Source organism: Pygoscelis adeliae, unplaced genomic scaffold (genome assembly GCF_000699105.1).
Source record: "Pygoscelis adeliae isolate BGI_AS28 unplaced genomic scaffold, ASM69910v1 Scaffold71, whole genome shotgun sequence".
In the NCBI taxonomy this organism is placed as follows: Eukaryota; Metazoa; Chordata; class Aves; order Sphenisciformes; family Spheniscidae; genus Pygoscelis; species Pygoscelis adeliae.
This window is the reverse complement of record NW_008824356.1, coordinates 10,390,817-10,462,905: the sequence shown is the minus strand read 5'-3', so window position 1 is coordinate 10,462,905 and position 72,089 is coordinate 10,390,817. Positions and strand designations below refer to the sequence as shown.

At 37.6% G+C, this 72,089-nt stretch overlaps 1 protein-coding gene across 1 annotated transcript; it reads right to left on the bottom strand.

Moving 5' to 3' along the window:
- Positions 1 to 49,353: 49,353 nt before the first annotated feature.
- FLRT2 (fibronectin leucine rich transmembrane protein 2) lies at positions 49,354 to 56,799 on the bottom strand. The gene has a single exon (XM_009319429.1). The coding sequence runs from the start codon at positions 56,373 to 56,375 to the stop codon at positions 54,387 to 54,389; it is 1,989 nt and encodes a 662-aa protein (XP_009317704.1). The 5' UTR covers positions 56,376 to 56,799; the 3' UTR covers positions 49,354 to 54,386.
- Between the last annotated feature and the right edge of the window lie 15,290 nt (positions 56,800 to 72,089).

Below are 72,089 nucleotides of genomic sequence, written 5' to 3'. Positions count from 1 at the left end.
CATAGGCAAAGCATTAGGACTAGCTCAACATGCAGTTTGGTCAATACCCTGCAACGTAATCTGCTTCTACTGAGGAAGTATCTAGAGCTGCATCATCTGTAGGAGTCTCTTACTAGATGTCTGCAAAGAATCTGCTGTTGGTGCAATCTAATATCAAAGGATTTTTGAGTCTGTTCTGTAGTTCTGCATCATGATGCAGGAATACAGCTCCTCCGGACAGAAAATTGACATGACTTTTTTATGTCCTACTTTTGCAAGTAATAAGGTCCATTAGAAGAATATTTTTAATACCTCTGCATTTTCCCATAGAGGTTTTTTTCCGAACGTGGTGGCATACTGAACAAATGTTTGGGTTTTTCACTCATATAAATTCACTACACCTATATCAAAAATATGGAACTTCCTTTACAGTTAAATGCAATATATAGACATTTTTAAAAATAAACTAAATATAGACTCAAGCTCAATAGGTTTAATTGATCTTAATCCTATCAATGTAAAATTTGCTGTGTAATCATACCAATTTACCTTGTTATTCTCACAGATTGCTTCAATTAATCAAAATGCATATCCCTAAAGTATTAAAAATGAGAAGAACAAGGGCATCTATGTTCAGCTGGAACCATAACAAATGATTTGACATTTAGTGTCCTATTTTGACATCAGTACTGAACAAAGTATTTCAGGATGGTACTCTCTTGTTACTATGCTGCAGTTATAAGGCAAGAAAGCTTTGACCCCCGTACTATTTTTACAAAATTAGGCAACTTTTGTTAAAAGAAAAACTGCTATTATTAGGAGTAGTAACGGTTGTATCTTCCCCACATTTCAGATTGAATTATAATCACATTCTTTTATCTGAGAGATTACTTTTAAAGTCTTGTTCAAAAATTCTGTGGAGTTGTTTACCATTGTACAGCTGTTGTGTTTCATTGATAGATGAGGTAATTCCTGTTTATCATTTTGGTAAGCATTTTGAGAGAAAAGGTGTTGAATAAAGATACTATTGATATATTTATTTTGAAAAGCCATGTAATACAGCTTCATAAAGTCATATAAATTTAAGGTGAATAGCTATTAAGTCATCTGGTTTAGTTCAGCCACAAATAACTCTAATAAGTTTTGCATTATTTCTATTGAGTCCTCTGGGAAATTTTTCTGCAGACATAAATTTCAATTATAGAAATTGTATCCTGATAGGCAAACTAAATTTTCCTTCACTCAATTTCATCTCACTCCCCACTTTTATGTTCTTGGGTCTAGCCAAGATTCTCAATGTCCTTTTGTAAAAAAAATAAACCCTTAACCATCTTTTTCTTTTTCATCCCAGAAAGGCAAAGGTGAGACTTGAGCCCTTCTTAGTAAGATTGAAAAATGAATAGAGAAGGGGAGAAAACACATGCACCAAAGACCTCAGCAATTGGTTTGAAAAGAAGCAATAAACCATCGTGAAACACTAAACAAACAGAATGCAGGTAGGCAACATTAAGAGAGAGGGATTACAGTGAAGGGTTTTTTTTTAATCAGTGACAGCAATCTGAAAGGCAAATATTCTTCTTTTACCTAATTATCCTTCATCTGCATGTCACTGACTACTAGACCCTGATCTGTATTGTCAGAAGCCAGCCATGAAGGATATGAGAAACAAGAAGTTATCCAATATTTTGTATTCTCCAATCAGTGTTTAACAAGGCTACTTGCATTTAAAGTAAGTTTCCATGCAGCTTCTAATAAATTTTCCTGATTTTCTAGGTAATCATCTCTCTCTCTTTTTCTCTCTCTTATCTGTCTAGTTCATCAGCTCTTACTGTTTACAAGTTTAAAACTGTGAGCTTCTCTCTATCATGGTAACAGCACAGCTCTGGTTTCATCAAAGAGTTAGAGGTGTATGTAATGGCTTCAGGGCTTTGTGAGTCAGGCACAGCGTTATGACTGCTATTCAGCACCCTAAGTGCTTTTCCAGGTGAGATGGTTTATAAATAGAGTGTAATTATTATTAAAACATATTGTAGGAGGGTCTACAACATATTGTCTTTCTGTAAAATGTCTCAGATTTCCCTATATTTTTCAGCCTCCATACAAACATTAATTTTTATTCCTGTCCCCATTATCTAGATCTCCTCAGACCTTTCTGCTTGCAAGGTTGTGCTCTTATATTGAATACTTAAGTTCTGTCTTGTTTCTCTGTAAGTGTATTACGCTGCATTTTTCCAGGGGGAGTAAAGTATCTTAATTCAGTTAAGTAGTCCTGCTGAGGTCAATGGTCATATTTTCAAAAGAGCTCAGGTCTCATATAGGCATCAACATGAGTTGTTTAGATTTTTCAAAGTACTCATGGAGCCAAAATTTACAATGATCTTCTCAGTAGAACTTGAGGCTTTTTGATAATCATGTCTTAACCCCAGTTTTTAAATCACTCTGTTCTATACACTAACTATTCCAAAGTATTTTCTGTCTGCTAAATTTTGACTTGATAGGTATGTGCAACACCACAAAATTAGTCTTGAACCATGTGTTTTATTCCCTTTTTCAAATATGAAAATAGTGTACTTAATAAATCTGACTCCAAACTGATTTTTTATTCTTTCTTCTTAACTTTATGCATTATCACTTACTCTCTACTTTTGGTTAGAGACTATAGTTATATCCAGTTGGCTGCAAGCCCTTTTTAGCTTCAGTCCATCTGATGCTAACTGCTACTACAGTTTCCTAAGTATCCCATTCTTTCCTTAATGCTCAGCATGTCTTAAATTAGTATTTATACCAGTCACCCAAAAGGAAGCATGGAGAGCTAGCAGAGACAAAACCCATCTCAGGATGCACCTGCTCCTAATGATGTTATTTTATATCAAATAAAGGAATTTGATAAGACTGGATCCAGATCCTGGCATATTTTATTTGATTCACATGATTATTTGCACAATTTTTCTTTTTAAAAATCAGTTATGGCTAATTATAATTTAGGAAGCAGAGGCAGTTGCTTTTAGGTTTAAAGAAAGAAAAACACTTGACTGTTAAATTTCAGACGCTGCTCACTGTGAACTTCATGTTGATCTGTCAATATATTATCCCAGGGGCTTTTCCTTAAGCCATAGCAAAGGGATTTTATGTAACAGTACAACAAAAAACTAAACAACCCTGATCGAGTTTGGGTCATGAAAGAGCTTGGGTTCAGATGGTTCAGCTTCAGTGAAGCCAAATATTTGCTGTGATGTTACACTGCAACGAATCACAGCAACTTCATGATGTAAATGTCACTAAGTAGTTACAAAGAATGTCAGTAGCTTCCATGAAGCTGGAATCAAAATGCCCTGTGGTCCCACAGACAAAGGACTTGGGGTTTGCGTTCTGCCAAAGCTTCCCTGGAGCACAGAAGCCAAAACAGGGTTGTGCTGGGGAACATGCCAGGAAGAAATCTGTGTTTACAGATCCAGATTCTTCAGAATTGTGTTTGGCCAAAATTTTCAGGACAGATTCTCCAAATCACTATAATTGGGGGAAAGAAATTCAGTGTAATTTGTCATGATTCACCTGTTTCATTCAAAGTGTTTTCACTTTCAAAATGAGAAAAATAATTATCCTAGCGTCTTGTATAACATTGTGTCACAGTATTTACCTAGCTGTACTGCAGCTTGGGTGACTTCAGTTCCCATTTTACAACCTGACCATCTAAGAATCCTTGTTTGCTTGAGTTTAAGCCTTGATCTATACCTGTATTACAAGCTGTGTCCAGTTTGCTCATCCACAAATAGTTTTTGTGTTATTTGAGCTGTAAAGCCAAAGATGGTCAGAAAATGAAGAAAGCCACATCGCTCCCTTGGGTACTTTTGGTAAGAGAACCTAGGGTGCTGTATGGTTTTTTAAACACAGATGAACTTTGACCATATGTGTTGGTGCAGACTGCATCTTCAAAGGACTGAAGGTATAGTAGCTGTCACATATAATATCTATTATATTATAATAAACTAGTTAAATAACATTTTCATAATTTTTTTAGCTGAGGAAACGGAGATAGAGGTAAGCGGTTTATAGGTTCATGGTTTTCTACAAAAAAGAGTTCAAACCACAGAGAATATGGATATTGTGCCCACATTCTGTTTATTAGATGGGAGATAGGTTTAAAATCATCATGAAAGTAATATTTTTCCGTCTTTTACAGCTTCTCTCTAGTTTGCTGCACATAAATCCAAACAATGTCTCAAAATCAGAATTCCAAAGTGCACATGAGAAGCAGAAAGCATCTGGCAAATGAATTCTTCTTGCATATTTATTTGACCTTGTTAATAACTCCAGCCATTAAAATGGCTTTAACTTTAAGGTAATACTAATATGCCTTGACTGGTTATAGCTGTGGATATATAAAGGGTTAACTTAGAAATGCAGTAAATTGTATCAATCCTTCATTGTGATGTTAAATAATACAGCAGACAAGAATCAATACATATCAATATATTATAATACATTTTTATAGTGAAATCATTTATTTTTCTTCTAACAGGGACAATTTCATTTCGGCAAGACAGCCAAGAATCTGCAGAAGAATATATACAGAGGATAACTAGTCGAGGCAATGACACTTTAATATTCTCCTTCTTCATCTAACCTGGTGTATCTGAATGCAAGATTTGTCTGTATCATTTAGCATTGCTCAAAGCCCTGGAAAGTGTGTGTAGTGACTTTGAACAGAGATACCCTCTAGTGGTTACATTTTCAATACAAAACGGATATCATTTGCTCCTCAGAATGGAGTATTTACTTAAGAACTAAAGAGATGAAAAGACCATTCTTTCTTTTTCTTTGCCTCTGTATCAGCAGAGGGAAATAACCTTGGGTTTCTTTGATCTCTGACAAGTTAATTGCATTCCTTCTTTTATCACTTCAAGTACAACACTGGGAGGCTTCATAGTCTCTTGGCCCTGTTCTGGACAGATATGACAAAATTTGGTCTCCTGAAATAGATGTACAATCACCTTTTGGCCTGTTTTCAGTGAAAATATTTTTGTTTTCATTTCCTTCAATGTCAATACAGAGTGGATTGGATATAAATTATTGCAGAAATGTTTTCTATAGTTGGAGCAAAGGGCTCACATGCAGGGCACTGGATTTTGCTCCCAGGTCTGTCACTGAATTTCACCTTTGACTAGACATTTAAACACTGCATGCCTCAGTTTGAAATAGGTGTAATAACGATTGCTTCACTCACAACATTTTGCCAAGCATTAATTATGTATTTGTTAAATCTGTTAAGCTTGAGCAGAAAGAATTACAGATCCACACCACTGCCTGTAGTGCCTGTTCAGAAATGAGCCTTTATGAAGAAATGTAGTCAGGGATCTTTTTCAGGATACACAAATTCCTGAAATTGGCAGATGATCTTTGGCTGACAGAAATTATTTCATCATTCAGCTATGCCTAAGAGAGAGAAAAAATAGTAGTAGAAACCCTCTATCTTCAACTTTAATGTATTAAAAAAGTTATCATAGGAAAACAAATATCCACAGGTCATTGGAGTGGCCAATGCACCCCAATCCTCAATGCCCTGCAGGTATTGTAAGGTAGCTTGATTAAAATAATTTTTCACTTACTTCAGTGTGCTACAAGTACCATACACATATCCACTTAAAGAAGTCTACATGTAACACCTTGTCTGTGTGTGAAAATAATGTGAAAACTCCTAATTTACAATTTTGGATGATCCAGAGATATCATCAGGCAGAAATCAATTATTTGTCTATTCATAAAGTTTGAGGGGAAGAAACAAAAATATGGGGGAATGGAAGGAAGGAATTTTTGTGATTGAAATGGAGCCAAAAATATCAGCCAGGCCTCTTTGTATAGGGCAAACAATAACAAAAATATGACAACTCAGCCTCTTGTCTGGGAAAGTAACCTATAGCAGGTTATAGATTAGGTATAGATTAGGTAATAACAAAAAAGAAACCAACCCATGAACCAATGCTTATTTTAAAAGTGCAATAACTATTTTTGGAAGTATTATTTCTGAATTTTAATCTTGGCCATCCTATTGATGAGTGCATATGTTTATTTGACCTGTAACTTCATGTGTTCTACATGCACTATGTATGCCTGTTTATTGTCAAGTAAGTATAGTTACCTACCAAACTGAAACCTGAGGAATCAAAAGGAATTAATATTAATATGATGTTTAGTGATTCTTTGATATATGCTATTATGAGTAAAAAAACTTAGTCCTTAAACAGATAAGTTCAACTCCACTCTCAAAACTCTTGTACTACTCCGCACCAGAAGAGTTCACAGACACAAGATTTCAGAAAAAAGTAGAAGGCAAACCATGGTGAAGCCCTGTACTTCTTTAGCTCACACACTTTTAAAAAAAAAAAAGACCATACCATCTCTGTGTGTGCATATAAACATATTTATAAAGTATACAGAAAATATATCAGGACAGATAAGTTTGCACTAGCAAACAAGAAAGACTAAGTATGAGTTGACATATAGAGTTTTGCACCTGTGCTTTACAAAACTATTTTCCCTGCACTTCTACCTAATGTTAATCCTGTTTTACCCTGTACAAATGAGCAAGCGGCCATAGTTTAAGATTGGCCCATTAGGGTAAACTAACTGTTTTTTTCTTCAGCCATAGGAGGTACAAAACTGTAAGAGGTACAAAACCAGACATATCATTTTCAGTCAAGAAGGTGATAACCTCCATAAGAGATCTGAGTGTGTTACAAGTTTTAGCCACCACAGATAAATCTGTTTGATGTCAGTAATTATGTTGACCTGGATGGTAGAAAGTACTCTTCACTGTTTTACAGTTGTCTAAAGGGTATTCTGCAAATTTCTGTGTTCTGTATATCTTCAGCTTTTTACAGTCTTCCATTTCATTCTTCATGTCCATCAGGTTCCTGAAGAACATCAATCAGGGTGAAAACTACTTCCATTATAGCAGACCTGCCCTAGGTAGAGTACTCCATTACAAAAGCTACTTTGCATTAATTGTGCAATAAAGTGAGATTGTTCTTCATTTTTTTATGAAATGTTGGAGCTGACCTCTGCTTTATGAGGCAATGTGGAAGCTAGGTATAGAAGGATCAGTGAATGCCATCATATGCCCACTCCCTGAGCACTAAGCCAATTGGCATAAACCAGCATCAGTCCAGAAGCCACGTGAGTATGTTGCTAAGCCTACACTAATAAGGCCTACTGGGAGGCTACAGAGTTGGGACGCAGCTTATACTCTCTTTCAACACATGAATCAAGCCTTTTCTGCAATGGCTTAAAAGCCTCCTAACAGATAAGTCTAAGCATTAAAATACTTTTCTAAGAGGAAAATATGGATTTGAGACTCCAGGCAGAGGTTCTGGCATACGAAAGACAGGCTGTATCTTCTGCTGCAAAGACATGTTTTTGATGGGGTTCCCATAACAGCCCTCACTTTACTTTGGCAACCTCTTCTCAGCCCCGCTCTATCTATGGGTCTCACATCTTTCTCCCTCCTAATCCAAATCTAACCTTTTTGTCTGGCCAACCTTTTTGGCTCAGCCTTCAGTTAGGTTTAGATTTAGGATTAGAGCTTGAATTGTGACAGAGAAAGCTGAGACCTCCAGCTGGAGTGGGGCATGAAAGGGGCTCCCAAAGGACATTTCACTTTGCAGCCAATGCCTTCCTTTGGCATTCCCTTTCCAGCTCTGATCCACCTGGAGCTCTAGGCTTTCTATTGCTTTCGACTGTAACTCTACCTCTAACCTGAACTCTAACCCTAGAGCTAAAGATAAAGAATTTAGGTCTGCAGTTCTTGGGCAAAAGGTTTAATCACCAGGCCATGCAGTGCATGATGACAGTACCAGCCCTCTCTTCTCCGATAGCTCTGTTTTTATACTGAGGTCCATGGTCAGACCTCTCAAAAGGACGGGTGTCAATGCTTATTCTGAAGGCAGAATTTGGGCTATGGATCTTATGAAAACAGAAATTCCTCTTGCTCTTGGATTAGATGTAGTTGTCCCCCATTTTTAGCAGTTTTTATTGGCTAACTTAGGCTTTCCCCACTTTGTATGTGTGAGGGGAGAGGCTGGATTGGGAAGACAGATCGCACTGTGACTCGATGACAGATGTGTCTCCCTGTGCACCGCAAGGGAAGCCAACGTCCATCATCCAGCATTTGGGATCCTGTTGCAGGTGCTTAACACTTGGATGTTTGAATAGTTTGCAGGTAGATAAGCCTGTTATAGGAACGCAGGTATCTGGGACCCTTGTGAATTCACTCACTGATGAGACTGCACGATTTATTTCAGATAGGCCATCTGAATTACCTTCTTGTGACCACTGTTGGCATCACTGACATTGAAAACCACGGTTGAGATTCAGAAGTGTGGCATTAGAAATGAAAAATTCCCAGTTTCATTATGTACTCCCAGGTACCCAGTTACTAACAAGTTCTTTAATATATTAAGACCTTAACTGTGTCAGGTGTTATTTTGAGCTACATTTCTTCCCTTTTTTTTCCTTTCTTTTTTTTTTTAATATAAGAACACATTTCTCTTTAATCATAATTATACCAAATTTTTGATAAAATTATTCCTTGCAAAAAGTTAACATGTTCTTATACCAGCCTTTTAAACATGATTCATTTAACAATTGTGATATTAAAACTCTGACCGGGTAGTTTAGTGTTGCTATTGTATAGGAAACATACTCACTCATTTTATTACTGAGATGTGCCTGGAAAAGAAAACATTATAAAAATGTAATTAATTGCACACTTTAAAGGTCAGCATTAATAAAAATCAACATGTAGATTATTAAGCCCACAGAGAAAATAATTAGTGATACTTTCAGGTGTTGTTAAACCCAAATATACTAAAATGCAAGAATAATGCATTTTATTTGAAAAATGCAATTCCTCGTCCCCTGTGACAGAGGGAAGACCTTCAGAACTTAATGTGGCTACCTCACAATTTGAATTATGAGGTGATAGAGAAAAGTAACTTCATAAATTTTAGTCATTGTAGCTGCTTACCATGTATCCTTCAATGTTTCACCAAATAATCCATTTTTCCAGGGCTATTATGAAGCTTCTTTTATTCCCAGAAAGAATTATGAGTTTGGGGAAACTTTTCCATTCTTTCCATTTCTCTTTTTTCCCACTTGTCATCATGAAAGTGTCACTAGAAGACAATAATACAGTAATAGTGCAGGAAATGGCAGAAACACCATTAGTACCTAGCTTGTCTATTAAGAAGGGACTCAGAACTGCTAATTATTCCCAATCAAAATCTTTGTTAAAATTAATCTCCTCATTTTCCCACTGTCTTGAAAATTTCAGGTCTACCCACCCAATCTTTCTCCCTTTCTTTTATCCTGTAATGGAAATAAGCTGTTGGATGTATATGGCTGATTTCATTTATTGTTGATTCAGAGTAAGAATCTCGTACACTTAATCTGTGAGTAGTCCCAGAAGTCAAAACATGGAGTTTAGGTATAGCAAAGGTTTCCAAAGAAACATAAACCCGAAATTGGCCCCGACCCTTATTTACATAAAGGCCCCTTTACAAATTCTGGCAGCAGAAAGGAACCCTAAAGCGTATTTAAATAAAATTTTAAATAAAATCTATGCTGCCAGAACTGTGTAAACGAAAATCAGGTCCATTACATGGGAGTTTTTTTTTTTTTTTCCTTTCAACTGTTGCACTGAATGTATGAAAAAGCATTTCTTTGTATCTTTGTAACTCCTATACTATCCTGTCCAAAGACATTAATCAATTCCAACAACACAAATCTAGGGTTTAAAAGGAAAATAATTTTTGGAGTTAGAATAGGGAAGAAAAGTTAGGTTTATTCTGTTTTAAACACAATAAGATATAGGTGCATTTTATGAAATGCAATCAATTAAAAAAGCCTTGCTTGGTTTTTCTTTTAGTATTCTGAGAAGCTGTGACGTGGCATGCTAAATATCAGAGAGATTGGTTTTGGAGCAGGAGGCAACAGGGGTCGACTGAAAGATGGCTGGCAGAAAACCAGACCTGTGACCATTCTTAACTGTAAAGCTGTTATAGCTGTTTCACAGTGAAAAATGAAAAACAGAATGAGTCATGTTAAGTATCATGTGTAGGATGGGTGTTCATTTCTCTTGAAGAAAATGTGGAGGCAAATTTTTAAGAACTCTTAGATTTGCTCTGATAGGACACGCTTGAAACTATGTCGAAGGGAGACGTCCAGTGAATTGCTTTCGAACTGTAGAACCTCTGGCCCTTAGAGTTAATTGCAGACAAATGATGGCATTTCTGTGTGATTACAGCCCAGTTCCTGGGCAGGTTGCACATAGCCCAAGTTCAAGGATTTGTATTGTCTTCCTGAGAGTCCTTTCTCTAGAACCTTTCTCTGGCCTTGGCCTTGCCCCATTTTAAATTTGTTTTTCCTTACTTTTATGCCAAGATTTCAATGGATTCCAGCCTTTCCCTTTTCAGTAAAACCCTCTTGTTTTCATTCCCAGTGGAACCTGAAGCCATAGAAAACAGAAGACTGCTTACTTTTTTATGGAGAAACATATTTTTTTTCTGAATTAATTTGTCACTAAATGCAATAGATTCCAAATCTATATTGTCCCAAAATTTCCCTGTTATTTTTTGAAAACTATAGGAACTGAAAGTCTTCAGTGCTCCTTGGCAGCGTGCTCATACTTTGAGGTTACTTCAAACTCCCCAAGCACTGCCAGTAAAGCAGTGGGTCCTGTTGGTAACCTTGATTTGTACCCCTGTTGGAAAGAGCTCAAAATCCTGACTCTGCCCTCTCTCCCTTTTTTATCCATTCTTCCTGTCTTAACTTCTGGTTTCCCCCGATCGCCTGTTATTCCTAAGACCCTGTGGATGTACTACATAGGTAACAGACTGTCTGTTCTGGCAAGGACTCTTTTGGGACTACTCACTGCCCATGAACATCAGCCAAGTTTTCAGGAAAGTTTTCTCCAGCCACTGAAGCGGACAACATAGTTTCCTGGATTCAGGTATAAGGAAAGTGAGCACCTGGGCTTTTTAACGTGTTGGTGGCTTGTGTTCATCTATTTGACTAGCCAAGGATGCAGTAAAACTTAGATGCTTAATCCCATTATCCTACTTGGATTTTCTTCTGACATTATTATTAGAGGTCTCACAGCACTAAGTGAAAAATAGATGCTGCTGATTATCATGAAAAGAATGTGGAAACTTTGCCTCTTAATACAAATGATTTTTATCTTCACAGACAGAGACTCACAGAGAAAAAATGCTGAAATATCTTGGAGGAAAGCCAAATGGCAGTGTGAGGTGGAAGAAAATGATTAATAGACCAAGACCAAAATATTCAGACATATTTGTCAAAAAAAGGTAGTTTTCTGTGTACATGTAAATCAGAAATATCTAAAATATCTAAATAAAAGAATCCTCTTCCTCTATTGTATGAGATTTCACTATGCTTTGCTTAATATGAGTCTATTTTTTTCTCCTGTCTCCCTTTGATCATTCGTACAAAATATTTCTTCACTCTGCTTGACCTCTAAATATTTAGTCTGCTTGAACTTTATTCCATTTTAATCACCAACTTGATTCAAACCCACAATACCATAAAAGCCATTTAACATGTGATACAGTTGTCACAAATGAGTGAATAGTTCTCAGATGTTTTGAATGGCTAAAAGGTCACAAGCCATATCCACCATTGCAGTTCTCCCTTTATCTGACAGAACTGATAAAGACCTAGGATTGAGTGGCTGCGGAGCCTGGGTTCCCATGATGCTTTAACGTGGTTTACAAAGTTTCTGAAACTTAGTGAAATCTTTTAGATAAGCTGGTATTGCTCTTACTATACCTTTTTCTAGAACAAAAATGTCCTGATAGACTTCCTTATACTTTAGTTTTAGTTATTTTGGAAATAATTCAGCAAAACATCCGTCTAGCTTATTAAATATTACATAGGTAGGGTCTGTGTACATAAGAATTTTGACTGATGGGTGGAAATGGGATTTTTACTATTGATCAGATAAAAAATTATCCCTAGGATACCTGACTCTTTTTTCAGTGCACTTCAGAATGCTTTTCTGAATACTTTTGTGTTATTCTCACTTTTGCATGGGAAAAACTGGGGCACATATAAGATAATTCATTGCGCTCTCAGTCCCTTGAGAGCTTGAGAGATCTGCTCATTGGCCCACTGTTGTGCTAAGCACATCTCAAAGCAGAATTGAGAGACACAGCCACAGAGACAACTAATAGATTCAGCCAGACTAAGGAGCACAAAGAAACAGTGAGATTATTGATTAACATGGTGGGTGATTTTCACTGATAGTGGCAGCCTGAGCTTTAAACTTTCTTGTAGGCATCACAGTACAAAATAGTTTCAAGTGTGCTATAAGTGGGAGCATGCTGAAGTAATTTTGTGAATCTTTATAGAGAATACTTTCTAAATATGAAGAAAGGATGAAAGCACCTAACTGAAATGTGAAGAGAGAACACTGAAGTTGGACCCAAGGTCACACAGGTGGATAGTCACAAACCCAGAGATGGTTGAGTCTGCAGATTCTCTCCTCGCTTCAAATCCATCAAGCCACATTGCAGAACTCTCCCTTGACCTTCACACAAGAAAACAGAAACAACCAACAGACCTACCAGAGCAATGTTTAAGTAATTAAGGATTTCTTCTGTTTCAGTGACATAATAGATGCCACAGCTAATAGAGAATGAGCTATGGAAGTCTGGAAATATCAGCAGAGTGAGAATCAGAGTACTGAAGACTGAGTGTGAATCTAAAGCAGCCTGCTTATTCTTCAGAATTACTTATCATTGGCAATTTTCTAGGCAGATATTAAAAAAAGGGAGCTCAAAGAAAGATATATTGTACTGTATCCAATGCATAACTACAGGACTGCAAGCACGGTGTAAGGCAAGCAAACAAACCCCACCAAACCCCCAAAAAATCTTCTTCAAAGGCACAAAGGTAATTGGTATAACAGCTTTACCTTTCTAGAATGAAACATACTTTCTTAGCACAACAGGTGAACTCAGCCCAAATCATACCATAGTTTTAGCAGGTTACCTTGTTTACAGTGTGTTTGTTCTGATACTAAAACTGAATTGTCATCACTTTATGGCAACAGATAATATTCCTTGAAAGCGTGCATAGGTTACAGTAGAGCAAAATTTCTTCCTTGCCATTAGAGGACAATGAAGACTATCAAAATACTTGAAAACACAAGACTTTACAAGTCAAGCTAAAATAATAAGGATCTTATCTGAACTAAACAAAAATGGATAGAGAGACTGCATAGCAGTTTAGACCCTAAGGCCCTCACTCTTTTGGCAGCTATATCTGGCTAGCTCTCTGCAAGCCAGACTTGCATACATAGGTAGCAGTTGCAGAAGGGAGAGCCTGGGAATCCATGCAGACAGGAGGTGGATGAGGGGGTGACTTTTGTGTGCAGGATCAAGATTGCTAATCTGGCTCACTGGGCCAAACTGCTGAAATCCTGATGGATTCAGAGCCCTTTCAGCATGCTTTTGGAAACCTGAATGTTCATTACCTCCTACTACAAATGCACCATTTTACTGGGGCAAAGATCTTTTGTGATATTGAGCAGAACCAGAAATCAGATCCCTTATGACAATGTTTATATATTTCCTACAAGGCTCATTTCCCCTTGTAAAATGCACATCTCATTTTCCCTGATGAATGACATCACAGACCTTCATAAACATCTTTCTCTTACTATAGTCCAGGTGTAGTTATTCACCTGAGTCAATATATCTTACACAATTAATTGAAAAAAATCTATAAATCTTGAGCAGCTGTAGCTTTTGGGGAAAAAATGCTTTATGGACACAGATCTATTGTCACCCCCCACACAGTCACATTTTCACCTGCACACATAAACACACAGACACTCATCATATACGACTCTGTAGCCATTCTCAATAGCGTTCATTCCACTTTAAACCACCTGTCAAAACAGCCATTTAATTAGGTTAAGCTGTCTGGCTTTGTGAAAAGGTTTTACTGTACTCTGTTGTCCTTGCTATAAAATTAATAGTTTGACCAACTTCTGAGAGGACAGGTTTTTGCACTTGTGAAAATCAAATTAAAGCCACCTTTGCCAAACAGGATAAAAAAAAAAGATCGTGGTGTCTGAAACTTTGAAAGCAACACTTCATTTATTATAATCTTTTTCTAGTGCCAAAGCACAAATTATGTAAAGAAATGGAACTGCAGCTGCAAAGAAGCCAAGACTAACATGTAGCACATGTCACCCTTGCAGTTGGTGGGGCAGTTGCAAGACGATGAAGCCATCAAAGGACTTGCACTTTGCTCCGCACAACCTATTTGTTGTCCAAGTCACTGAGGAAGAAGGACAGTCTCTTCACTTTCCTGTGATCTCTCTCACACTTGGGTAAGTCTCATTCCTGTGGCTGTCAAGGTAACTTTGTGCTGGCCTCGTGAATCACAAGCTCCCTGAATACCAGCTTAGCTGGGAGTTGAAAATACTCTGGTGATACTGATCTGTCAGAATAACCTTTTTTGTCAAGTGACAGCACTCAAAGAAAGAGCATCTCTAAGAAAAAAGGAGTGTTGTTAGGCTGTGGCTATGTCCTGGTAACTCCTAAGGAACACGGGCTCCTGCCTGCAGAGATAGGCTTATTTCAGTGGGAGCAAAGATGTCCAAATTCCCACATCATTGATTCTACCTTCATCTGTCTGATTTCCTTCAGACTTGTGAGGTTCTTAAATATAATTGGAGAAAAGCTTCCATTTATTATGGTGGTTAATACTGATGTCACTTGCTAATACTCTTATTACAGTCCTATGCCTAAGGTCTATTTAGTATGCGGGCCAGGTTCTATAAACTTATTAAAAAATTAACAAGAACCCTGAGGCTCTTACAATCTAATTAAGACACAGTTATGAAAGAGATGATCAAGTAAAGCTTACCTGACAATGTATATGCAGGTTTTTAAATTTTATTTTAGTTTTGTACTAACTGGTTACTTATATGCGTTTACTGGTAAGATTTTGGTGAATTTTATTATTTTTATGGTAACTGTGTGGTAAGAAATTTATTTTATCTGAATGACAGCGGACCCTTAAAAAAAAAAAATTATAATTAACAATAATTCATTTTCTGATAGTTACTCATGGGGGTTTTTTTAACTGTTGGTTTGGTTTGCTCACAGCAGAGTGGGCCACTTGGGATAAGAAAAATTAACTAGGTTTTATCAACAACAAATTTCAAACATACAGTGCTCTCAAATACTCAAGTCTGCACACAGAAAGACTATCCTAAGGTGTACCTATCCTACAGCTACAATAATATATAACTCGGGTCAGGTTCCAAATCTACCTGAAAAGCTTAGTATATGAAACCTTGAAGTATAACTTCTACTTAAACTTAAATATTGTTCAACTTCAGTACAGCTGTGAAATAAGCTGGTTTTGATCAAACTTCTCCTGATTCTGTGGATACACTTTCACTGGGACCCTTCATTTTTATTCTTCAGTGTAAGCCAGTCTCAATCAGCAGTTTGCAATCTACCTTCCAACGTCAACAGAAACTGGTTTTGAATAAGCGAACAAGCCACTTACATTTTATTCTTTCTTTTTAAAAAATAAAATGCAACATTTTTTATTTCTGCTAGCTTTTCCTCCAAGCTTCCTTCTCTTTATTTTTCTTTGTTATTGCTGTTTTCTGTAAATTTGGATGAGATAAGTGAAGTATGCCTTTATTTTCCAGGCTCATATTACACTTCCATGTGTGGCTTTCTGGCTCTATGATGCTGGTCTAGTGGAACAGAAGCTGCGGTTTACAAAGAATGCTCTCTGGAATGCACGATCAGTGGTAACTGCAGTTTCTATGTACCTATCAGTTCTTTTTCCGATAACCAGAAAATGGCATGCAAATGATTTTTTTTTTATTTTATGCCATAATTCTACTTAGCTGATATCAATTTTCTGGATTCAAGTGGAGTTCTACTGCACCAAGTTGATCTCACTGCTTTAGGCCTTTACTTGCTTGTTTTATTTCTTGTAGAATGGCTGAACCATTTCTGCTTTGCAGAGTATTGTTTGTAGACTGCTATGCTAGGACTTCCCACTTGTTTTTTTGTTTGTTTCTAAGGTGTTAATTTTATTCAGTTTGATACGATATCTAATAGGGACTTGCAGAAAAAAAATTCACACTCCTAACCCCCCTACTGCAGTTTACCTTTGTGTCAGGTCTGATGATCCTGCCAGCTACAGGGCAAGTTGGTTTAGTGAGCTGATTTGATAGAAAGACAAGTATCAAAAATGTTCTGGTACTTCTGTGGAGCAACATACCCTCAATGGCTTTTGTTCCTGCACATCTTTCTAAAATTTCATAATAAACTGTATAACTGTTGTGTGGAAGAGATTTCCTGCAGATTTCCTGCAGATTTCCTGCAGATTTTCCTGCAGCATCATTTCCTGACAACACAGTGAAAGTGCCGACTGCGTCTCTCCTTGACCTGACCTGCCAGCAGGACGTACACTGAACGTACTGGCCACAGTGGAGATGTCCTTCAGCTCCTCACACTTTCTGCCTTGTTCTTTAGTATCCATGTGTGCAGCACCCAAGATTTCAGTCCAACAACTTTAAGCTCAAGACTCTCAAATTGCTAGCCTGGATTCTCCAGGTAGAGAGCTTTTGGACTCCTATTCTTAGGTCATATCTCTTTTTTTTTTTACTGTTAGAAATCAGAAAACAACAGCTAAACTTTTATTTTCTTGCTACTCTTTTGCTGCACTCTCATTTCAAATTAAGCAACATATTTCTAAAATTGTCTTACATGAGAGTTTATCTTGCTTTCAGATAAATGTTGGATTTTGGTTAGATTCCCCTCAGAAACTAAGAATTGTGCTGGAAAGAATAAACAAAACATGGATTTGTTAGGATGCTTTTTTAATATTCTTCATTCTCAGCAGCTCAACTCATCACACAGAGAGAGTGACCGAGAACCCATGTCCTAGGGGCATTTTCTGTTCTGGATTCTGATAGGGACAATGCACTACTTACCTAACGGTGCATGAATATAAGATAACAATTAGATTTAATATAGCTGAATTTATGAGAGCAAGCAATCTAGCCTGTGCCTGAGCTACAGACTGAAACTCAATTTCCTTGTATCCCCTCTTCGCTTGCCCAAAAAATCAGCCCAGTGGTGCATAACCTCTTTCATTTTGTAAAAATTCTGTGCTGAGTGGTATGATGACTCAATATCTTATTCTTACTATTTTCCTATATCCTAGCAGCTGTTGCACTACTGCTGCTAAAGTTTTAATTTTGTATTGGCTCATGGTGTGATTGTTAATGCTTCTTCTTCATCAAAAGTGTAATGGATGTGAACAGTAATTGCATAGAGTTAAAAGGGGTTAATTGGGCACACAAGCTTCTCTGCAGGTCATCCGCTTGGCTGTAAAATCCAGTGACACTGCAAAAAAGCATCTTCTCAGTAAAAATGCAACGTCTTTATATAACACACAAAGCACACTGACATCATTCTGACAGGTAGAGTACTATGCTAAGCCATTATTATTGCCATGCAGAATTTCTTATAAATATCTACAAAGTACTTAATTAATTTTGTTAGTGGTCCTTTTTACCACAGTGAAAGACAGAGAGAAAAAAAAGTTTGCTTTCAGAGCATATGGTGTATATTTAATAATTCAGTGAATGCAATCCAAAAAAAGACTGCATGTGTCTGCATGTGCGTATGACAGATGAGGAAGGAGAGCGAGAGAGTTTCTATGAATTTCTTTGATTACCTGTAGATTTTTTTCTCTATCACATTTCATTCACCTAATTTTCACTTTATACCTTTGCAGGAAAACAATGATCAGTGTCTGAAAATCCTAAGGCACTGAACAAGCACTAGACACAATCCTATGTATATTTTTATATATACCTGTAGCTGCTGCTACCTGAAAATTTTGCATGGGCGTTCAGCCTATAAAAGCTTTATATCTTGATAACTCTCAAGTACTGTGACTGATGGCAAAGAGGCAGATGCCAACAATCCTCCTCCCAGTGCGAAAATCATCGTGCTACAAAAGCAGCTGACAGTAATGGACCTTCTGTGACACCCCTGTCAGTGAACTACTCTACAGTTAGAGTGGAAGACTCAGATTCTGACTGATGTTATATACTAAAATAAAGTTCCACCTTCTGTGTCTCTTAGAAAAAAATGATATATTATCTAATGATGCTTAAGGGTTGGATTGATTTTAAGGCATAATAATACTTCCATTTTTTAGTTGTACAAGAAGTATGTCTATTTTATTAAGCTTATAAACAAAGCTACATATGGTTCTTTGGGGAAGGAGGGATGAGATTGATTTCTGTATGCATATGTGTAAGCAGCTGAATGCTGTTTGTTTATTCACACATTCATTTTCCCACCTGACAGCCAACCAGATGAAAAAGGTACAGATAATAATATCCAAAATATCTGCACATACAACGTGACTCAATTGTATGTATGTGGATGTACACAGGAGACAGGACTGCACCCTCTAAACATGTTAAAAAAGCTTGTAATATAGTTACAAAAGCTCTGTCTTTGTTAATGAATTCTGTACTAATGTAACTTAACTACCCACTGCAAACTTCTACTGTTTGATGCTCTTCAGAGGGACGAAACAAATTGATGATCCTGTTTTTATCACATTTTCAGCCATGTGTTCTCATAAAAATGCCCATCTCTGCTTTTATAAAAATACATCTGCAGAAGGGATTTGAACCAAAATATTCACATTGACAAAGTTTTGTTGGTATAAACGTCTTTAATATAAATAAAGCCTTAGTAACTTAGGACATTTAGTTCCATCCAAGGTAAAATCAGTCAATGTGCTTTTCATAAAGTAATTTAAAATATTTTGAAACAAAAAGTGCTAAGCGCTTTAACACTACCCACTCATACGATGTATATATATTTTTGCTTGAGTAAAACATGAAGTAATTAATAATTCATTGGAGGAAGCCCTTCTTGCTTCACTGTATGCTAGGTTTTGTGTTAGCAGGATTTGGTATATGCCATCAGCAGGCAGATACGACTCATAATAGCAGCCAGTGTCATTTTACACACTTCCTTTAAGCCAGTACTCTGAATATTTTACAAACAACAATTAAAGCTCACAGCCTCATTGGACTTATAATAAAGTATTACCTACCTATCATACAGATGAATAGAATTATGTTTTAGAGAAGAGTGCAGAATCTGGTCTTCCAAGCGCTGCTGTAAATAAGGCATGCCAAGATAGCTCTGAAGAAATGTTTCAACAGTCCTACTGGGTATAGCTCCTATTGTATTAGAGACGCAAGCCAATGGTTAATAAAGTTGTTCATAAATCTGCAATCTCTTATCTGGGTGTAGAAATCATGCAAGTCCTTAAAAGTACATAGAATGTGGTCGTGCTGAATGAAAGTAAAGGGACATGGTCAACCTGATATCTAACCAATTCCTAAATATGAGCTAACAGTGGTTCTACAGATATTTACAAGAGCTGGCTGCTTCCTAGAACTTGCAGGGGGATTATTTGTAGGTAAATCAGATATTTCTAGCTGATTTCTGGTAGGTCATAATCCCAATATTTTTCTGCTCTGACCACTTTGAGGTTCAAAGATCTTAGATATAGAAACTTTCCTTCCCTACAGAGAACATCCATTCCATCTGGACTTAAACAAGCTTTAAAAGAGTAAAAAGATTCCTTGTGTGCTCCTCCCAAGCTGCATGCACACACAAAGAATTGATACTATCTGGCTGCAGGTAAATATTGTGCTTGGAGGAATAGGGAAAGCAAAAAAAAAAAAAGGTATTTAAAAGTGTTTTCTGTTCTGTTCACCTATCAGAAAAAATCTGCAGGATTGGTTCCCTGACAATGCAAATAGCAGACTATTCTTTAGTAGTGTTGTGCATGTATAGACACATTGCACCTGTCTGAATGTGGAAGCTGAGCTCCTGCTGTGGGTGAGAAACTTCCAGCTAACTTATACCTTTTTGGGTGGTACTGTGAGGAAAGTAAAAGACTCTCAAAATCTTTCCTTGAAGTAAAGTTAAGGTTATAAAGAAAATAATTATCTAGCACTGTTTTTTAATGCTCAGGTGGTAGTGACACAGAGAAAATGTAATTCTCACTGAGGTCTGCAATATGTTAGAACTCCTCTGGCAACTTCAGTTCAAATCTTTAAAATCTTTGTCTTATGTATCAACTGGAAAATTTGTAGCGAAAATCATTATTCAGTAAAACAATCCTAGAGGTTAAAATGGGATTAAGACATTTGGGAGACTAAATCTTAGAGATTGTTTTTATTTTTCAGGTACGAGGTACAAATTCTGAAGAAATTTTGAGACATGCTGAAATGCATAGTGAAAATGCATTTTTCTTTCTAGACATATTCATCTTTAGGCAAGTGTGGGCAGAGTGACTGTGTCACACCAATCACTCAGAGGGGCCTCCCAAGGTGTCCAGAACAGGAGAGCACAGAAAAATCTCCCCTGGCATATAGAATCATAGACTCATAGAATCATTTAGGTTGGAAAAGACCCTTAAGGTCATCAAGTCCAACCATTAACCTAGCACTGCCAAGTCCACCACTAAACCATGTCCCTAAGCACCACATCTACACATCTTTTAAATACCTCCAGGGATGGGGACCCCATCACTTCCCTGGGCAGCCTGTTCCAATGCTTGACAACCCTTTCTCAGTGAAGAAATTTTGCCTAATAGCCAATCTAAACCTCCCCTGGAGCAACTTGAGGCCATTTCCTCTCATCCTTTTGCTTGTTACCTGAGAGAATACTGACACCCACCTCGCTACAACCTCCTTTCAGGTAGTTGTAGAGAGCAATAAGGTCTCCCCTGAGCCTCCTTTTCTCCAGGCTAAACAACCCCAGTTCCCTCAGCCGCTCCTCATAAGACTTGTGCTCTAGACCCTTCACCAGCTTTGTTGCCCTTTGTTGGACACGCTCCAGCACCTCAATATCTTTCTTGTAGTGAGGGGCCCAAAACTGAACACAGTATTTGAGGCGCAGCCTCACCAGTGTGCAGTACAGTGGGACAATTACTTTCCTAGTCCTGCTGGCCACACTATTTCTCATACAAGTCAGGATGCTATTGGCCTTCTTGGCCACTTGGGCTCATATTCAGCTGGCTGTCAACCAGCACCCCCAGGTCCTTTTCCGCTGGGCAGCTTTCCAGCCACTCTTCCCCAAGCCTGTAGCGTTGCACAGGGTTGTTGTGATCCAGGTGCAGGACCCGACACAGCCTTGTTGAGAGGACTAAGGTGAGTAGGGGTGAAGAAGAGGAGCTACTGTTCCCTTAAAGTCTCTGCTTCATCCATATCTGATTTTTTTTTTTGTTTTTAAATGATGAACTCCCAGTGGATTTACATACTCCACTCTGAGCTGTACATATAGTGATGCTGACTTAGGCTGTTTACACAGTTAGGTACACAGTGAAACTTGTCTTAAGTCCTACCCTGGAGAATCAGAAGATGTGCTGCTTTGCAGAGATGCTCTTTAGGTAAAGGTCAGCTAAAATCCTACTAGAAACCTTGGGGATCCTTTAAAGTAGTTCCTTAAGAGAGTGAGCTGTTTGCTAGACATGGGATTCTTTGTGAAACTTTCACTGCTTTTCATAAAAGTCAGGGTTTCAGTGAAGTGAACTTTCAGCTACGCTAAAGCAGACTTCTCTAAGTGGTTATTCTACCTCCAGAGGTGCCTTGAGCCAGTAACTCCTTAATGGTACAGGATGTGGGGGGGGTGCGCGCGGGGAGAAAGCTACTAGGCTCAAGCAGAAGCTTATTTTCAGGTTTAAAAAAGCAGAGGGTCTGAATAAAAGTAAAATTAAAGCTCTCATCACCAGCACAAGAGCAGGAGTATAAGAGAATAATATAGCAATTCCTGGAGTTATTCTGTGTGCAAAATGGAGAAATAACTGAGCATCATCAGCAGAATGCTGCCACTAATGCATAAAGGTCCACCTCATGCTGTTCCTGGACTTCTGGCTGCAGAGTGTCTCAGGTGGCAATGCATCTGTGCACATACTCCTGTAATGTAGGAATCCTAGTAATACATCCTAATGGAGCATCCTAATAACATTTCTCACCTGGACTTAAATGTGAGCATCTTGCTTTGTATTTATGTGAGCCTTATTTCCAGGCTCCAGTAGAGTTGCAAAGCTCTTCAGAGCCGGGGATAACAACTCAATGTGACATTTAAGCAAACACTGTACCATGCTTGCTTGCACCCTGAGTGGCCAGAGACTAGCCTTTATGCCATTTGTACATTCTGAGTCACTTTTGTCTGCCTTTGAAACTGGTGTCCATAAAATGAAAGATTAATGAGATCATCTGCAGCCATGCCTCACGCAAATAACATTCATCCCCTCATCACTCTGCCTCTGCAGAAATGACATTTAGCCTGCTTCACACAACGCTGTCTGATATTACAGATCGTGCAGGGTCACTTCCCCCAGCCTCCCTATTCTAAAATTCATGTGCCTGCACAAAACTAAGCAAGATTCAGAATCATCAGGGATTTTTGAAAACTCATTGCCCTCCATAAAGCGCACAGCCTAAGTGGTGAAAAGTCAGAAATAATCATTGTGCCAATGCCCAGGTCTTAGTTCCAAAAGAGTTAATTTCTGCTTTCCTGGTAACCTATTAAAACTTATTAAAACACACTCCTTTACAAGCCACAACAGATCAACAAAATACTCTAAGCAAACTAGGTTTCCAGAATTATTTCCTGACTTTTTAACTCCTCCTTTTCTTTTTTTTCTGAAAAATGATACAAAATATGATTTCTACATTCGGCATAAAAGGAGGTTTTGGAGAAGAAAGAAAGAGAGAGGGAGAGGGGAAGAAGAAAGGAAGCAAGCAAGGAAGCAAGGAAAGAAAGAAGGAAAAAAGAGGGAGGGAGGGAAAATGAGGGACAGAGAGAAAAAGAGAGAAAGAGGAAGGAAAAGAGGGAACAGGAATTGTCTAACTTACATCTGCATGCAAAGTGCATTCTGTAAAGTACATGAAACTGGGCCCTATGTACCCAGTGAACTCATGTATTAAGTGATTTATGCTAAAGAAGAAGTTTCATCCAGCTATATATTCTCATACACAGTTTATTTTGGTTATGAAGGAAACTACAAATCTGCAACTCATAACTCATATAGCTCCTTTTTCCTTAATTAACTATTTAACTAAAAACCATCTGGTAATCTGCCATATGCAATCAGCTCATTCTTCAGATTTTCATCGCAAATTCCTTGTTGTTATGCTATCCAAAAGACCCTTGTTACAGGGGGAAAGGAAATTAATCCATGTCCCATTGTTCCTCGCTGCATAAAACTAAATCCTGTGTTTCTTCCTCCTCCTCTGCGAATTTCTGTAGTGCAAGACAGAGCATGCATTAAAGCAGAGATGTTTTAATGGATCATTAGCTTTCTTACTGGAGGCTTCAACAAAGGAAATATTCTGCTGTGGTCACTGGTGAGCACAAAATATATTAAGGGATATGACACAGATGTTTTTATATCTGAGTTATTCTATGTCTCTACAAAATCCAATGCAGAGAAGCTAGGAAAGGGACTAATTTAAGGGGCCTGGTATTTAGAGCTTTTGCCTTGGTTAAGGACAGCAGGAAGCTCAGGTTCCAGCCTTAATTCAGACCATAAAAGTGACTTAGGGTCCCCTCTGGTTACTACGTGTTCTTCTACAGTAACTGTCCTCTGTTTTTGCAGGTGCTCTCTTCTCTCTCTTTCTCCCTGTTCTTTGAAAACAGAGCAAATAAAAATGGCTTGTCCTAATGAATAACTTGCAATGTTCCAAAACAATTATCTTCATACAACAGTAAAGCCATATCTCATTCACCACTATCTATACGACCCTCACTATCAGTACCATCACATTGAGTCATTGTCATCATTGGACTGAGATAGGGAAATGCCACAGTTAGCAAACCAGACATGGGGATAGCTGTGTAACTTGCCTGAAAGTATTTAGGAAGGAATAGCAATCAAAAGCATCTTGAATCAATTTCTGGAGAACTCATTATCAGGGATGTTCTTCACAAATGATAACTCCAGCTAAAACAAAGTAGAGGATTAAAATAATCCTGTTTGCTTGTTTGTTTGTTTGTTTCCAAGTAGAATGTTTAGCTATTTTGTACACTGAATGCAGGAATTGAACACTGCAGCTCTTGGCAAGTCTGCAGAGTTCTGTCTTCTTTCTTCCACACATATGTTCTTTTGCCCTGTTTGAAGGAAGCAGTTTGACATACAGAATCAAATAAAAATCTATAGAAAGCCATTCTAGGTAAAATAGACAAATAGAAGAAGGGAGGAGGGGAGACCATAATAAACAGAAAAACAACCTAACTCCAAGAGTATTTGAATTTGAAACCTTATTTCTCTGTCTGCATGTGCATGTGACAGACAATAAAGCAAATGTAAAGAAGGGACAGTAGTGAGAAAATAAACTGCAAATTTGTAAGTCAGGAGACCAGATATTAGAGTAGAAAGAAAGTAATGATAAAGCTTTGGGTGGGGCAATCTCATCATTAAAGACTCTTGTTTCTCTTTCATCTCAGCTTCTGTTACAAAACCCAGTGAAATGGATCTTGGAAATTGTAAAGCCGATTGCTGAATTGGTTTGGGGAAGATGAATACTGTTGTTACTGCTGCTTGCTCTCGCTCTCCTATACTCTGTCTTGCTCACTCACTGAGTCCGTGTTTGGAATGCAAGAAAAACATTTCTCAGCTAGCATGAGATTATATTTTTTACTAGCATTTCAAATTTCCATGGCCTGTGATCACAGTGGAATTTTCTCCATAAAGTGATATCATCTCCACATGACTAAACCAGAGCTGAAAATCAGGCTCAGGAAGAAAACAAGCTAAACATACCTGACCACAGCCTTGTATCAGGAAGGGAGGTGACCTGAGACTGCTAAGCAAGAGGAGCAGGTGGAAGGGGAAAAGACTCCAAACTGGAGTATAAATGACTTGGTTTATATTCTTGTAAATAGTTTGTGTGACCTCTAGTGGCCTTTGCTGCCTTCTGTGTCCCTGCGCCTTCAATTTGTTGAAGTCGCCTGGACCTGCCGATGCAGCAGCATATTTACACGGATGTTAGCTACTGCTAGGTTTCTGTTGTGGAAGTGCAAGTCAGCCAGGAGTCAGGGACAGATATATCCACACTTTTTCCTTAAATAAACACAGGATTTTTTTTTTTAGTTGAAATAAACATAGCAACTTCCCCTTCCCCCAAGCAACATCTCCTAAGACAGAAACACAGAATGGTTGAGGTTGGCCTAGTCCAATCCCCTGCTCAAAGCAGGGCCACCTAGGGCAGGTTGCTCAGGTCTCTGTCCAGTTGGGTTTTGAATATCTCAAAGTATGGAGAGTCCACAGCCTCTCTGGACAATTTGTTTCACTGTTCAGTCACCCTCATAGGAAAAAAAACCCTCTCTTTCATTAATGTTTAAATGGAATTTTTTGTATTTCAACTTGTGCTGATTGCTTCTTATTCTCTCACTGGATTCCACTGGCAAGACCTAATGCATATTTTTTGAAGAATGTAAAGAACATATGATATGCATAGTAGAGACAGATTAAAATAAAAAGATTTTAAAACTCCCTCCCCCCCTATTTTTGCAGGGTGGATTTTTCCTTCTTTCTTTCTCTCACTCCAGCAATTTCCAGAGCCTCTGAGCTGTAGCACACTCCACACAGTCCTTACTCTGTGTTTGTTTGATTTGGCTATGTATTTGTTTCCTACTGCGCTCAGAAGCCTTCTCATCTCTGCTCCTGCTGGATGCTCCCAGCTTGCCCCTTCTTTCAGTCCCTGCTGACCCCTGACACACTCTGAGGCATCCCTCACTTCCACAGGCACTCCTGCTCTTAAAATGACATAAGCTCCCCCTCCATCTCCAAAAGGGATCCAGAATTTTACAGCAAGGAGTAGTCAAACACGTGGTGATCTTCCCTGCTGTTCAGTCACGTTTTTTAATGGAACATAATATAAATAACGTACTGCAGGAGAAGAACAAATAATGTGCTTGCTGACTGTTAGGTATAGTTGGTAAACATTACTGCTAGCTTTCCAGCATGCTGGTGTTCTTAGATTAAACTGAGATTTTTTTCCAAAACTCCCAATGAAAAAGATGTATTAATCCAAATCAAAACAGTTTCTTTTACAGGGTTAGTATTGCATTATGCTGTGAGCAGCAGATGGTGGGAGTACTTGTATAGTAAGGTATACACAGACAGATGATGTAATGAAGGTATATCCTTCATTGCTTGTCCTAGAATAATTTTATGTTATAATTTAAATGTTAATAGATTTAGCTTTGTAGCTCTTTTACACTGCATGTCACTGTCTTGTCCCTATTTTACAGACAAGTAATCCAGTCAAAGACAATAATAAAGATCATTATACATTATCACATCAATACTTTATCATACACACTAATCCCAGATTTTATACTACAGTAAGAGTTTGAGTGACTTGGCTAAACCAACACAGGAAATACATAAGAGAAACAGGATGATATTCCAGCATTTTTCTTTTCTTTTTTTTTTTTTTTACTTTTTATATTGTTTTTAACCACGAGGTCTGCCTCTGATAATGAAAAAATGAAAGATTTAATCCCCCAATGTACATCACTATGTCACCAACCTTGACTGGCTTTAATAATGAGGATGACGGTGAGAGTAGGATCACATTAAACACTATCAGAAAAGCTTAGGTGAATTTGGTTTTCGCATATGTATGAGCAGGAGCATTTCCTGTACCCAACAGCATATCTGAAAGTAGGAAGTATTTGGCAATCACAGAAAAGTTATATTAAAACAATAAAAGAAATGAAAAGAACAACCCAACATTCATCCTAATCATCAAAATATATTTCAAGCCACCAGCCATTGAGCTAGACTGGACATTTTTCAAACTCAAGGGATATTATTTTTGACCCTTTTGGCCTTTTGATTTAATAATTTTACAGTGCGATTGAATTCTAATATTCAGGTGTCTGGGAAGAGATGGCTGGTGCTGAGCTGGTATTGCTCAGGCTGAACAGATAAGATACATTGTGTCTGGGAAGAAGGATCTGATATTTCTTGTTAGTTATGTTTGCACTGTCTTGTAATTAAATAAACACAGTAAATATACACAACTAGGTTTTTTGTTTTCTGGTGGTTTTTTTTTTTTTCCTAAAGAAGGAGCTGATTCCTCACCTGTCTGTGAGAGATAAGCTATAATGTACTGTTAACATACAGTTTTTATCTCTGCTCAGCAATAAAGATGGTTTATAAATGATGTCTCTGCCATAAGGTAAGCAAAGATAATAGACCTGATTTGTATGCAGCATATGGGCCCTTGTATCCGATTTATTTCCTTTTTATTTCTTGGATTTGCCTAAGGCCTGTGTTCTGTTTGTTTAGGGTTTAGTCCAAAAATGAATCTTAAAGACATCTCTTAAAATTGTGCATTGCCCCTGTTATTAACAAAGTGTAATTCAGACATCTGCTAAACTGTCCCCCAATATAATCTTAAGAAAGACAAAACTAACACAGCTCTAGCCAATTATTGTGTTAATTCTACATTGTGGAACTTTAGTGTCTGCATTTAATAGAAATGTGTTATTAATGAAAATATGCAGTTTAAAAACAGTTTCTGAAATTTAATCACTTATATAGAGGAGGAACATTTTTTGTTGCTATATAAGCATTAAGCATGCATTTTGGATCATGCTGGGTTTTTTAAATGGCATTCTTTAAGACAGAAGAATAAGGTTAAATTAGTATAGTTCAAAGAAAGCTACAAAATAGCTTAGTGGGTCTACTTTCTGCCTAATGGCTGTGAGACTTGCCAACATCCAAACCTGTGATTCCAAAACCTTCACCAAGCTGTTTCTAGCCCTGGAAGAACCAGAAGTCTCTCTCAGAAAGGAGTTGATCACTGTGTTTTTGGAAGTTAGAACACAATCTCCTGTGAGACAGCTGTACTATAAAGAAAATAATTGGCCCTTCCTTAGTTTCTGCATCAAAGAACTTTGGCACATTGATCAGCATTTGTAAATGGATTCAGTTCTGTGTTGGATTTAATCGAAGTCTTAATCCTAACATGATCAGCAAAAAGTCAGTAATAACTCTTATGTGCTACTGCATCTGTAACTACCACAACAGTTTAAGATGCTGCAGTCACAGCCCATGTGGTTATCTGATATTATGTCTCTAGTGGAAGTTAAAACTGAGTGGTGGTAATAGATGATGTGTCCATTGGAATTCTATCTCAGACTAAAAGAGAATGAGTTAGCTTAAACTATTTTTAAGATTATTCCAATTAAAGTAGCTTTGCCTTTGAAACGGACAAAATCAATTCATACAATCTAGAAGAGCAGCTCAGTTCCAGAAAAAAATAACTGAATTTTATTTTGTTTATGAAATCTTAGTTCCACTGAAGTCTGTTAGGACTTAACACAAAATTTCTTTGTATGAAAATCTTGTTGACTTCCAAGGGATGAGGATTTCACCCCAACTTTTTACAGCGTCAGATTTTGCCAGACAAACAAAACTTACATTATCTTCCCTTTTGTTCAGTGCAAAATAAGCCAACCACCTGCTTTTGCACTTATTTGGCACTGTTCCAGAAACTGAAGCCTAAAGGCAGACTGTGATTTATAGTTCTTGCCACAAATAAGACAACACATCCCCAAAACTATGCTTTTTCCCCCTTCAGATCAGTAGAGCTTGAGTAACAACCCCATCTACCAAGCCTGTAGAAAAATCAGAAAAGCCTTACCTCTTATATAAGGAGGGTCTGTTTGATACTTTGCCTAAAGGGCAGATTTTACCCTTCTATTTTTAGGTGTCAGGTGATGATTAAATGAAATAAGAGCCAGAGTTGGGTTTTGAAGGAAAAAAATAAATTACTCAAAGTCTTTTAATTTTTTCATTGATCCTGCTTCCAGAAAGCGGTGACTGAACAAGAGAGCATCATCTCACATGTCCATTGCTAATGAGTGCTATGAAGAAGCCATGTTCCGTTAACTCATTAGAAGATTTAGAAAGAGGCATCTGAAGGTGCACAGGGTGCCCAAATCCCATCTGGTCTCTGTCTCCACAGACAACGGTGCCACTGTGGTATACGTTTCCTGCAGGTAGCTCACAGAAGAGGGCAATGACACTTTGCTAAAGGTGTAGTTGGCAATATTATCTGATTCCATGAGGCTGAAGTTCCCTCAGATGTTAAGGGGCAGTGTTCTGTTTGAACAATATTTGTTCTTAATATTCAGATGAGACCTAAAACTAAAGTCTGGTATACTCACAATCATTTAAAATGCCATGACACTCAGGTATCTGTGAAAGGACATTAGTGTAGAAAAATGTAATGAAAATTCCTCTTGTTGTTAGATGTATGTTGCAGGATCTGCAAATCTTATTAAACTGATTCCATTCCACACATCTTGAAACTACAAAGTGGAAAAGGAGAATCTGAGGATAGCAGAACAATTGGTTTAATTTCAATTAATTTTAATAGTGTCAGCAAACAAATCAGATTTGTAAGCACTTGGGGAAAACATGATGATGAATATTGGCCAATTTTGACCGTCAAGCGCAAACTGTAACAAGGCAATCTAATTTCTGTCTATGATGTTGTAACTGTCAATACAGATGGAGAAGCAGTAGAAGTCATACAGTTTGATTTCTGTGAAGCTTTTGTCTCACATGGCATTTCATCAACAAATTTGGGAAGTATAATAGAACCACTGCAGGGGAGATGCAAAACTGGTTCCACACTCAGAGTCATCAACAATTCACAGAGCACAAAGAGATATGAAGTGACAGAATGGGAACTTGCATGAATGTAGTGATGTTTCATATTCATACTCATGACACACAGACAAGAAGATAATTTAGAAGGTTCAGAACATGTGAGTTCAGAAGCTTCTTACAAACTATAGAACTTTTTTGAACTGAGCATCAAACTGAGTTTTTAGAATAAACAGATAAAATTAATATTAATAAATAGCCAACCCATGCAATATTAACTTATGAATTCTACAGGCACTCAGAAATGAAATTTCTGAAATGTAGTAAGAAATCTAATAATTTAAAAATGTGTTTCACAGAAATGAATACAAATAGTTTAAAAAGGTGCTATTAGGGACTGACACAGCTAAGAATCAACACGTCTGGCTTCCATGTTGGAAGACAAAGTGTAAAAATAAACAGAAGTAATAGTGAATATAATATACATGGGAAGGTCAGTATAATTTCTGAAAATGAAATTTTGGGTCTCACAGAGCTACCAGAGGTCTTTCAAGGACCACTTAACATGTGGATAAAGCATCAGGAGAGGATGCTATCACAAGCTGAACAAGAATCAACAGTGTAATGCTGTGTTGTGAAAAGGAAAATGTCAAACTAGAGCAAAAGCTGTAAGAGCGATATAATTCTCATTTCCTTAGCACTGGTAGCATCTCAATATTATATGTAGTTTTGTTGTGATGCACTTGAAAAAAAACAAGAAAACTGCTTGAACAGAGTCATCAGGAAAGAAAAGTGAAAGAAAATATCTTAGAAGCATGAACGACAAGAAATGACTGAAGGATCTGACCTTGTTTAGTCAAGAAAGACATGGCAGAGGTTAGAAAAACTAGTAGTTCTTAAAATCAAAAAGGTCATGTAGAAACAAATAATAAATGTTATTTCATTCTCCATGTCCAGGGCTAGTAGGATAAGTAATAATGGATTTAAGTTTCAGCAAGGGTTTAGACAAGGTGTTGGGAAACTTTAACTAAACTCCAGATGCAATTCCCTGGGACATAATATTTATCACTAAATATAAAGCTCTGAACAGACATCTATCTGGAATGTCATGAGGTAGAAGAGAGGGAAGGATTAGAGGGCTTAGAACATCCTTCCCAGACTAATTTACTATGATTCAATAATTATATCCACACATTTAAAGTTCTGTTTCAGGAATTTTAATCTAAGCACCTAATCTCAATAGTTGTACAATAATTCAGTTATGACTTTAATTATAACATTTCCAACAAAATAGCTTTGATTGCTTTCTCATTGGAAAGCACCAATCCAATGCTTGTTGGGAATTGCTACATTATTCCTCAAAGACTAGTTTGGGCAACATTTATCCCAGGCCATTATCGTTCCAAAGTGCTGATTAATGTCATGCCTGGTCTCAGTTAAGAGCTGGTAATGAATAGCAGGCATTTTTTTCCATCTATAACCTTGAATTAAGTATGTTTTTCAGTTTACAGCTTGGTATCAAATTTAAGGCTTTGTATGTGGAGATATTTTACATTGGAATGTACACATTTAGTAATCAAATGGGGAAGAGAGTACCTTACTACTAAAAGAGTTCAAGAGATGTTAATAGGCAATTTGAGTACAGGTGACTTTGCATTTCCAAGGAAGAAAAAAAACAATCTATAATTTAATAGGAAGACTGTCAAAACTATCTCTAGATTATTACAGGTGAACAAGCTTTGGGAAGAGAAAATTATTTGGGAAGGGAAGCCCTAGAGGGTCCTGAGAAATGACGGGCTTGAAGAGTTCCTAGGATAAGATTTACACTAACAAAAACAAAACAACAAGCAAAGCTCAATGTGGCTTAGAAAGAATATTTGAGTGTCCAGGAGGAAGCCCTCAGAAAGTAATTATGCAGTAAAATGGAGACCCGTCTTGAATGAGAGAATCTCCAGCTGAATACTGGCAACAGACAGAAAAATCTGATGTTAGTATAATTCAATAAAGTAGTGTCCTTTTATTACCTGTCCTTTACAAGCATTTATAACATTGTTGTATATTTAAAGGTTTAAATACTATTTATTTGTATTTTACCATAATCTGGTTCAGATTGTGGCCATTAAAATACATATGGTTAACAGCAAGCTATTCTACATCAACAGACATGGTGATCCTTAAAATTGTTTCCTTATCAAGTTCACAGCTTCCCTAAATATTGATGCAGAAGTTGAGAAGGTAAAAAAAGAAATCTATTCTTCCATTTAAGCTGCATGGATAAGAGACTATATCATGAGATTAAGAGAGAAAGAAATATTTTTCAGTAGTAACTATGTGGCACTGTAGTGAGCAGGACAACTGAAGCCTGAAGGTCCCAAAGGAATTGTTCAAGAGCGCTGTAGCCAAGGTAGTTTGTGTTCCTACTGCCCAGCCACTTGAATCTCAGTCTATTAAACAAGCAAGAATAAGTGTTTTGAAGGTGCTGTCAAGGAGAGGGGCTCACTTTACTGAACAGGTAAGAGAAAAAGAGTAAGGTTCAACCAGTAGGTTTCTGCTTGAGATTAAAAGATAAGATCGCACAGGGAATTTGCAGAATAAAAAATCCTTTGCCTGACTAAGGACTGCTTTACCCAAGAGAACAGTCACAGCCAGAGCTGTGACTGCACACAGAGAAACTGGTTGCTTTTGGCGGCAGTTAAGCAGGACATAATGTGTCTGTTGAGAACATAGAGAGAATGTAGAATATAGGAATGTGAGGAGGAAAAAAAGTAAGAATAGACAGAAGCTTTTATACTTCTGGAATACATCATGAAGAATGGAGAGTGTTATTAAGACAATACACTTTGAGGAATCGGCTGGGGAAGAGCAGGAATTTATCCTTGAGTGGGAAGGTGCAGGGGGCCTCTCACTAGTGGGAGTTACTACTTACTTGCAGGCATGCTGCCTGAAATGATGACTCTTCTTCCATCATAAATACAGAATGGCTAAAACCAGAGTAGTTGTGATTGACAGATAGAGCTGACACTGTCAACAAGCCAGAGGTAGCTGAGGACTAGGATCCACTCACTGACACAACTACTGGGAAGTCAGAGGAGTTATGGGGTAAGGATCAGCCCTGCTGAATGAGACTACCTTCACCACAAGAAGATTTTATGTGCCAGGAAAGAAACTCTTTTTGTGTCGAGGACCTTGTATCGATATGCCATTGCAGGCATAAAATAAAAAAGAAATTCCTCATGGAAAATTGTGTCTATGCAGAGAAGTACCTCAAAGATGAGAGGGAATGTCAGAGAGAGACCTGTAGACTGTTAGACACACACTATACTTTTACAGCTAGCATATTACTGTTCTCATTTAAGGTCAAGAATGTTTCTGAGTTGCTCAAGAAATGATTCTTCTTCATCCTAGCAGGCAGGGTGAAGTAAGGACTGCTGTAGCCTCTGTGACCAGACCTCAAAAGCTGAAAAGCATATTTGCTTCCAGGAAAGTCCCACTCAGTTCCTCTCTCAGATGGTGAAACAGCCATTTTGAATGGTCTTTATGGTCATTATGAGTGCACTTATGGATCAGGCTAGGTGGAGAAAAATACCCTGCCTCTAAACCTGGCAAGAAATTCTGCTACCTAATATCTTCAAGCAAGTGCTTTGTCCTTTCAAATAAGAACTGAAAAGATAACTTTTATGATCTTAATATTTAAAGAATTATAAAATGATGGCACTTGCCTCCTATTATCCAGAAATATATTGTTTAATAGACATTTTCATCAAAATGCTTAAGGCTAAATTGAAAATATATGCAACCAAAAAGATTGCAATGGCAGCATAGTATTACTTCATTTACTCTCTGGCTACTACAAAGTACTTCAGGAATCTGTGTGGTTCATCAGTTTAGACACCCGTACAGAAAGAAAAAAACAGAAATCTTCAGATCTCAACGGATATTTTTTGTGAAGCAGCACTTGGTTGAAGGAGGAACTTCATATATTCAGAGTGTTATATGGTGATTTAAAATCCATATTACATTTGATGCAACAAATATGATCAAAGGCCAAAGGACCTGGAAGAAGTGGTACAGCTGGAATAGTTGCAAGAATTCTTTTGAAGTAGAGGAATTGGTGTTACCCTTAATCCTTGAAAACTACTTTAAGATGCAAAATTCTTGGGAGGGAAGCCTTTAAGGAAATGAACAGGTTAATGAATCTACTTACAATGTCAGGAAATGACACAATCAGGCTCTACCACAAACTGTACAGATTAATAGTTTGAAAGCCTATTACAGATGTAAAGAGGTTATAAACATGGTTTGTAGGAAAGAGAAGGGATCGCAAACCCCTCTTCTGTCAGATATATTCACCAACAATGAAAGAAAACTCATTCAAGAACATAAGTCTGCTCTGGGAATTAGCTCCTTCTACAAAGGCAGAACGACACTTTGCAAAATCAATAGAAAAATGTTTTTGATAAAATAGGAGGCTTTGATGAAGATCCTATCAGACAAAGTTGCAGCCAGGAATATGAGGTCAGGGACGTTGAGCATTGTAATTAAGGACTGAGGCAAAATTAAGTAGACCCTAAGACACAGTAAGAACATTTTGAAAACGTGTTTTCCATATGACTTTAAAAGGCTCAGCACAATGACAATATTTGATTTACTTCTTTTTTTAGGGTAAATAATTTACTAGAAACTTAGAACCAATTCAGCCATCACAACCAACCTTCCATTTGGTTTGATCAGATTATATTGTCAGATTCCACTCAAACTGTTCAAATCTGCATTCACAATAGACAATTTGGGAGATCAAGATAGTGCCTCCTGGACTGTTCAGTGCAGAATTTACATTTCAGAAACCAACTAAACAAGAGATGCCAGGACTCCATTATTTTGCCCATGATTATCTTGGTGGCAATCATTTACAGAAGCAGCTGCAAAGAATACATAGAACAGGGTGGAGCTGTCTTTGAAAAACCAGATCCTGGTTATTAGGAGAACACCTGATGCATTCACCATCAATCATCTGGGACACCAGCTTGAGGACGGAATACCTTCCTAGTCCCTAAGTGAAAGCCACAGTGGATTGGATACCTGAAAGCCAAAAATCAATGACTAAGAAAATTCTTTGGACTGAGGAATAATGGTGAGGAGTATGAATCTTGGAGGCATGACATAGGAACCCATTCTTGTTACCCATTTTTTATAGGAAGTTATTGCAAGAATATTTTTGGCAAAAATAAATATGGAATTCACCTTACGTAACTGTAGGAATGAACAAAGCTGTGAAAGTAGGACACTGAAGTAAAGTCAGAATGAAAATGTGTTGTTGTGGGTTTGATTTAAAAAAAAAAAACTTTCTTAGATATTTCTGTGGATTGATGGAAAAATGTGAGTGTTTCAGTTTCTTATCTTTGTTTAAGATGCATCAAAATACTGAAATTCAGCTATGTCCTTTGAGACCAGAATTTACTTTTTCTCCACATTTCTAGGTTTTTCTTCAGTGGAATAATTTTTAATTAACAAGGAAATCAGTATTGTATCCTCTGCTGGAAATTATTTGTTTTGATAACTCTTTTGATTTTATCGCCAGTGATACGACTGACAGTTTTGGTGTTTTGTCATGTTTAAATTACAATCAAGCAAAAATACGTAATTGATGTATTCTTTTTTCTAAAGTTAAAATTATCTGTGCAAAAAGGTTTGAAAATCTGTCTAATTGCCAAATATTCCTTAGCAAAAGCAAAACAAGGATCAGGCAAAATGTATATTTTTTAAAATTTCATTATTTTTATACTTAATTTGGATATTTGATGGCTTGATTCATAGCCTTTGTAATCCATGGACTTGGTAACATTTCAATCAGCTCATTCTATCCCAAATCAAGACACTCTAAGCCCCCGATGCAGTAGGGGCATAACTGAAATTTTATTCCTTAGAAGATACATGAAATTTTAAAAATTATTTAACATAATTATTTGTTTGTATTTCTCTAGAAGTGCTGTTATTAGTTTGAAGTTTAAATAAATTAAAAAACACAAATGAAAATATATTCTGAAGTACAAAAAAATGGCCTTGCATTTAAGGCTGTATTACACAATATAGTATAATAAAAAGGCTTTCAGCAAAGCCTGAAATCAAACCTTCTGCTGAGAGGACCCTCAAAGCATGAGTTAATTAAAACCTACATTTAAATCTTACCATTTTGGGCACATCTGTTTTGCTTGACTTATGACAAAGTATAGGCTATAATGTTTCTTCATATAGACATCTTTTCAAATGCAAAGAGGCTTTCATAAATACTGTCCATTTCTTAGTGTTTTAACAGGAGAACAAGGTGATGCACTGGGTGAATTACACCCTCTGATACCAATTCCTTCTTTTATTCTTCTTATCCTTTCTGGTTTTAAATTTTTCAGACTTCATCTGAAATCACCGTTTTTTCTAATATGTGGCAGTGCTGTTAACATAGCTCTAAATGCAACTTGTTTGATTTTCTTGCTTTTTTTTCATAGCAATGCCCTGTTGATCCCTATTCAGCTTGGTCTAGTATAATTCCTTAGATGTTTTTCTTGCAGCATCACTTCACTATTTTTAGATTGCTTTATTCAGAAAACAAACATTTTGTGTCCTGCGTCTGCCTGTCAGATTGTCAGTCACACCTGTTTGGGTTGGTTTTTTTGTTTTTTTTTTTTTTTAATTTGTTGGTTATTTTTAAGCAAGTAGGAGAATAAAAGGTCTCAGAGATAGCCAGATGCTCAAAAATGTGTGAAAACTGGTGACTGGGTAGATTGCAAAGACTCTGTAAATGCCTGTTCTCAGGGAAAGCTAGATAGAGCACAACCAGCTGGGAAATCCATAGCCCTGCACTGGCTTATCACTACATCTCTGCATCACTACTCTCTCTCAGTCACCTACAGCATCTTTTGCCTGTTACCCAGCTAGTTCCATATTTAAACGTGGTAGGTAATGTGGAAGGAGCTGAAAGCACAACAGATATTGCACTAAATGTGCGCCCTGACCAAAAGAAGGGACACAGTGGAAATGGACATGAAAAAGGAGGGGAGAGAAGAATGGAGAAGGATACGGGACATATGAAATAAATTAATAGCAGGTCAGCTTCATTACTTGCTCATGCAACAATTTTATTGTGGAGGGAGAACCCTGTCTGGGAACTTCTACTTTTCAGCAGCTTGCAGTACATTTTGGGGAAGAATTCTGTGATACGTTCACTTAAAGATTCTACAGAATTAGAGTTAATTAAAAGAAGCAACAAAGAACAAGGAGGAAGAGGAAAGAACAGAACTATGAAGAGAAACAGATACAGATTTGTAATACTTCTCTATACTTGAAATAGCACATCTTCCACATATAAACTATGTGAACACTAAGCAGAAGGGAAATTACGGAAGTATCGAAAGGAAAAGGTTGCTAATAAACAGGCTTTTTCTTTGAGAAAAGCAAAACAGTTAAAACATTTAGATGCAGTAACATGGCTGAGAAATACTTAAGACTAAGCCAAGCTTTAGAAAATAAACCGTAAAAAATCCTTGCCACATAAATTGACAAAATGATCTAATGCTGCTTATAGTCATATTTGGATGGATGGGAAGGGCACAGAGGTGTGACTAGAATACATTCTTCTACTAGTTAAAAACAGAATTCTCCCAGCTTAAAAAAACTATTTTTGTATCATATCTGGGCTGGTAAAACAAGTCACATTCAAGAATAAAAAAGGCATATGGGCAAAAGACATCCAGCTGAGCAATGATCAGAGGCAAAGCAGCATGTTCAGGAGTTTGTTTTTGCTATATTAAAAGTCTGTTTTGAAAACAACTTCAAATTGTTTCATTTGATCATTGGAGGAATGAAAGCAACACTGGTAGGCTTTGCCATCAAATTGTATTGGCATTTTTTTTCTTTAACTTTTTTTTTTAAATTCAGCATATGGAATTTTAAAGCTGAAGTACAAACATGCCTTCAGTTATGTTAGCTGTTTGAAAATTCAACAGAAAATAGTTATTATGAAGGTTTATTCATTTCAGCACTATCTATTCAGTGATGTTTTATTTAACAGCAGAAAGTCTGTGAACAATAAGTGGCACTAATGAAATAATAATATAAAAAATGTTTTCTTTTGAGACTATGGGTTTTCCTCCTTCAAGAGAGGAAGTTTTTCATTGTTGTAAAGGCTAGTTGCTTTTAACCACCTGACAACCCTTAATTAGTTTAAAACAAAGCCCATTATCCCACTATAAATTTACAAATACATCAAGTAGGCACACTTGATACTGTAAAAGAGACAAGGTATTAGATGTCCATCAAATAAGAAAGAGATAAGGGAAAGATTGCCTTTCAAAAAGAAGAAAAGAAGAAATCTTGTCATTGAGGATGTCCTTGATTTAAGTAATGGGAACCAGAGTGTATCATTTTAGGAAACCTACTAAGGATTCTATATAAGTAATAAAAATATGGAAGGTGCCCTATAAAACAGAGATGCACTAAAGCATCCCATTTAAATATGACATAACTTCCTTTAATATCTGTTTAGTATTGCATTTGACCTTCAGCTGGATTTCAGATCCTTGTGCCTTTACATGAGCGAGGAATTGGCATATAAAATACAAACACATGAAACTATACTTCTTAGAGAAGTACTGAGTGATCTGGAATATCCACCCTCTTAAGAATAAGCAATGATTCATTACGTTTTTCACCTAAAGGGCAATATCTCAATACAAGACTTAATTAATCAATTACTTGAAATGTTGTTAAAGATTCAGAATCTGTTGAGAAAAAAAAATAAGCCAGAGCAGGAGACTAAAACTTTAGGAAAGTCTTACGAGAAATGTAATCTCATTAGAGAAGCCAGCCGTCACACCAAGAAGGATAGTGTCTTCTAAAGTAGATTTGACAGCTTGTAAAGATTTCTCAGAAACGGATTTTCCCTATCTAAGTTAAGTTTGCTGAATCACTGCAGAAACTACTATCTACTTTGGCATAGGTTTCCACAGTACATTCTCTTTCAGAAGGCTTTATTTAGACTAAATCATAAAACTTAAATTGTAGAGAAGTAGTAGTAGGAAACAAAAAAAAAATATTTTTTTAAACCACATTTTTAATTATATCTTTAAACACTTTAGGCCACTTTATAGGCACTCCTACAACTAAGATAATGCTTTTTATTCTTAAATAGATTCTTTCCTATAATAGTCCAGACACTAATCTCTAAACTAGGTTAGAGAGGATGTACAGGGACTCTATTACAGCATTTTTAACACACGTACTATCTGTCCTAGCCTGGAGCTCAGCAATACAGTATTTCCATTGCTAGCAATAGACCACAGGATTTGTACTGAGTTGATGAGGCCTCAGGACTATGGCTCATCAGACTTTGTCTGACCTTGTCTCGATCTGCCTGGAACTTTGCTTTGACCTGATTTAGCTGCAACAGTATTTTTATCGAATAACCACATGACCATGCTTAATTGGTTTTAATATTGCTTGTCTTCTTATGGTATAACCATAGTCTTAGATATAGTTGTAATAAATAGTTGTTCTGTATCGAATGAGATATTTGTGACTCATGTAATGAAACAATGTAGAGAAATACAGGCAGGGTATGACAGCAGAGGCCTTGAGAAAAGGAGGCACAGGATGCAGTATAGAGGAATGCAGGCATGGGATGGTAAGACATGGGGCACAGGCTGGCACTGGAAAGCCTGTGGCTACAAACAACTCATCAATGGTTAGTTAAAGAAATGCAGACCTGGGCAAAACTGGTTTTAAAGTTATCACAAGTGCACCATATGTAGTAAATTTGGATGTAATGTGGACTTGCAGACCAATGAAGACAAAGCAAGGTGTAAAAGAGAATTTACAAACAAATAAAAACGACCCCAGCAGATCCTAAAGTGAAGAAGAAACCGACAATGTCAACATCATTGTCTTCCCAGTGAAGGAGTTGGGGTGCTGGTGATTCACCATATATTACTCCAATAGATGGAAGGATCCTGAGGGGCAGTGGAAGGGTGAGCACAACATCAGAAAAAGGGTTAGCAGTTAGGAAATGTGTGATACAATTCTAACTGTATTATTATTGATGGGTTTTTGTTTTGTTTTGGTTTGGTTTGGGGTTTTTGGTATGGTAGTAACTTTTTCTTTATATTCCTTATTTTCTTCTTTTTCTGTTATAGTTAGATGTTGACTAACTCTCTAATTAGACTGTTAACATTTCAACTATACTAATAATGAGCTCCTGGCTTTACATATAATCATTGTTTCCTTTTTGCCCACAATGTTTTTAAGCTGAAATGTGGATGTTGTGATGATAAAATTCCACTGTAGTTTGTATATCTTTATTGAAATCCTGTGGAGTCCATATATTAGATTAAAGAAATCTCTTTGCTAAAATGGTAAACCAGATTCTTATCTCCTACTAAGATGCCTCTAGGTGAATCTACTGTTTTTCAGCAGAGATCATATAGCTGCATATGGTGAAATAATAAAAATGCCTAGCTTTTACATAGTGCTTATCCCAAGTAGGTCAGTAAAGGATGTATCATTTGTCCCATTATAAGCAAGAATCAGCAGGCATGCAGACCCAGGATCATTAGCATTTTGGTGTCAGATTTTCTATTTTCTATGCACTAGATGACACGGGAGGTTAGAACTTTATATGTAGATCTACAGAAGAAACCATAACTGACCTAGATAGCCTTCTACATAAATTATTCTAATCTGACAGTGGATTTAGCATGTTTTTGGCTAAAGATATGCTTCAGGATTCAGGATTCAGTCCAGAACTTGTTGAAGCTCTTAGAATAATTCCCTCTGAAGAAGTCTGTAATGCGATCCACAGACCATTCCAGACCTTTTAAAGTCCCGTGCAATCCACATTTTGCTAATATCTTTTCAATAAAGGGATGCATTCAAATAGTCTTAAAGGATGTGGATCTCCTATTAAAAATATGAATATAAATTATTATATAATATGTAAAAGCTGGAGCCTTCAGCATTAACCCTAAATTCCCCACAAGTTCCAAAAGCTTTGGCTATGTCAGTTTAATTTATGGTCCTAACATTTTTTTAAGAATGTAGTGTATGTAGTTAGTGAATAGAAACTGGAGGATATGGAGCTAAACTCACAAACCAGATTTAAGTCCCCTCTATGCCATTCATGAGGGGCTCATAAACACACTACAGCTTATTCACCAGGGATCCATTTGGTGATATACATGCGTCAGATTGAATGTTGGAGACACATGTGGCAGGTAGTGAGTGTGACACCAAGGAGAGCTGACAGACATGGTGATGGTCCATCACGCTGTTGTAATCCTCCCCCTTCGTAACACCTTTTGAGGGCTCTGCGTTAGCTGTGCAGGTGGACGTGCCTGCCAAACTGCTCTTGGGTCACCATCTTGCCCGGCTGACCCTGAGAAAAACCTACACATGGAAAAATATGACATATTCTCCACATGATCTCCTCCAGTGGGGCAGTCAAGCAGGAAAAACAAAAGGAAAAAACCTGTGAGCAAATCCAAGAGAGAATTACTAAAGACCTGTCAGGGCTGGAAGCAGTTAATACACCAGAGAACTGGTATTTAGCATGACTAAAAGACATTTCTGAAGTGGATGGTTTCTGAAACACAATTTTTAAATAATTATGAGAAATATCCTGTGAATAAAAATTTGAAGGCCATAATGTTCATTAGAAAATACAACTGTGTTTTACAGCAAGCAGTAAATTCTAGCATAGGGAAATTCATGTTATTTCAGGCATATAATACTCTGTACTCAACAGAATAATGCTGTTAGTGTTTTACTCATAACTTTTCCATTTGCTATGGTTATTTCACTCTCATTCTTCGGCAGCTGTCAAAAGCTAAATCCAAATGAGTACATGTCACTTTAGAATCAATGCAGCGAAGGTGTTCATCTGACAGTGCATTTCTCTACAATTTCAAACTAAGATCAGCCTTTGAAACACAGATAACTCTTGTGTCTTGATCAAACTCTGTTTGCTGGATTATTTGGGCTTGCAGAAGTTTATCTCTAAACAATTTATCTTCTATAACAAGGCAGAGGAATGTTTGCTGTGAAATTTAGTTTTGTTTTGTTCTGTTTTGTTTTGTTTTAACTGTCAACCATGCAGCTTTCCAAGCTTGCTGCACTCAGCAGACACTGGTATCTTTGGGAAAAAATGTAAAAAGAAATTGGAGTGATACAAATTAAAAAAATAAATTGTTGGCAAATGTAAGTAACAAATATTTATTCTCAACCCAGGCAAGAAATTGTCAGTGGTCTATTAATTCAGGCGCTTAAAATAAGCAGCAACCTTAATTAAATCCCACAAATAGAGAACATTACTCAGATAATGAACTTTTGTATCTTTGTATTTACCACAATTATATCTGTACACCCCAGATCTGAACAGAATTTTTTATGTTTTGGCCCATATTTATTTAAAATACATTTTGTACTGGCACAGTTTTTGTCTTTCAAATCCCTATTTCTTTCTCTGCCCCTGCCCCAAATATTACATTAGCTTTGAAGTTCAGAGTAGTCTGTTACAGAAACTTCAGAAACTAGAAGGAACTTCATTACTTGTATCATTTCATATACTAGCAGGGATGATCTCTAGCTGGAAAACAATGATGTTTACTAACAAAATATAGGATAATATGCACTTTTTATGCTTTTGTATTTCTGAATATGAGAGATACATTCAGCAAAATGTATGCAGTATTATGGGTTAAAAACAAACCCTGAAAACCCATAGTAAAATATTTTTTAAATTGCAAAGGCAGGTATTTAAAAGAGGGGAATATCAGGTTCACAGCTCTGCATGAAATATCCTGCCCTGCTTTGTTTCCATCTTGAGCAATGAGTAAGGCAGGAGTCCTATCAAAAACAGAGCATGTAAACTAACAACTAAAATTACAATAAAATGCATGTGAACATAGAGGTTCTGAATCTTCAGAACTACAGTATAAGCATGGACAGGAGTCATTTTAGCTACAGAGTTAACATATTTGGCACAAGGAGAGTAGCTGGGGGTACTACAAGGCATGGAGCCTGGTTAGCACAAGGAAACAGCATATACTCAGTGAGGGAGCCCGTTCTTAGATCATTCCAGGATGACTTGCCCTTTTTTGGAGAAATGGGTGAAGACCCTGTCTCTCATCCTTTCCTCCTCACCTTGGGAGAAATAATACTTATATTACAATTTATGACCTCAGGAAGGGATGGATAGGTTTGTAGATCTAAAAGGAAATGATCTTTTTACACCAGAGTTGTCTTAGAAAGGGGCAGTATAGGTGATTGGAGCCATGTATGGAGCGCAGAGGACTTGGCTTGTAGGCTACCACATGTCCAGGCATAGAGTCATTGTCCCGAGCCCTGCAGCTCCTGCTCCTAGTCCTTGAATTTGATATGTGATTGTCTTTTAATTATGGAGTCAGGATACCTAAGCTGTGTATGAACAACAGAAGCAAACTGGGCTTTTCATATTTCAAGTCAGCAGCCAGATGCAAATGGAATGGCAGGGAACAAAGGAAAAGGTGTTGCTGCAGCACTGTTGATGCAGCAGGGAAGGCTGTTGCTGCATGCAAATTTCCCTGCATGTTTGCTGCAAATAGAGAACCTCTGAAATGAAACATTGGAAGAATATTTCACAGCAAATTTATAAGTCTTCCTGTAATAGCACACTAGCTGTGTGGCTCATCTCAGTAAGATCTTTTTGGAACAGTTAGATAAATAAATTGAGGAGGATGGGTGTCAATGAACACTGCCGATTTGGTCTGCTACATGCAAAGGCATCCCCTCATGTATGAGAGAGGCCCTCATTTTAGGCATCCCACAAAAATCCCATATAACAAAGGGTTCTTCATGAAGCAGAAAGTGATGAGTGAGTTAAAAGGCAGTTCACATGAGAAGGAAAAGCTGTCAAATACAGGGAAAGAAAAATAGGCCACAGAGAAGAAAATGACAGAGAAAGTCAACTGTAATGCTAATGATGTACAAACATCTGAATTTTTCCCTTCTTGTTCATACTAGGTTTTAGTTACATACTGTCTTTTCCCACATTCTCCTCTGTCTAGTTTATTTAGCAACCACACAGAACAGTCCTGCTATAAACTGACTCCACAGATGTGCTTTGTGCATTGGAAAGTGTATTTCAGAAGGTGCATAGCATCCACTTCCAGGAGCTATCTTAATCTTCTCTGTATTATTCAAGTTTTAGTGCACAGGCTGCCAAAGCACATACATTATTGAAAAGATGCTCTCACCAATACTGACAATACAGTTCTTCAAAAAATTTCATGCTATTCTACATCTTTGCTCGCTTTCAGAAGCTTAAGTAGAACTGAAATGCATAAATCCAGAGCAAAAGATCAGTATGGGGCTCAACCTAGACCAATCCTTATTCATACATTCAGAAATACATAGCATATGTCTATATATATGCTTATGTGTATGTTTGAGTATCTAAATATATATATAAAAGATGTATAAATACAGTGTGCTTGTGCATATGTGTGTGTGTATATATCTTATGTGTGTGTAAAAATGGTGAGAGACAAATAGTGCAGTAGACAGGTACAGAGTAAATTACTACTACAGCAGCCCAGAAATGCAGGCAATCGGAAAACAGCTTTGTTTTTCTTGTTTTAATCTGAAATGTAAACACTTATAAATGACATTATCAGGGGAGGCAGAAAGCAGTAATCTGTCCTCTAAGCCAGTCATGGTAGAGAAGGTTGATGTGGAATAGAAGAAATGATGCAAATGCAAAGGAAATTGTAATTTTTCATATTCTGGGTATAAACTGAATTGATATCACAGTAGAAGATCATTATCTCATGACAAACGGTTCACTGTACTGCCAGCAATTCTGTAGCTTAGCTTTGCCAGGTAATCTTCATCACAGTTTGCAAGTATAATGGTTCTGTAGAAACTTTTTCCTTGTATTATGACAAATAAGCAGTAGTACTAACTGCTTAGTTTCAAATGTTAAGAAAACAATTAATTGGACAATGAATAATGGAGAAAAGTAATAGACATCTAAACTGAAAGTAGGAGTGTCTGATCTAACCACTAACACAATGTTCACATCTGCTGTGGTTTGGAATTTCATCTGCAAGCATCTTACTAATATTTGCATTGATAAAAGGAGAGTCATCAAAAACGTGACCTTCCAAACTTGCCTTGTTACACACTGCTTCTTGAACATAGTGCTGTACCTGGAACTCCAGAACTTACTGGAAATGGTAATTAAAGACCCACAAAACAAAATAAAACTCAGATCCTTCCCCGCTTTTGTAAGCATAGGTTGTGCATTTTGTTGCAGACCTCCAAGAGGTTGCAACTCAGTGCACCCTTAAGTTGCACCCTTACTAGGGTCCTGCACAAACCAAAGGTCCTAGATAATGCTGCAGAGGACCTGTAATTTGCTCCATCGCTCATAAAATGATCCAGCTTTGCATCTGCCACCTTCTGTACTCAGCAGAGAGAAATAAAATGCCATGACTCGTTATTTTCTCTCTGTTCTGGACATTTTGGTTTTTTGAAGGAGATCTCTGTAAAGTAGCTGTCTTCCTCCTTGATCACTACAGAAGTGAGTCTGATGTACCTGAGTAAGGAAGAAGAAACATTTGTCCCCTTCTCTTTGTACAGCTACTAGTAATAATCTGTAAAACTGAACCTATAAACATGAAGTTCCTATAACCACAAACCTGAGTTTATGCAGTCTTCCCAGCTCAACTTCCTAGCATGACTACTGTAAATAAATGTTGAAAAATAATGAATTAATGAAACTTAAAATTGATAACAAAATTAAGATAATTTTTCTTAACTCAGTATTCTTAAATTTTGTCTTCTGCTAAAAAGAAGACACAGACTTACCATTGCTTTAATTGTAGCAGAAAATTAAAATTTTCTCTACTTTAAATTTGCTCCATTTTCCACTTGTTCATAATGTTAAATTATGAAGAGGAAAGCCAAAACCAAAGCAGAAAGATATAGAAATATAGTTAACTACTAATTTGCCATGAAGGCAAGTATCACACATAAAGCAGCCTATCCCTCAAACTTTTCATAGATGACAAAGTAAATCAGTGCATGGAGAGACTTTCAAATGAACATCATGACCAATTAGATCTGAGAATACCATGAACCTGATGCTACTCCCCGTAATCAGGTAAAAAAAAAAAGAAAATATTGACTTCAAAACTAACCTACAATGCAGATGTAAGTGAAAAGCTGCCTAGACTCATTTCTTGTGAATGGGACAAATTTCTTGCTTGCTAGGGACCTTTAATATGAAAAGCTTCAATACTTTTATGAGATTTTTTTAATTGTTTAAAGTACTCAACTGTATATTATTAGAATAACTATAGTAATTTGGAATATCTCCCCTTTCTCAAATTTCCATTTGTTTATTTTTCTAAGTCATATATGCTTGGTAAGTCGTACGTGCTTTTTGTCAGCTAGGAGTAGTGTCTAGTACTGGTGAGAAAGGTTTTCTTGAAAATGGCATAGAGTTAATGTGCATGCCTTGCTTCTGCAGTCCTTACTTACAAAGACATGCTAATGCCCTGCTTAAATAAATGAAATTGTTCACATTAACATACAATGCAGCACTTGACTTCACACGAACTCTTAAATTTTCTTAACATGTTTCTTTAATGGGGAAAAATTCTTAACATTCAAATTCTAAGTCAGAGAGCAATGAAATACGTATTGGTTCCTGAACAGTGAATGCACAAACCAGTTTGTGAAGGTATATGAGGTCAGGCTTACAAGACTGTCATTTAATTCATTTGACTTTCAAGTCAAACCAACGTTTGACATTCGAGTGAGTGTGTTAGAAATTTGGAAGGACTTATCATATAAATAGAAATACAAAGCTATTCTAGTTTAATAGTAGTCTTTTTTTTTTCTTTTTTTTAACCACAGCTAAAGCTTTGAGAAAGAACTGTGCACTTTCTGTAAATACTAATTTTATCACATTTTCTTGATTTCATTCATTGAAAGGGATTGCAGTCATTTCTGAGGATTTAATTGTTTTGAAATATTGTGCATGTGTTAGAAGTGGATCTCATCTGAAGAGTCTGAAAATTGTAAAGGAAATTTAATATTATGTCACAAATGTATATGTATAGCGCATGTGTATGTATCCTTTCTCATGTCCATAAAATGTCAGTAAAGAGGAGTATCTCTGTATTCTGTCCATCATTATTACTGTAGTTCATCTTCACAGAACAAAATCTGCCTTTTCTTCATCACAAGCAGGCAGTTTCAAAGTATGAAAATTACAGCACTCCATCTTTAGATACATTGTTCCAATTCCCATCACAAAGAATTTTATTTATCTGTGTGATCACCTGCTCAAAGTCTATAGGAGTGGAAATACTGATTTCACTCAAGAAATACACCATTTTAACAGAATCTTTCTGGCAGTTGTGCTTGTCAAGAATGGTCATGTTCAGCCTAGCACTCTGACTAGTATTCATCACGGAGACTTCTCGCCTCTGCACAGAGTATGTTAAAGTTGTAAACACACATGTGCATTTGAGTTGGATTTTCCATAATAGTTTATACACTGTCTTCATTCTTCAAGGCATTCTACACTTAAAAAAACAGGATAGTGTAATCAGCATGACTTTTGGTCTTCTTTTGTCACTTCCTTCTGTATATGAATTCTTTCTATACAGAGGAAGGTAAATAACAGACCCAGTGCACAGGGTCAAGATTCTTCTTATTCTATATAAGATGTCCCCACCAAAGTGTAACTATACTATACACTCTTAATATTCATACATGCATTTTTGCAGTCACATATGTTAGCCATAATACGGAGTTGTAAGCAGAAAATGTGTGTGTTTATGTGCAAAAGAACGTTCTTGCTATGCTCAGCGGCCTGTTTGTGGCTTTAAATGTCTGTATCTTGTGTGGCTTTACATTGGACAATGTTGCTCAGTACATATTTCTCTCTCCCCTCATTTTCTGTGAAGTGTATTTCACTGCTCCCCTAGATTTTCAAAAGAGATATCAAGCTCATAATGTGATGCTTAGGCCTACTGCCTTACTTGGTTGATGTATTTGATATGGGGAAACATAGTGTGACATATTACACAATGTGTCATACTGGATATTTTTAATAGCCCTTCTGACATATATGTTACTCCTATAAATATTCTGATTTATAGTTGAAATCAGTGGGGTCAGGATTTCACCATAAGAGTGTATTAATTTGTTTTAGGAATGCAAATTATTGTTTAAAAATTCACCAAGACTCTGCGTAATAGAAGTATTTTAGTGCTTTTTAGTTTGAGCCTTCACTGACAGTGACACTTCAAGTATAATTAAAATATTTGTTTCATACTTTAATGACCAAATGTAGTTTCTCCATGTGGCACCATAACTCTTCTTAGATAGAAGAACTCTTTTTAAAGTGAAATATTGAAAAATGTTTACTGAACAATAGTGAAAAGTACTCCTCTATGTGCTTGCTTTGGGGGTTACCTGTAGCTAAACCCTCTCTTCCCAACCCCAGGATTTATGCACACACGCACATGTGCATGAACAGATCCAGATAACTGAGCTTAGAACTATAAAAATAAAGACTGTTCTCTACTAAGATAAATCATTTTGGGCTATTAAAAGATTATCTGATGAAGTAGTCAGTGTTTGTCAATGTTTTTTTTTGAAAGAGAAAACAAAATCATCGATTGAAAATGATGATGCCATTATTTTTGCCAGATTGTAACTGTTTATCATTTCCTTTACCGCTATTCTCCACCTTCTGTGGTAAGGCAAGAAGGTTTAGTTACCAGGATCTAATCTGGCTCAGAAGAAACGTCAAGTTCAGGGAAGCATATTAAGGCAGGGGGTTAAATGTGGATGTTTTGCACAGCAGCTCTCGGTAGTTTTACTTGATATTCAGAGTTAAGACAGAGAATAAGATAATTTATAGAGGAATTGTGACACTCAGCAATATTACATTTCTAAGCTTTGAAATGCCACAGCTTGTAACATTCAATATTTCAGGTTCTGGCAAAGCCAAAAATTAGTTCTTGTATATGTAACTAGAAGAGGGATAATTTTCATTTCTAAGTAGCTAAAGCATCTCTTTATATATACTCTATATATTACCCTATATGTTAGGTCTAAGATATACAAAAAATTATTAAGGCTTATGTCTGAATGTTGTGCATTCTGAAAATTCAAGAACAATTTTGAAGGGAGAATTGGAAAAAGAATCACATTTCATTTCAAGGACACAGATTAAATAGATAATAATAGGTAAAAGACAGGTCTAAGTTTGTCAAGGATTAATGTCAAATGCATTTATCAAATGACTATGCATATAATGGGTCACAGCGTCCACATATACGTATTTGTTATAGACGTGTGTAGTTGCTTAAGCGTACCTATAATTGCAAACACTGGAATACAATCTGTTCTTGTTTTACAGTGCTTTCCTATATGCATATGAAAATGAGATAACCTTATAAAGATAAGATTAAATCTGAGAAATTGAAGTAACAAATAGTTTAACTCTTTGAGAGACAGAAGATGAAAATATTTGTCTTTTAGAATCTGAAGAGAGGGTGGATGTACACTAGAACATTTGAAAATATTACCAGGAATGACAGTACAGGTTTGATATTTTTGTTTTTCTGTTTTCCCTTTCAGATATTCACATCCTTATTTTAATGAACTTGCTCATATAAATACAGCAGGATTGTTGTATTTTTTTAAATAACTCTTTACTGAATATGTCAACAAGATAATATATAGTGTATAGTGAGGTTTTGAAGTTAACAATGCGTGCAACATGGCAGATTGCAGAAAACAGATAATGCAGACTTCAAACCATCTATTCTTTCATGTTAAAGATAGAAAGTATACCAAACACAGAACAGAATCAAGTGTGCATGTCTCAGTTAAAATCAATTTTATGAAAGATCATCTTCAGATATTTGGGACCAAATAATGGTAACAATTTGTTTAGTAGCTTATCTGTTTCTGAAAGGATCAGAATTCAGCTCTCATGAGGCACATTTCCACAGAGCCCCAGTATAACAAAAGCTTGCCAAATCTCTTTTGTACTAGTTTTCCAGATGGACTACTAGCCAGTGTCCTTTTAAAGAGCAAGACATTCTATGTTGTACAAAAGTTTAATGCCAAATGCTTCAATATTGCCTGTATTATCATCTGGGATACAAAATGCCCTGTTCAGTAGAGTTCAGGGAAGGAGTGATCATCAGCTTCCTAGGATTATCTCTGTGTTTAGAAGAGAGCATCAGGCAGGATTTGATGAGGCTCAGAGCCCATAACTTTTGATTTTGGCACTCATTTCTGTTTTGTTTTTCCACTGAGCTGGAAAGATAAGTCATGAGTAAAACCATTATTCTCATGTTCTAAAGAAAAAAACTTTAATATCTCCATGTTATAATTTAAGGTGAAGAAGTACTATAAATGGATAATTCAATGGGAATTAACCACTTCACTGTCAAAAGCTGAGACTGAACTTTCACTTCAATGTCATTAATAAAGTGCCTTATGTAGACCTTTAAAACCATAAGAACAATACAATATACATAAAGTTCTTTTGCTTGCAAAATTAAAATCAATACATTTCTCAGAGGGAGAAATATTCTCTCATGAAAAGAGAAAACGATTGAGAGAAAAATATAGTTGAACTACTCTAGTAGCAAATAGCATATGCTATTTCATTTCTCTGTTTTACGTGACATTCATTGCAGTCCTTTATTGGCTTACAGGGAAAACTGCTAATATCTTTTCAGTCCAAAGTAATCCAATTCCTAAATATTCTTATGAAGAAATTCAATAATAACATCTCCAATAAGAACCTGTTATTGAAAGAGTCCATGCATTCATCAGGTGTTTGTTTCTGCCAGCAAGCTACATGCAAGGAACAGTTGTTATAGTGACAGAATCTGTGAAAATGAGGACCTGTTTGTAAATAAATAAGTCTTCAGAGGAACCTAAGCACTGAACACAGCAGCGTTGTGATACTGCTTTAACATAATTTCACTTAAACTCTTATTTTATTCCACTCACCAATCTTTTCTGTACATTTATGTCAGCTATTAGCAGTATGCAATGGAAGACGGGTGAGATTTTGTCTGTAAACCACTCATTTTCCCTCAGGTGCAATGAACCTGTTCAAATCAGGACCTGGAAGTGAACATTTTGGATGAGTTGTATATGCACCCATTTGGGACTTCTGCTCTATAGCCTTTAGTTAGTATCTGTGGTCAGACATTTGCACTAAGGGAAGATGACCCCATTTTTACAAAGTTCAAGGGAAAAGCTACTGATATTAAACTTTACATAGCTAGATCATTGCCCTTTTTTAACTCTTTTTCCAAATATTTTACCTTGTGAAAATTGCCCGTTATGTACTTATCTAGATGTGTCCTGAAAGGAAGCCTCAGCATTTGTGTGACTGACACTTTTAAATGTCCCAAACTCTCTTGTAGGTTGAAATACTTTAACGCTTTTGCAGCTGGATAGCAATAAGAACTGGGAAAAACATTCTTCAAATGAAAAATATGACATTTTGGTTGACTACAACTGTGAATTTGTTTAGATAATACTCCCAGTTCTACCCACAAATTTTGGTATAAGTGGCTTGTTACTTTTTTCCAGAAGTGTATTTATAGAAAAGAAACTTTCTCAGTATCTCATACCAATATATATGTTATTCTTCATACTGAAAAGAGGCATAAACTATGCTATCTTTAATATCAGTTTGATTTTTGATCTAGGTAAGTGAGTAATAGTCCACAGATAGATATATATACATTTCATCACCCAAGATCAAAATGAACAGTTTGTGAATGCCTTCTGTTTTCACCTTATTAGGACAGTAACCACATTTGTTATCATCAGTGTGGGCTTGTGGATCATTCACCTACAGTACAGCTGAACTCCCTGAATAAGTCATTTGCTACAAATAAGGCGCCTAGCTCATCTTGAAACTATGGTATCCTGAGGCCTAGAACAGAAGATGTTCATCAAGGAGGACAAAGATTCCTCCAGCATCAGTCACGGAAGTACAAAATTCTAGTAAGTGTGTCGTTTCAAAGGATGCCTTTTGAAATAAAACGTACAGCTAGTTATTTCAGTGAAATTAAATACTACATCCACACCCAATGGGAATCTCTGGCTCTACTTAATTTCAAACAAACTCCAGCATGCAATGAAAGCGTGCAGAAGCACAACTATTTGCTGCTTGTCTTGTGGGCTTTGGCAGCTAAAACATATTAAACAAACAAAACGTAAGTATCAACCTTCTCATCATAATATTCAGTAAATAGGTCACAGAAAAAAAAACTTTGCATAGACATTTCTACCTAGAATTACACCATTTGAAATCATATGGCAGCCTTTTATTCAGCAAAATTTCAGTGACTTTACTATTACAGTAGCCACACAGGTTGCCTAAAATACCTGTTATAGCTGGAGAAAATAGCAAATATACAGAATATAGAGTGGAATTTCAAAATGTGATTATAAAAGGTGTTGGGGGGAGGATGCGGTTCCTTATACAATGATTGTACTTTGCAATCAATCATAACTGGATTCATTTTGCCATTGCAGAAAATGAGTGTCATCACGCGATTTGAATTTGAGAAACTGCACACTCATAGACTGCTGGGTTTCAAGAATGGGTTGAGTGAAATGGGCAAAGGAAAGGATTAAAACCCTCTCTCCCAACATAAGCAGCCTCATAAAGTGAAAAGTCTAAGCATTCCACAGTGAAAGTGCTTCAGGCTTTACTTCCAATCCACTTCTAACAACTTCTCCTTGTCCCTAGTTGGTCACTGTAAAAGTTCTTTAGTTCCCTACTCCCTCAGGAAAATTTTGTCTCTCTCCTTTGTTTCTCTTTGTTGTGAACTTTTGCTTGTCCCCAAGCTCAGGAGAAAGTGAGCCGCATTAAAAAGCAAACAAACTGAAAAAAAAAAGAAAAAGAAGAATTACATTCCACCACTGAGCTGGCAAGAAATCCAAAGTTCTTGGCAGTCAATGGAGTGGCTGGAACATTATATAATTTTGAGAGCAGCATCATGGTTTTAATACAAGCATGATGTTTCACATAGTGCACGTAAAGCTCAAGGACTCAGAAAGTATTCCAGCTAAAGAATCTGAGGGAATAAAAAAGCAAATTCTAAGCCCACCTACTGCTTACAAAGCACAGATCATTGTGGAAAACTTCCAAAAGCTTAAGATAAAAGAAGGGTAATTCAGAGGGACAGTGTGTACTTGTGTTCTCAAAATTCCTCAGCTAATCAAATGCTTAGTTAATGTCCATCTCTGTACACTTGAATGAAAAAAAAAAAAAAACAAAACCACAAAAAAACCCAAAAAACCAACCAGGATTTATACACGATTTTCCCTGCTGAATATATTTCAGTTCATGATAGGCCTGGAGGCCTTTCCAGTAATAAATAAATGTTTAAAATATCCTATTTCTTTTTTCTGTTTGTTTGTTTGTCTTTTTTTTTTTTCCTATTTCCCCATAGTGAACATAAATCAGACCCTTAAATCAAACAGGGCTTGAACCATAAAAGTCAATAGCAATCCCTCCATTGGCATTATATTCTGCATCATGTTTTCAGCAATTTACAGGTTTAGATTCCAAATTCTACATGAATACTGCAGAACTGGGAGCCCTCAGAATTTCCCTCATTCAGGCTTTACCTGAACATGCTGTGTCAACAAATGCTGCTCTATTAAAGAGAGGTGCAACTTAATGACAGCTATCTGTTACATACTGATAACCTTCGTCTCCCACTGAGAAGGGTCAGAGAATGCCTAAAGCTTCTTAATCATAATGAAAAGCAGGAACAGTTTCTGTCATAAAAGTATATAGTATTGGGGGACATTTTCAGAGTAGCTTTTGCAAATAGGAATCAAGGTCACTTTGAGTTTGACACTGAGCTCTGTCTACCTTTCCTATTCCAAGTATATTGGCAGAAAACTAATCAAACAAGAAAGTAGCCTTTTTGGTAGCACTCAGAACTCCAGCTTTCAGTTGGAGGTAGGAAATGCAAAACTGCAAAGGGAAACAGAAGTATTTCCAACTGTTTGAAGCTCAACTGCAACTGCTGGGTTCACGTCAGAAGGTTTGTATCCATTTTATCTGAATTGCTTTTGTCCATTCTTAGTGACCCTGTTTTAATATGCACTTATTTTCCTGTACTACAGGACACCTAGAAACTTAACATCCCTCAGACAGCTTCGACAGCAAAGTGGTTAATGTTTGAAGAATGAGTCATTCTTTCCTTTGCCATGACATTAGGTTCTTATTGTACAACCCTGTACAGTACTTAGTAATATTTTTTAAAGATTTAAAAAGCAAAGAGTTACAAAACCATTTGCAATTAACTTGAAATAGAAAAGATAGCGCTTTTTTTAAATCCCATTATATAGTACACCGTATAAATTACAGAGTATTCAAATGCATAAATGCATCTGGGTAACATTTATCAAATGTAATTTTTTCATTGTTGTTGGGGGGTTCACTTTTTCCAGAGTTTTTTTTTTCTTTGTCCTAGACACCCCATCTCCCCTCACTATCACGTATGACAGTGCTCCAGGTCTGAGACATTGCTGTTGCAGTATCGCATGTTGTTGGGGATGTGGCAGTCTGTGTAGTTAATGCCCCCGTTTGGGGTATAAATGGGCTGCAGTCTGAAATCTCCTTTAAGGAGTTGATCATTATTTAAGGAGACAATCTGGAAGCTGGTTTCCGTCATCTCCAGGATGGAGTTGTCCTTCTTGGTCCCTGCCTCGCAGTAGTCATCTTTCCGACGGCCCCGGTTATATTTCCACTTCTGGGAGGTGTAACGCCCTTTCTTGTGCATGTGCCAGCAAAAAATGCTGAGCAGGACCACAAGGACAAATATCACTGCACCCCCAATCAACCCTGCCAGCAGAAATGGGGAGCCCAGGTTCTGAGAAGTTGTCTGCTCATGGCTAGAGGGGATGTTGCTGCCATTGCTCAAAAAGGAAGCCTTGGTTGTGGCTTCTGAACAGACAGTATCTTCTCCAGTTCGGTAATTGTTATAAGTATCCAGTGGAACCAAACAAATCCGATAGGTGGACTTGGGCTCCAGATTTACCAAGCTTAAGTGTTGCTTCTCACCACTAACTATTCGTTCCTGGACAATTCCTCCTACCAGACTATGGCCCATTTTAACCCATGTGAGTTTATATGCCATCACGGTAAAAAGAGACATCCAGTTAACTTGGATGCAAGTGTCATTCACAAAATGGATGGAGAGTTGAATCCGTTCAGATATAGGAGGTGTCACCCTTTCTCTGTCCTCCCTGTCAGGCACAGTGGGGAGTGTGGCTATGGTGGGAGTGAGAGGATTGTATTTGCTACTTGGGGGAGGAACTGATGAGGTGGAAACTAATGTAGTTGGCATGGCTGTAGCTGGGAGTGGGGTGATGATAAGTGGCAGACCAGGGGTGCTGGTGGGGCATGACAACATATTCATATTGAGCTCCCTGACTGCCATACCTCGGACCTGCTCTGGTCCCTGGCACATAAAACCCCGTACATTGATGGAAGCGGGAATAAATTTGAGCCATTCAGTGACCCACTTAATACTGCAGTCACACAACCAGGGATTATTCCTTACAGTGAGTTGCCTCAGGTTGTGAAGATTATCAAATACCCCCTTTACCAACATCCGAAGTTGATTGTTGGAAATATCAAGACGTTCCAGCTTGTAGAGGTTTGAAAAGGCTGTAAGTGGTATATGGGTTATCTGGTTGTCCTGCAAGTAGAGCCTTAGCAGGTGTGTTCCTGGAAGATCGGGAGGAGGGTAGGTCAGTGAATTCCGCACTATTGAGAATTCCTTGAGCTTGGAGAGGTGGCTGAAGGTGCCTTCAGCTATGCCTTTATTAGTAAGGAGATTGCCATCCACAATCAGACGCTCCAGACTTGTAAGATTCTGGAAGGCCAGGTCTGAAATGACAGCAATTCTGTTTTCGTCTACTCGAAGTTCTTGTAAGTCCACTGGAAGGCCTACTGGTACACTGCTTAAGTGATTCTTGGACAAGAACAGAAGCTTGAGGCTGATGGCTTCCCGGAATGCCCCATCCTCAACGCCAACAGTGGAGATGGAATTGTCATCCAGGTGCAGCTCTTCCAGCTTCAAAAGCTGAGCAAGGGCAGCCCGAGAAATGGTCTGAATGTTGTTTTCCTGCAGGTGGAGAACCCTGACATTCTTGGGCAGGTTCATGGGGAATTCATCTAATTGGTTGCCATACAGGTAGACTGTGTGCACAGACTGGACATTGTGCAACTCTGCAGGAAATCCAGCATTATTAATTTGGTTATTATGGAGGTAGAGGACGGTTACACCCTCCGGTATCCCAAGAGGCACTGAGGTCAAGCTTCGCTCATTACAGTAGACAAAGTTTCGGTCACAGCGGCACACTTTTGGGCAGGCCAAACTTTTGGAGACCTGCATGTAGAGCCCCAGGGAAAAGATAAGCCATGATTTCATGAGAACAGCCCAATCTGTGGGCCACATTCTAGTCCACGAACCCATTTCTAGTTTAAGGAAATAAAGTACCAAAGTGTTAAAGAACTAATAACAATAATAAAGCACAGGTAGCAAAATCTCAGGTCATTAAAATTGGCTTCTATTTATGTCCGGTGTTCAGGCCAGAGTTGAAGTCCTGGAGGCTAAGTATAAAATAATCCTTTTATAATTGGCCTACCTCCTACTTTTGATAAGTAAGCCACAGTCTTATTAGCCAGGGTTACAAAGTTTGTTGCCTTCCTCCATGTGTGCTGAAAGAAACAATAGCCGTGTCTTTGCAGGTGAGCAACAGGTTAATTTAAAGCTACCAAAAGTCATCTGTGTATGAGTTGCTTGGAGGGATAATATTTCCTTTCACTGAAGTCTGTTCGTGTTACACTCAGCTTTCTGAAGTCAGCAAAGTCCTCATATCAGCTATCTGCTGGATCTGGCCTGCCTGTAAAAGAAAAGAGAAAAGAAAAAGCTGAATAGCATGAAATGTTTAATAGGGAAGATCAAGCCCATTGGAAGACTATTCTAAGGCTGTGCTCTTTATGGCTTTCTGGAAAAAAGACATTAATATTAAACATTATCTTAATATTACTGTTAAATAGTCTTGAAATAGATTTGATGCAAAGTCATTGCAGTTGATTGAAGGACTTTCAGTGACTTCAGTGAAGGCTAGATCTATCACTTGTGTTTGCATATTGTACCTCCAATCTTTGTCCACTCACAGTCTATTTCAAATCCTAAAACTAAAACATTCTACAAACCTAAAACTAAATCATTTAACTGGAAATTTTTGCTCAGGTATTTTTCTTCTTTTGCAGAACCACTGACTTCCGTGAATGCTCTTCACTGATGCCTGACAGAGTAGACTCTGGGCTGCATTGTTTAATCACACTCTATGTTTTTTTCATTTTGTACCAGACTCTGGAATGTTTTGCTTCTATTTCTGTAATGCCATTATATATATTCTCCAGCTTAATGCACACTGCAGATTACTGCACCTCACTACAGTGAATTAGGTACTTATGAGGAGAGTCTTTTAAATAAGTATGGTAATCCACAAATATAGGATACCCTGCTGTAAGGCATATATTTGCTAAAACTATCATCTTGATATTGTTTCTGATGTGAATTGTGCTGTCAACAGACTTCAGAATTAGCTTTCCACTAAGTGAAATGGGCTTACATCTGCTAAGTTATTGTTCTAGGATATCAGCTCAGACCACAGCAGTTTTGCAGAAGAGCACTTTCTTTGAAACCATAAAGGTTAGATACTTCTTTTAATTCTGCTACACAGTTGTCTGTGAAGGGCTTCATAAACAAATTTGTTAGCTTCAGTATAGATGAGTTCTTTAATGTATATTTTCAGCTTTTAAGTGTACTTTTAACTTTTACCTTCCCAGCTATTATTTATTATTCAGATCTGTAACCAAACAATTCAAATCTCTGAAGTATGCAATGACATATACTGTATCATATGACATTATCTTTTCTTCTAATATGTTGTTTCCAATGACGGAAAAAAATGCTGCATTTTACATACTTGAACGTAATGAAGGATATAAACCTTCACAAGTACGAAGCATGTGTCCATCTCAGGGTCCTGAATTGCATAAGCACAGTATTTTTCCAGATTTTGTTGACCCAGATCAAAACTCATTGGCTGGGATTTCAGGAAAACAGAATTTCAGTGAACAGAAATCATGTTCAAAAATCTCTTTTCCTTTATTTAAGCAGTTTAAGCACCATCCAGGTAATTCAGAAAGAAATGTAATTCAGGAGTACATGAAAGCTTGTTCTTCTGCTACAGCTGTGCAGTTTATAACATGTCCCAAATGCTGCTTTTGGGAACCTCATGGACTGACAGTGTAAAAAGTCTCTTTAGGAGTTGCAACCATGCAACCTTGCACTTGTAGATTACTGTATCTATTTGGAGCATCATCAGGTATCAGCCTCAAGGCTAAAACAGTTGGAGATAAAAAGTGAGACCCTGAAAAGTCCTGTAGCTTATCATTATGAATTCAAATGGTAAATGTACCTATACTGTAACGCAGCCTACACTGTGTGTTGTCCTTTTCTAGAAACAGTAAGATTAACTACCCCATTATTCAAGGTTTTCTCTCTCACAGGCATATTTCAGTCGAGTGGTTTCATTTCAATGATGTAAGATGACGTGATACTGTAGAGAAACTCTAACAGGATTACATTCTAACATGAGCCTAAGTGTGACAGTTTATCCGCCTTTAATATGGCCTGGCTCCCATCTAGATCGTACTGTTCTGATCCGTCATGACACTGTCTTTTTAAAATAAGAAAGGACATGCAGAGCCTCCTCTGAGATGCTTGGGAACACACAGAACAGAGCGTGGTTCTCTCACTTTCCTTCCATCATCGGAGAGAGACAGCCTATACCTCCTAACAGGGCCAATGCCCTGCACTGAGCTCTTCTTCGATTGTAAGTCCAATTGCTGATTAGGTTTTATTTGACTCCCAGGTATGACAGAAAGCCCAGCTGAGGATGTGCAGCCACAGGCAGCTGCAGCTCCTGGTTTGCTGGGAATCTCCTAAGGAGGGAATGTCATATTAAAACTGATTTATGCATTCACCTTATTCTAGGACTCCGTGCAGAGTACCTTTCACCTGGGTAAATGTGGCACCTGAATAAAAGATTTCAGTAATGATTCTAGTAAATTGGGTCAAATACACAGCACTTCTCATTACAAGTAAAAGAGCTTTGACTGGACACTCACTTAAGCATATCAGCACTTTGGAAGCCGGCACTCTGGAGTTTATCTCCTTTTTATTGCTACACGGATTTTGCCATTAGAAATCTGATAAAACTTTCCTATCATTTTCTCCCCTTATGATGGTGAGAAAGGAAGTCCTTTTATTAATGCCTGTATCCTAATCTCCAGCTATCAGTCCTTAATAAACCGATACAATAAAATTCAGTACAGAAAATATGCATTGGTAACTACTGTTGATTGTATTAAGCAACAGCACAAGGGCAAATCTAATCAGATATTTATGACTTCAGGGTTGACTGTGGTGTGACAGAGGGAAGGAATGAGGAAGCAAAGATACAAGTGAATGTGTTTAAATAAATTATTTGGGAAAAGCTTTACCTCAGTAGTTTTTTACAACTGTTTAATAATAACTCATAGTAGTGGTCATAGTTGCAGTATTTTTCAGCAAATCTCAGGGACCCTAATGCAAAAGTGAGTTGTGTCCTTGTGTTAGAAATCTCTACCTCAAAGACATATAAAAGACTGAAGAGTTGAGCAACATGCTTGATTTAAAGAAGAAACTCTGCGAAGGAAAAACATCCTCGAAAAATTCCAGAAGGCTGGGAAAGCTGAAACAGTTTGTTCTTTAGCAAATTGCCAACGCTGAAGGTAGGTAGAGTAATTGAGCTTTCCCCCATCCCTGCCACGTTGGCTTCCTAAAGCAAGCTCTCCGTTTTCAGTATTCTTACAAGAACTGATCTGAGTCTCTCTGTGAATGAACTGACCATTTGCACAAGTAGAATTTTGGAAGTGGAGGAGTTAAGAGCACTCAGTATCCTTAGCTTTCATGATTGTAAATCTTGGGAATTGACTCATAAACTATAGATGGCAGTGACTTTGCTTATTGTGAAGCCGGAAAGTTCTAAAAACCAATCTAGGAAGCGAGGATGAGGGTAAGGGAATTTGTGATGGTTAACTTAAAATTAAAGAAATCAACAAGCAAACACCTCAATAATAACATATCTGCCCATCATCACCTTGGTCACTTTTGTTTCTATTTCCTTACCCTGTACACTTGATTTCTATTATTTCTCACTATATGCTCCTTGGAGCACAAGCCACGTCTTCCAAGTGTCTAGGACATTTCCTGTCTTACTGCAGCCAGGATATTAAATCCCATTAGGATTTAAGGAATGATATAATAAAGTTTAGAAAAGCACATTGAAATAGATGAGAACATATGTACAAGTTTTAGGTGGCCATGTCTGAAAATTTGGCTTAGTGGCCTGAGCTCCTGACATCAATGTCATCCCATCTTTTAGCCTGGAGAAAAAGAGGCTCAGGGGAGACCTCATCGCTCTCTACAACTACCTGAAAGGAGGTTGTAGCGAGGTGGGTGTCGGTCTCTTCTCCCAAGTAACTGGTGAAAGGACGAGAGGAAATGGCCTCAAGTTGCGCCAGGGGAGGTTTAGATTGGACATGAGGAAAAATTTCTTTACTGAAAGAGTAGTTAAACATTGGACCAGGCTGCCCAGGGAAGTGGTTGAGTCCTCATCCCTGGAAGTATTTAAAAGACGGGTAGATGAGGCACTTAGGGACATGGTTTAGTGGGCATGGTGGTGTTGGGTTGACGGTTGGACTCGATGATCTTGGAGGTCTCTTCCAACCTTAATGATTCTATGATTCTATGATTCTATAATGGAAATGTTCCCTTTCATATCTTAAGAGGAATTTCTGATCAATGTTTTTAACCTCACAGTCTTTTTTCAAACCCGCCTTATTTAAATACTCTTTTGGCATGACTAATGCTAGCTGGAGAAGAACAATTCTGGCTTTGTGTATTGGATAAAAATTTCAAATTTGTTTTTGTTCAACAATGCATCTGAACATCTCCTTTCAGATATTTTGATTAAAGTTATTTAAAGGCTGAAACATCTGGCTGCAAGTTGGGAAGGTGACAGTTTTATTAGTCCCACCTTCACTGGTCAGAATCATCCACACAACTTCAAGCTTTAGTCACCCTGCTGTGCATAGCCATGAAATAATTTAGTTACAATAAACAAACATGCTTCAATAATTAATATATTACTGAAAATGCTACTCAATCATAAATTTGTTGTATCTAGGAAAAAAAAACAACAACCCACTAGCAGCCTGCTTATGCAACTCTCCTACCTCACTGACCAATATTGCCTCAGTGGCTGCGTCTATGGTGTCTAAAGAAGCTCCAAAGCTGCCCTCAGGGCATCCTCCCCACCTTTCATGCTGCAGTCTTCCAAACATGCAGTCCCAGGTGTAGCAGTCAAGGTCACTGTGGCTGGCTGAGAACCTATTAATGTTCAGGGGAGATAACAGAGAATCAAGGGAGGAGATAGCATATGGAGCACAGCCTGCATATGAATACTTACAGCCCTATGTTATAAGCACAGGAGTTTTGTTGTGCTCCTGAAGCCAGGTTGTCTGTCTTCATTAGTCTTCCCACGTTTTATACTAAGGCTATTAATTTTTTAGAGGGAATAAAATTAACACCACTTGGCTATTCTTTCCTTCAAGGAATCCTGAAAATAATCAAAAATAGATCCTAAGAATCCAAGTTTTTTCTCTGATATTCTAACCACTCAGCACCACTTTTCCTAGCTGTTCATCCATTTATCTGAACTGAGTGCCATGCAACGTAAATAGAAAGGCAAGCAAAACCAAAACCAAATGGTCATATCTACTCTTTTCACTACTACCAGTCAGTGACTCTCATTTAGCACAAAACCATTCAGCATAAATTTTCTTGGCTTTACTGCAGACCAAGGTCATAATCAAGTCATAATCTTACTCTACATAATTATAATATACAGCAAGTACAAGGCTATTATGTCTGGAATTGAATGACAACCAGAAAACAAATCTAATTCCATTCCTCTGAAACCTAGTACAGAGTTCCTAGCGCTTAAGAAAAATGCCCCTCTATTTCTATTATCTGGTAACAATAATAATTATGGAATAATACCTGACAAATCCCTTTTTTCCACATAAGTAAAGTTCACATCTACACATGAATGAACATCCTGCTTTCTTTTTAACTGATTAGGAGCCTAAGGTGATGGTTTACTGTATATGTTTCTCTATGAGTTACTTGGTTTTGAACTTTGTGTTGAAAATTTAATATGAGGCTATAATCTCTGCATCAAAAGCACAGAGAAAATGACCCAAAGGAACCAAAATGCTTTTACAGGAAACCCTTTTGCGTGCTTGCTGCTGTGGCTGCTTCATACTTATGGGTGTATATTATGTAAGAAGAATAGGTGAGGAGGAAGAAAAAGAGGTGAAGAGGAAAAGGAGAAGCCATCCTTGGTGCCCTCTTCTAAAGTGAATATTGACGTTAGGATAATGATCAATAGAAAGAAACCTTAAAGTGTCTCTGTACACTGTTACAGACACTATGAAGTCTATATGGACAGATTTTGGCAGAGAAAGACATTATTGCCTTTGCAATGCTGTTAGCAAAATGATTCAGCAAATGTACACAAATGAGCTCTTCCCTCATGTATTCTTTTCTGCTCTGATCAGAACATTTCTGGTTTTGCCTCTCAATTTGCACTTATAATTATTCTCAAAAGCTCAGATCAGGCAGCCTGCTGCAGGCAAGTGAAATGGGTTTGGATCTGCCTTGATGGAGGCAGGACAAAGTTTAGAAAGTGGTACATCTTGCAACAATGGGTGTAAAGATGTCATTCATCATCCTTCTCCCCCTTGCTCTTCTTTAACCTTTCGCTCCTCCAAGCCTTTTATCTCTTTCCAGCTACATTCCTGCAAATTATTAAGCAGACACATTTCCCTGAAGGATGCAGGCCTCAGGAAATCCCTTTTTAAAAGGCATGATATTATAATCAACAAAAGCTTTGTGTTTGGAAATTTGGGTGGTGTACAGGTTCTTGTCAGTCAACAGAAATCTGACAGAGCCCAATTCCTGACCGCCAGGAGGGGGAGCTAAGGCAGCAGGAAACTTTCTCTCCCCTGACTAAACAAAGAAATGAATAAATGTGGGTTTTCTTCCCACTTTGTCCGTCCCCACACACATGCACACAATTCTCCTTCCCCACAGATGTCTGGGAGAGCCAGTGACTGCTGGTTTGTTTGACAGCATCTCTCTTACATGCCTGACAAACTGTTTGAACAGTATAGCACTTCGTTTCTGGGAAAATTAATATTTCTATATTCTAATAATGAACACTATTCCCAGCTTGAATTTTATGTGCTTCATGATTCAAGATGGTTCTTTACTTGTGGGTTACTACAGAGTGCAGGTATTGCATAGGTATGAGGAGGCATGTAAGTTCATGGTGGTGGTGAAAAGAGTAGTAGAAAAAGAGAAAAAGAGGTTTGTGAAGGACAGAGCTCAGATACAGTAGATTTTTCTCCTTTTACAGATTAGTAGGAACCAGTGGCAGGTCAAAAGAGAGATAAAACTGCAAGACATAATCACTAGAGTGACCACTGTACTCCAGGAAGCAGGGCTGAAATAGCTACAAGAACAATGGCATTAATGCTTCAGGTGGAGCCATGAATTCAAGGCTGCCGTTCTGTGTCCCACATCCTACTCAGCTTCTCAGACTTGTCTGTAAGTGGGTGTTGAAGTGCCAAAGTTCAGATGTAGAGAATACAGTGTGCCTAGACTAACGTATCTTCGCTCCTGCATTTACTTTAACAGTTATTTATTTATGACAGAAGGAAGTTATTCTCAAAACTTGATGGTGCATAACTTCATCAAGATTGTATCACCTGTGATAATTAATAAATCTCTGAGCCCAGAAACATTTGCGTTACCATTCTGTGACAAAAAAAAATTAATCTCAGCTCATGCACACAGATGCCCTATAGGTTAATATAATTTCTTGTCATAGTCAATGTATATCAAGCAATATGACCATTTTTAGTAATAAAAAACAGTATACCTCTTTCAATTTCAGAAATGAAAGACTATAGAACATATAATGGAAAACATCAAAGAAAAAATGCATTTCCTACTGCAAGCTGCTTTAGTGGACAGTGCTGTGCTATCCATCCAAATTTATCTTTTGGTTTGTCATACCACCCAGTCCAATCTCAATGCCTGTCTGCATGGATTAATCCTGCACAGACCTTTGTTATTGATTGTTTCAGCTTCTGGCAGAATCAGAAGAGTTCTAGAAATGGAAAATTGCCACTAAGGACTTCCTGCCTGTGGAGTCCTGAATTATAGTGTAGAAATTGTCAAAAACAACTATTTCAGCTAATTGTAGCTGTCAGAGTAAAAGGTGATGAGGACACACGTGGCAAATTAAAAAGCAAAATCTTTAATTGCCTGCAGAAGTAGGTAGGATTCCCTCATAGAACACAAGAGAGAAGAACAAGTCTTATGAGGAGTGGCTGAGGGAGCTGGGGTTGTTTAGCCTGGAGAAAAGGAGGCTCAGGGGAGACCTCATCGCTCTCTACAACTACCTGAAAGGAGGTTGTAGCGAGGTGGGTGTCGGTCTCTTCTCCCAAGTAACAAGCGATAGGATGAGAGGAAATGGCCTCAAGTTGCACCAGGGGAGGTTTAGATTGGACATGAGGAAAAATGTCTTTACTGAAAGAGTGGTTAAACATTGGACCAGGCTGCCCAGGGAAGTGGTTGAGTCACCATCCCTGGAGGTATTTAAAAGACGTGCAGATGAGGCACTTAGGGACATGGTTTAGTGGGCATGGTGGTGTTGGGTTGACGGTTGGACTCGATGATCTTAGAGGTCTTTTCCAACCTTAATGATAACAAAAAAAAAAAAAAAAACCAAAAAAGAACTCCAGGTTTTTAACTAACGTGAGCTTCTGAGTTGTGTAGGACTTCAAGGCAGCCCAAAGCCATTGATAGCCTAAGCACCTGTTTATAAGGAAAAAGCCCTGCTTTCATTATAAAATTGCTGATTGTTGAAAATTTACTCCAGATGGTGACCATCATGATATTTTCACCGCCGTAGGCAAAGAGAAACAGATGATCACCTCCAGGACTCATATTAAATGGAGTATTGCACCTACTAGCAAAGGGCTATTGGTGTCTTTATTAACCTTCCCCCAAGGCCTAGTCTAATTTTTCACCAGTCTAATGTTGCACTGTTCAAAACTTAACAAATTTGTCAAAAAGTGAGAATGATCAATTTAGCATGGTGGTGAATTAATTCCCTAGTCTTTCATCCCCAAAGAACTAATCTCATATCTTAGGTGAAATAGTTTTGATGGATCTCAACTAGGACTCCACAAACTCAGCAATGTACTATGTGATGATGTAAGGCTGGACTGAGAAAGTTGGAAATGGCAGAAGAGAAGAATTTTACATGAGGAGCTATCTGAAGCATGTCAACAAAATGCATTTTCATTAAATTATATGATTTCACTGAAGCCAAAACATTTCATGGAGATTTGTCAGTTTTGATTATGTTTTCAGGAGGAAATGTGCCTGAGGTCCAATACTTTCTGATCATTTATGACCAGAGGCAGAGAGAGAAAAAAGGATAGAGGAAGAGTAAAAAATTGACCTTTTTACCCAAAAAGGTAAGTTTTAACACAATTTCATTCCATGAAAACATTCATAAAATAGTGTTTACATACCACATTTTAAAACCATGAAAGCTGTTGTGGAATTATCTGCCCCTGGACAGCTGTACTTAACATGGTAAAAGGAAAAGAAAGATATTTTGTTTGCTTTCTTGACCCTTTTCCAGATGGCTTACTGCTTTCTGTGACAAAAAGTGGACACGTCTGTTTGAGAAAAACTAATAATACTAAACTAATTTAAAATAATTCCCCTTTTGGAACACAATTCTTCTGTACTGCATTTAGCATAATGCATTTTGTACTAAGAAAAAATGAAGTCAACCTGCTGTTTCTTTGCAAGCAAATTGGTCCCAACCTATAAATTATTCTACACTGTGAAGCAAACAGTTTGCTTTTATCTAGAGATATGTGGGCAGCCTGGCAAAATGTCTGTGGATAATTTGAAAAAGCTGCTTTTAGTGACCTAAGTGACTAAACATTGCTTCTGTGGAGGCAGCATCTTGACACATTTTAAATGTGTGCATGGTGCTACATCATTGATAAGATTCTACATGGTGTCACATTACTTTGTGGGGTATCATTCATTTAGGGTCTTAGGCAAATGAGTGTGGGCTGCCATGTTCTTATCTTCCCCATTTGTAGCATATGGGTCAGGGAGAAAATATGGCACTAGCTGCCCCTCAAACCTCATAGGAACCTTGATACACAAAAAGCTGAAAGTATCATCATATGTTCATCTTTCCAACAAAGCCAGGTGGAGATCTTGCCTTCCCCTTTTAATATTACTTAGCATACTGCTCCTTCACATTACTAAGAACTACGCCATAAACACTGTTAAGGAGCTATCAAGAAAGATTAATAAAGTTGTTTGCACCCTAACTGCTTCAGAAAGCCTGTCATGTATGGTGTAGTCACTTATGGAAACACTGAACAAAAGGTGTTCCTCAGCTAGAGAACGTATCTTGCTTATTTGACACAGCCCCTGTAACAAGCAAACAGAAAGTTATCAAACATTTTTTTTAAATCATTGCCATCAGATAGCCAGTTAACAGAAAAGGGGAAAGATATTAAAATGATGAACAATGTACAGCTAACCCTCTGAAATCCCTATTCAGCTAAATAGCTGAATTATTTATCAACTGTACAATATCTCAGCATCAATAGTGCCTGACAAGGGTCTGGGGATCTGGATTTGTTATCTTTTCCCAGCGATCCAATGACACTTTTCGGTATGCACAGGTGGAGAACGTGCAGTATTCTCACTACTCCAGGAATGACACTAGAGCACTTCATACAGAAAACACCTTGTGCTCCTACATTTCATCAGAATCAAAAATTTTATTTTACAGCAATATAAAACACTAAAGATACAGCAGTAACTATTTTATAGCAGTACAAAAACATTCAGCATGTGGTGGCATTCTTTCAAAACCCACTGTTTACCCAGACATCAGTAGAACCAGTCACTTCCCTTAGAGTACAGAGAGGAAAGAAACACCAGAGGAGTCGGGGAGAACAGTTTACCAAGGATATGGACCATTTACGGGTTTTTTTTTCAGTTAATTTTGTTTGGTTTTGCCATTTATTTTTTTGCTCATTTGCATTCAGGTTTCCAGTAGCTCTATATGATAATAACTGTTTTCAGTGAGAGGGTCCTGTTGTCCCTTTTCAGTATTGATGGCCAAGCACATATCCTAAGAATGTACACATCTGAGGAATAAAAGGATTGAGGAAAATATGACAGGTGGTGGGATTAAAAAGTTTGTTTGGTGCAATGGGGATGTGAATCCCCAAGTCCTGATTCTGACAGAGAGCAAACTTTTTTGGCATGTTGCTCTTGTTTGGTTCTCCTTTGGTAAAAGGGTACAATACTGCTTTTCCCCAGCAGTCATTCAGATTTCCCACTTCAAAATTCTTTGAAGAAGTGAGGCTGCATAGCCCTGCACAGAATTTAACATAGGGCAGGTTCAGTTTTAGGTACAAGTAGAAATAAGAACAAGATAGAAATAGTAAATAGACATTTCTAACCCAATGATTCTCAGCCACAAAATTAAAACTACAAGATCATGACAGGTCTTAAGGGATCACAAAGTAATAAACAAAGGCAGTGTCAGCCAGCAAGAGCACTGCTCCTGCAGGGTGAAGGAGTACAGATTACATCTTTAAACACTGGCTGCAACAGTTCACATCAACCAAGGAACTACTAGCTGTCTTTAATTTCTGGCAGCAGCTCAGTTCCCTGGGGAAGAAAAGACAGAGCAGAAGAAATCGTGTTTACATCTGCAGCTATGATTAAAGTCACTTCTCAGCCTTCCTCCTGCTCTACTCTTTCCTTGAAGGAGCAGAGATGCTGCCAACACAATGGGTGCACAAAGACAAAGCAGAGCCAAATGGACATCATATTTCCAGAAGCTGGAAATGTGCTGCTCCAGCCAATTTTTCTTCTGCCCCATGCTGATGGCTGCAGGACAGAATATTCTGTGTGAATAGTTTCACATGCTATACAGCATCACAAGTCTTCTGACCATGAACAGAGGAAAGAGGATACAGTAATGGCAGTAAGTCCAATTTTCTCCACAATGTACAGAGTGACAGGAAAGAGCCTGCCATCTATGTGTGTTTATGAAGAAGCAGCTCACAGCAGAATAAACCCCTGGTATTCTGTCCTAAACTTTCTGTCATTATATTTTCTCAATAGCTTCTCTAAAACTTTTTTTAAAGACCTCTCCTAAGCTTATTTCACTTAGGAAGTTCAAAGCCTTCATGTTGAATGAATCCTGACAAAGACAGAAGAGAGCACAGAAAGCCATTCAGCTTTGTTTTTCCACTTCTCCCCTTTGCCTTTGAGGTCTGTGTGTGGTTGCATCAGGGAGATCAAAATTGCCAGCAGGCCCACAAACAACACCTACCAGCAGTAGAGCAAAAAACATAGTCCTCTACCATTAATGCTTCACAGTGGGTGATCTTTAGCCTTGTGCAGGCAGCCAACAAGAGACATGCGCACCACTTAAACCCTCTAATAGCTTTTACGTGGGTCCTAAGAGGTGCAGAAGCCTGGAGTTGGCCTTCAGCCCAAAAGCAAATTCCATCTGAAATGTCAAAGTATTTCAGGCAACAGACTCCTTATCAATATGTGTCCTTGTGCTACTTTTCAGCACAGCCATTATTGCAAGGAATCACAGCAGTATTCTTATCAGCATTTTGTGCTTATACAAAACTAGACATCTCAAATTAGTTCAGGAAGGCAGAGAGGCAGTGCACAATAAAACCTGAGAGAGGGCCAGAGGGAGAAATATTAAAAAAAAAAGAGTGAGATAGAGTTTTAAGCTGTTCTACAGGCAGCAAAATACGCCTGCTCAAAAATGCAATTATTGTTTTCTCCTGTTTGCAGAGCACTCTATCTAGTCAGGTCAGTGAATGAATCAAATAAGAAGACACTCTTTTATGTTTTCTGTGTAGATCTCTGGGTACTTTAAATGGACCTTATATGAAGGTCTGCTAAGGGATTTGAGGGTTTGCTGATGGGTGTTTTGCTTAGACTAAAAACTGAGGTAGGTCTCTAATACAAGTATCTTTGTAAGTATGGGAAATCTTGGATCTTGACCTATATCTACACCAAAATTTTAGATACTGGAGGCACAGGTTCTTTACTTATACTTTTGCTAATAAGGCATATATTTGTTGTAACCCACTGATGCAGGGTATAAAGCTTTATAAATGTTAACTTTATAAATGTTAACTTTACATCCAATCCGTGGTATTTTCATGGATTTTACCCCTGCTAGTCTGTTCTGACCTCTACACAATCCTTTTATATAGGCTATAAGATAAGGGAACTAAAAAGTAAATCAGCTTTGATGGCCAGGGAAATATTCCTATTGCATACACACATAACAGCAGGCATAGGTTTGCACCTTCCTGTTTCATTTCATATTGGATACATACATGCAGCTGTGGAAGGATACCTATGGAGTGTACGAGAAAAAAAAAACCAAAATCCTCTGCTTTATGGATAGATGAATGGCAGCAGAGCCTACAAGCAGCCTGGAAAAATGATTCTGAGAATTGGAGTAGCTGTAGATGTTGCTTTGATCACACAAAGGAAATTTTCTTATAGCACAAAGCCCTCTTTACTCCATCTCTGTCTTCAGGCTACTGTGTCTGTGTTGTGTTACTCAGGACATACAGCTTAGACAACAGACGTGGCACTGAGGATTAGAATAAATATGAAGGGGGGAAGTCACCTGAGCCTTCACACCCGCACACACCCACACACACCCACACACACCTTCAGTTTGGATTTGGCAAGAATTTATCAGACATTTCACTCCAGACCTATCTAGGCCTCTCTGACCCATTATGGTAAATAGCTGACCTTAATTCAAAAAGCGGTGTGAAATAATAAAGGACAAAAACCGGAACAGTTGCAGCTATTCCAGAGGATAACAGACTTACTGACTCCTAAGAGCTTGAATGAGCTCAGCCCACAGCAGTGGAGTTTGTTTACTGCATAATATTATTTTAGAAATCCTTTCCTTGCTAGTTCAATCAAAATGAACTGCATTTCCTAATACCATACATCCTGAGAGATACTGCCACATGCTCTATCCAAACACAGGCTTAAACTAACCCACCCTGGCAGCAATTATCTTCAAGGCTTTTGAGCCTCTTGGGAGATATTGCCCTCCTCTGTTCCAGTGGAGCAGAAAACCATCTTGTATTCAAGAGAAAAAAAAAAAAAAAATCTGTTTTCACATTCACTGCAAATATATTAAGCAATAACCCTCTTCCCCCAAAAAAAAAATTTTCTCAGATGTTCTGTGAGGGTTTATATGAAGGAGGAAAGCTTGCCAAAGCAACAGTGTTCATTATTATTACTAATAACCAAGTATTTTTGAAGCGCAGATAAGGACTGACGAAACATTGAACGTTTAAACACATTCACTGTGGCTGTTCTGGTCACTATCTGAGTTCAATTCCTACAAATCATTGAGCTACACTAAAATGAAAGAAAATTTAAGGTGATTTGCATAGGTACCTGTAGCAAATTAACTGTAAGTTCACAGGCACTAGTCTTCACCTGGGAAGCTCCTGACTCCCACTGCCCGACAACAAGCACTGAATTAGGAAAATTCCTGCCTGAAAATCATGTTTTTAATTCTAATATGATCCAGAGCCACTGAGATTCATTAAAATTATTAAGATATCGGTTTAAAACAGACACTACAAAGTACTCCTTTACACAGCAGATAATGAAGTGAAATTTGTTGCCACAGGTGTCTGTGGAGCAGACAGTTTTGGCAGGTTCAGAAAAGGATTCCACAGTTTCATGGTTTTTAAACAGGTTCCCTTACAGAGAAGAGGAAGGCATGTACCCTCTAATAGGCCTAGTTCCACCATTTCAGGCACTGCTGGAGGTGTGCTGGGAGAAAACGGATGGCAAAAAGCAACTCCAATAATTTCTTGTCTTTGTCGGGGACAAAACACTGAGCTAGATGGACTGCTGGCCTGTCTCATTTGGGAGTTTCTTACATTTTAGTAAGTCACACGTGATGGTCAGAACTAGTGACTGAGCACAGCAGTGCAAATGTAGCATGCATGGACCTGTCCATTACACTTGCAGAGTATTTGAGTCAGAAATTAAATATGGTGCGATCCTGCAATGTACCTGATAGCTTAAAAGTCATTGACACAGCTCAAATTCTGCATTTTGAAACTCTGGATAGCTGCTAAATATAATATTAAACTTAAATTAACCAAACAATGTAATCTCAAGCAATTGTTATTTACTCCTGAGCATTCCAGATGCAACAAAAAGGGAAAATGGAGTCTTCACTGTTTTGTTCTGCTTTTGAAGCCATGAGTTTTTAAAGTGAGAACAAAAATAAAATGGTAAAATGATGATGCAAAAATATGCTTCCAGGTCTACAGTGAGTTCTAGTTCCCTAAATAGCAATGTCCTGCTTTAGCTTTAGAGGACTGGAAACTTCATAGAGTGAAGTAGTGACCACAGAAGGAACTGAAACATATCATCATGTTTTGGACTCTTCTCTTCAATGACCCCTGAACCTTCCCTGTAGAGAAAAACCCAAGCCACAATGTCTGTATATAGAATTGCACTGCCTTGAAGCTCAGACTGTTTTGAATCTAGGGTTTCAGTTTGAATATAGCTGTAATTTTTATTTCTCTAAGCTTTGCAGAAATATAATTAAATTCTTGTTTCAATTCCATTTGTATTCTTTGTATGATATAGACGGGATCTTTCTTCTCAGTCTCCTGACCAAACTTTGGTGAAAGAGGTCATTAGACCAGCTGCTATATAAGGCCTAAATAAAGTCTGTGAACTTGCTAGGTTATGTCTTTTCCTTTTTGACTGCTGGGAAGATTGTCAGACAGAATTCTTTGTAAGAAGAACTTCCTCACAAGCTCACTTGACCTCCTTTGAGAT

Excerpts from the sequence above, each read along its gene's own strand:
- FLRT2 (XM_009319429.1), bottom strand. The coding sequence starts at position 56,375 with ATGGGTTCGTGGACTAGAATGTGGCCCACAGATTGGGCTGTTCTCATG.